Consider the following 72,089-nt stretch of genomic DNA (forward strand, 5'->3'; position numbering starts at 1 on the left):
CTAAAGCCAATGATTTGACTTGACTTGCCCAAGAGAAAATGACTTGGTCTCATTTCTGTGCGAAAGTATTCATACTTTTTTTAGGTAATCTGCCCATCAGCTTGTGACATGAGGACTGATGGATGGTTACCTGTCATCAAGGTGTAGTAGTGGAAGATGGATGGAAAGAGCAGTGTTACCCGTCATCAAGGTGTAGTAGTTGGGGTAAGACAAGCTGGGGAAGTCCGGGGTTAAGTAGTCCACCTTCACCCCCTCTCGTACCAGCTGCTGGAAGCCTGGCAGCGCCTGCAGCCCGTCCACGTAGTCGTGCCGGAACCCGTCGATGAGGAAGACGAGTAGTGGTGCTCCGGCGGCGCCCTGCAGGCCCGCAGCAGACAGCAGCAGCGGGAGCAGCAGCGGGAGCAGGCGGCCTGGTGCTCTCCCCGTCTGCATCATCACGCCGTCTGTCCTCTGAGGGGGAAGCTGGTGGACGGTTCAAAGTGTCTCTCTGGGTGGGACGAGCTGACACTGTGGGGGGGGGGGGGGGGGGGGGGGGACACAAAGGGGACATCACGCCTCTTGCATCCACAACTCAACACGCAGAAAGCTCACGTCAGAGTGAGCTGCGACTCCACCTGATGGACAATAGAGGACCTCCACCTCTACTCCATCAATAAATGAAACATATATAAAACTGTTTTCACTCACCTGAGTATTAACAACATATTCATACATGTGCCGTGTCTCTGAAGTGCTGCTGTTTAGTCCTTTGGAACAGAGCCTGCTGGTGAAAGAAGTCACTATCCTTATAATTGCAATAAAACATATTACTATTTACGAAATATAATACACTCATTCAGGGTTCGAATTACAACGTGGCTTTCGGGGGAGCCCTATTTTCCGATCAGACCTCTCAAGTGTTTTTAGAGCTCCCCCTAAATTTTTAAAATTAGGCTTTCAGGGGAGCTCAGGTCCCTTTCAGGGGAGCCCAGCTCCCCTTAGCTCCCCCGTAATTCGAACTCTGCACTCATTTATAGACAATAATAATAATGGCCGGGATTTATATAGTGGTTTTTTTCAAGCTGACTCAAAGCGCGTAAAGAGACCATTATTCATTTACACTGGTAAAACACGTTCATGCACCATTCATACAAGGCAATGTAGGTAAAGTGCCTTGCCCAAGGACGACAATGACCTGGCCAGAGTGGGATTCGAACCGCCAACCCCCCCGGTTATTGGATGACTGACTCTACCACTCCTCCAAAGCTGGAGAAGATTAGTTAGTAAAGCTGTGTGTTCAAATCCCGGCTCAGTGCTGGCAAATGTCATTTTTTTCATGTGAAATGTTTGCGTAATATGTTTCAAGGTCGAGGTGCTAATAACCCCAAGATCGTGTGTTCGATACCCGCTACAGGCCACACAGTTTTTTTGCCCCAAATACAGAAATTCGCTTCAATAAGCGATACGTGCAGCTAAAAAGCACTGCCTTCTTTACACTTAACCAAAACTATATAAAGACTAGATCAGTGTTTTTCAACCACTGTGCCGCGGGATATAGTCAGGTGTGCCGTTTCATCAAAAACCCGACTTCTTCTGGACTAGTTTGAGTAAAAATTGGGTTTTACACCTTCGTCATTACGTAAGAACGTGGTACGAAAGCAGGTTATAGCGTTAAAAAAAGAAGTGAATTTCTCTATTTGGGGCAAAAAAAACTGTGTGGCCCGTTTAGGGGATTGAACCCACAACCTTCGGTTTTTTAGCACAACGCTTTAACAAACTGAGCTAAAAATTTGTTTTTCAGGTATGGAAAAAAAAAGAGTTTTTATTTTCTTTTGTCTTCGGTTACAATACTCTTCACCACTAGAGGGCAGCACAGAACGTTTCAGTGTGGTTAATCTCCACCACCTGCTGCTACCATCTTGTATCAAAGTACTGAGTCAGTGACAGTGATGGAGAAGTTTTTGAAAAGGAAGAATCTAACCAGGATATCAGCGCTTCATCCATCAGGTCCAGGTTTCACGCTGAGGGAGTACAAATTAAAAAAAAAGAACTTGGGAAATACTTGTATCTGTATTTATTTGATTCCTGTTGATAAAGCATTGATAAGAATGACTTTATATTGTTAATAGAGGCTACAGAGTTTCACATTTTAACATTTTCAGGTGGTGGTGTGCCTCGAGAGTTTTCCAAAGAAAAAAGTGTGCCTTGGCTCAAAAAGGTTGAAAAACACTGCAGTAGAGTTCTAACAAACCAAAACACCTCAGACATAACGTTATGAATCACTATTCTTAATGCAGATATCACACATGAAATTTACTGTACAATATCACAAACTGTTATTTATTATACACACATTTCGTAAAGTAGTTTCAATATATAATAATTACTATAAATATATATATATATATATATATATATATATATATATATATATATATATATATATATATATATATATATATACACACACACACACACACACACACACACACACGTATATAAGAAAATATAATTATTAGATAAGATTTAATGCAGTTCAGGGACCACATACAGTCCAGTTTCATCCAGAGTGACCAGCCTGGTAAAATATTGCTATAATAACCTTTAAATGTACACTTCAAAGTGTTTCTTTGTTGTGGTCACAGTGTATGGAATGAAATTGTTTCTATATTTGATCAAAGATCAAACAGTTCGTACTGAAAATGATCACAAGTCCGACATAAAGTCAATTTTAATGACACATTCTGATACAAAATACAATGAAACTTGTATAAATCCTTTTAAACCTTCTTGCTTGTTGAGACCAGATTGGAGTTTCTTGCAGTCAGTTTTGGCCCACGTGTGCTTTAGTCAAACTTTTCTACGTGTGACGTCAAAATCTTCATCCACCCTGTACGCTCCGATCCTCTGCGGGGGATTTTCGGAATCGTTAAATTACGGAAAAGCGTAGACGTGAACCAGGAGTGGAGTATGGATGCAACTATGCGTCACCTGCGGCCTGAATACTCTAATTATCCGGTCCAGCCCAAGTATTTTGACCGTTTCAGTGTCGCTCAGCTTGAGATTTGTCAGGAAAACCTGTCTGTTGTCCTCCTTCTGCAGGTTGTCCTCCTGCTGCAGGTTGTCCCCTCATCACAGTGTCAACAGTTAAATATGTATATTAATATACACACAGTGATGTGTCCGCTTAGTACAGGTTGTCCCATCCTACCGGTCCACTCCTCAGAGGTTCTAATATACATATATATATATATATATTTATATTACGTTGGTCTTTTCCACACAGCTTGACTCATCCAGTAAATGCAATGACAAAAAACAAATGGAAAAGACAAAGACAAAACAGGAGAAGCATTACATCCATACAGTAATGTCCCTCCAGTTTTCCCCCGTACCTCTGCTTCGCCCTCATGACTCTTTGGACGCTGCATGTGGCGGCCCGGTGGGGGGTCCCCTGTGGTCGGCAGCGTCATAAGATGCGCAGATGCCTTTGTTCATCCAAGGCTTCTGGTTTGTAAACTCCCCGACAGTTCTTTCAGGGTCGGCGTCCTCCGCTCGTTTCCCCAATAAATCCCACATCTGCTGACCGTCACCGTCAGAACTGCATGAGAACATATCCAAGTCCGTTGTCTCCAAGGCGTCCCGTGATTAGTCAGTCCAACACCTCCCTCACCACCAGAGCCCATTGCTTCAGCCACTGATATCACCTGGGCTGGAGGAGGACGGAGGCGTGGGCCTACTGGCCCAATGGAGGCGACATCCTTGCTGCATGGCCGTCTCTGAAGGGGGAGTGACCGTGATCCAAAGATCTGTCTCCTCTGGTACATATATATATACACATTTAAAAAAATAAATACAACTTATGAAAATAATTAAAAGTGTGACAGATCTCTCTCCCTGTAAACTGCTCAGGGTGGTCCGCACTGTCTCCTTTCATAATGATCACAATGAAACGCACGACAGTGGTGTAACCAAACATTATTTTATTATCTTAAAAAGTATAACACAATCCCCATGGGGAATCACATACACTACAACAACTGCAACACTAATACGACACATCAAAGGGACTTTTCAGATATTATAGAGATTTTAGAAAATCACTGATTTTATTGTTTAAATTATTTGACTAGGCATGACAGATAAAGATCATTTACAGGTATTCACCATTAGAAACACTTGTTATTGTTGAACCTCCACTTCTAAAAACCACTGCCAATGTCCAGGGAAGACATTTCATGGACCGTCAGTGTAGAAAAGCCATGAAGGGGAGACGGGAGCGAGGAGCCGGCGCGAGGCTGCCGGGCCTGACGGGGGCGGAGAAGCAGTGCAAACGTTTGATACAAGGGGCTCAGGGTGCTGGAGTTCAAACCCTGCTACCAGAGGTGAAGTGGTTCAGATCAGTAGTGAGCTGAGTGAGGACTGCCTCCTGCTGCTGGGGGGGGGGGGGTGGACAGTACAGAGATGATGATGATGATCAACAGAACCACAGGACAGAGAACAATCCCACTCAAGCCTGAGGACCCACACAGGGTCCAGGTCTCAACTGGATATGAGGTCCTTCTTTCCAGGATGATAAGGAGAACAACACTGTCGGTGTAATCCACACTCACTCTCTCTCTCTCTCTCTCTATCTATCTCTGTCTCTCTCATTCATTACGTTACAAAGGGGTTTTTCCAGAAAGAAACAATCGTGACAACAAGCCAAAGAAAGAGTTTCACTCTGTTTTCTGGTATGAACGTGTCTGAAGAGTTGTTTCTTTAGCTTGAGATCAACACGGAGGAGTTTTAACTCTGTAAATCAGGGGGTGACAAAGAGGAAAGCAGCATCATGACTTCTACGAAGTTTTAGTGCAGAAAGAAAAAATACATCTGGAAAATGCTGGGTTAGAGCACTTTGTACCAAATCATCACGATCTTAAATTGTAGCTGCCTCGTCGTGCAGACTGAAGGCCCAAACATACCGTCCATTTTCAGAATCAATACGTCACGTTACAGAAAGTGCACAAAAGTGAAGTCAGAAGTGTAGCATGGACGCGATCATGTACGCATTCGTGGTCCATGCTCAAAGTTGGGTCGACCTGCGGACGTGCAATGCCTGTATGCATGTTTGGGCCTTGGTGGTGCTTTCACCAGGACAGTCAGCCACTCGGTTCAGAACCCCCACCCCTCCAGCTGGTGTCGGCTAGTGGTTATTACTGGGTCGCCACAAGCTCCCGCAATAGTCAGTCTTCAGACCAGATGTCAATGAGCGCCTTCCTCACTATTTCACATGTCAAGATATTTCCCAACCTTTTCCTTTTGCTTCTTTGGACCCCTGCTATTAGCTTTGTTTGTTCAAGACCCAAAACATGCTGCGCTCTACATCACGTCCTCTCCGTCCAGCTGGAAGGACTGCAGATCGTCCCTGACGCATTCACATTGGCCATAAACCAAACCTCAGTTAGTTTGCAAGTGAACCGGGACCTTTGTTTTCAAGTGGACCAGAGTTTAGGTGTGTGATGGGGATCTTCGGACGTGTTCACATTCCCCTTGAAAACCTCTGCCTCGCTTCCTTTATACACTATCTTTCTTGTGGGCGGGCAAGAGGACGTGACACAGTGCGCAATGCATTCTGGGCAGTGAACAAACAAAGCTAACCAGGCAAATCAAAAGAATTCGATGCAGAAAGAAAAAGATGGAAAAACGAGAGGGTTTCTTCCCTGAAGAGAACTGCCACCCGGACCAAAGAGGGGAACGTCAACACGCCACTAGGAGCCTGAAAATGTCCCCACTCTGGTCACTGGACACCAAACATGTCAGACGACACGCTCCAGAAGCTACTAATGCTAGTCGATTTAATAAAGTGATACGTTAGATTTCTTCAATACTAGGAGGAGCAGGAATATTTTCTGCTTTTCTATTTTTCTTCTTCTATGTTGTTGTGCTCTCCGTGTCTTCTTCTGTGTTGTGGGTGTACGTCTGTGGCTGGCGGTCGACTTCATCATTTTGATCTATGTTCATAGTGACTTGTGGACAGAAAAGACCTTTTGCAATGACGGGGAGAAACAAATAAAAATGTTTTTTGGCTTGTATGGACGGGGACTAAGGTTGCATGTTTTCATTTGAGGTTTGAGCTGCTTTTCCTAGTTTGACCAGGAGGGGTCACAGTGTTTCAGTACGAAAAGGACAGTAAGAGCCAGGACTGACCAGCAGGTGGCAGCAGACCCCAGAGCAGGTCAGATGGTTAAGCATCAGATTCATACTGTCAGGGTGAGTGAAATCGAAAAGCTTTCACTGGTGTGGCCCAAACTGCGAGTAAACCGGTCGGGACCCGACGGTTCTGATCTGGATGGACAGGTCCACCCCACAGGGCGACGCCGACCACCTACAGCTGTCTCTCCCACACAGGTTCAGTCCCCTTCTGGTGATACGCTGACTGTGAACTTCACCCCAGAGACCTCGGACGCCCCCAGAGACCCCACATACCTGAGAGACCTCAGAGACCCCCAGAGACCTCCAAAAAACCCCAAAGAGACACACACACACACACACACACACACACACACACACACACACACACACACACACACACACACACACACACACACACACACACACACACACACACACACACACACACACACACACACACACACACACACACACACACACACACACACACACAGGAGAAGCCCGTACCTCAAACAACACCACAGAAGAAGGAGCAGCAGGAGGAGCAGGAGTGTAAATGACCAGTTGCAGAGTGGCTTGTTGTGGCCCAGTGGCTCAGGGATGGTCTGTGTGAGAGACGGTGCTTGGAGCCGTCACGGCTCCACTCATTCAGTCATGTGACAATCATTGGGGTTTTGGGGGGGGAGAGGGTGGGTGGGGGTTGGGTGGGGGGGTCGGACCTCTGCTCTGAGTGCTCACTTCCAAAACCTACACGCTGGTGATAGATGCAAGGCAGGCGCTGGGCTTCTGGAGCTTTTCTGTCTGACTACTAGCAGGTTCTGGAATGGCCCGGAAGGAGAAAGGAGGGCCGTTTCCAGAGGTGATACCGAGATGTCCAGGGCTCAGGGCGAGGTTCTGTCTGCGGTTGCTCTCCACGATAGATGACGTGTTGGATGCTAAACTCTCCCTCGTTCTGCAGAGGAAGACACACAAGGTGTAAAGCAACAACGTATTGGTAACGCACACAGACGACACACACACACACACACGCGTACACAGCGGGGGTGGAAATGAGCACCCACTGGACACTAAATGCAGATGAATTTGTGTGCTAGCAGGTGAATTGAATCAGTTTAGCAGTGACTTCATTCCAGTCAGATCTGATCCAATTAATCTTGACGATCAATATCTCGGTTTAAGGCACAAACAGTGTGATTTCCACCACTCTGGAGTTTGTTCTCATCAGAAACACATCAATGAACCGGTCAAAGCAGCAGTTGGACTTTTTGACTATTCCTTTGCGTCCGGTCAGCTGAACCGATGAGCCTGCACGCCGAAATCAGTTCTATCCAGAAAGTTAAATGAAGAGAAGGTTAGAACTTCACAACGGGGTGTCTCACTGCGGTCAGGCAGGCTGATATGACGTGTTGTTGCAACACATCATCAGCAGGGTAAAAGCTAACCTGTCTCCCGACCGTCTCATTTCAGCTCAGGTCCCCCACGTAACTTTAGCTGTGCTTTAGCATATGTCGTATGTCACGTTTACTTTTCTAAGCATGACTGGAATGGTTGATCCTCTGTTTTCAATGTGTGATGGTTTGTGTGTTCAGCCAGGACAGTGTGTGTATATTGTGGGTTTAAAGGCTGGAAGTGAGAAATCAAAAGTGAAGCCTTCTCATCACAATGTCATCACATACGTTACAGGAGAGATACCAGTGAGCACGTGTCTACTTAGTGTCATATTTTGCCCCAAGCGTTCAACTTTCCACCACACGTTGGCTAGACGATCGTTTTCGGTGTTGTATTTTCTCTGCAAGCGTTGACATTTCCCTGGATGGCTAATATATACAGCCTGTCTTAATGACAAGAAATGAAATGTTAAATAAACCTGACTGAATGTGGCAGATCATTGAGTAGTGTTGTTCATATGCAGCTATAGTGCAACATTTGGAATTGGGACATTGACATTAAAGGTCAGTCGTGGTGGACTGTGGTAACTTCTCTCTTACTTTTGACAGACCTTCCGAAGACAAGTTCCACTGTTTTTGTGTAGGTTCAGCGCAGTTGAACACAGGGAACAATGAAGAATAATGACTTCTATAGTTGCAAGAAGATATTGCAAAATATTACAAACTTTCTAATCACCTAATGATGCAATTTCCATTTCCTTTGTGTGGGCCTGGTGGAGTATTTACATTCCCAACACACGACCAGGTTGGATTGCTATTTCGGGTGACTCAACTAGAAAACTACAAAGTCCCATGGACTGTTAGTCATGAGTCACTCTGGAGGAAACGCTGTTGTTATCGTGCCTCTGCTTGCACATGTGCATAAGAACTTGAATATATTGTCATATAAAAATGGTCTTAAAGCCGCAGGATTCTCCATGATGGGAGACTGTGGTGCATTAGTGTAATAAAAATAATGCTTCTTACTATGACAGTAGAAACAGTTGAGGAACTTGATCATCAACAAAATTTACATTTTTCTGATTGTTTATCTATAAAGAAAAATGTGAAAACCATGTCTGTTTTTTCCCCCCCAACTCCACAGATTGAAATTCAACAGCCAAGACAATAAGAAAATCAGCTTCCTACCATCCGAACAATAATGAAGAATCAAAGGATTTCTGACCAACAAGATTGTGAGAAACGCGTTCATGCTTTTAGTTTCAGTAGGTTGGATTATTGTAACGGTGTGTTTACAGGCCTCAGTAAAACATCCGTCAGACGCGTCCTCACCACCACAAAAGAGGGTGGAGCACACTACAGTCAGAAGAAACAAGGTGAAGCAGCTTTTAGTTCCGACCTCCTCACCTGTGGAACAAACTTCCTGAACACCTGAAGACTGCTGACACTCTCACTTCTTTTAAATCCGGACTTAAAACACTATTATGAGCTTTGACTTTTGAATAAACAAAACCTTATGTATGTACCTTTACTTACCTTATGTAATTAATCTTAATAAATCTCTCACCTTATTTATTCTACTTTTTATGCTGTTTTTAAAACGTTTACGCTTTCCTTTCTTTTAAAGCTTTTATGTATTTCTTTTATTAAAACATTTACGTCTTAGCAAAGTTTTTCTGTATTTCTTTAATTTCTCTGTAAAGCACTGTGAATTACCTATGTTTGGATGGTGCTCTATAAATAAATTTGCCTTGCAATTATGCAGCATGTGTTGGTTTCTCATATAAAATTGCAATAAAATACAATTACATCAGTGGTTGTATTGTGACAAAATGTGGAGAAGTTAAAGAGGTATCAAAACTTGTGCATGCCACTGGTAGGGATGGTTTTTAGCTGGTCTGTGATCAGAGAGGACATCAAACAGTGGAAAGCAGAAACCACACAGTATGGTTTTAAATGTGTGATAAAGTCAGGACTTTGCGAGGACTAATAGAGTACGTGTAAGTATGTGCATGTTGTGGGAGCGCTTTCTCACCGTGGGGAGTTGAATCCACTGTCGACTGTAACAGAGCTGGAGTCCATACTGTCCAGTCTGGCAGAGTGGGCAGACTGCTGGTTTTGACTGGGCTCTGGAAGGTTCTCTTTAGCACCAGGAAACGTGAGGGTTCTCTCAAACCTCCTCTGTAGATCCCTCTCCTTCTCCCTCTCCAAAAGCCACTGCATTGTTCCTGCTCCACCTCCCGCAATCCCAGACGCTCCTCCTCCGGGGGTCTCGTCCTCCCCTCGACTTTTAGCACCACCCTCGTCCAGTTCGTCGTCGTCAGAGACATTGTAGTAATCGAAAGACGCCTCTGCGGGAGTGGATGTGGAGTCAATCCCCTGTTGGGGAGCAGAGGAGGTTGCCACCAGAGGCTTGGGAGCATCGAAGGCTTCTTGGGAATCGAGAGCGTCGCAGGATGATGAGAGCGTGGAGGTGGTGAGGGGGTTGGCTTGTCTCAGGGAGCCATAGCCAGGCAATGGGAGGCTGGGAGGAGGTTTGAAGAGCGTGTCTTTACTGAAGATCTCTTTACGCTTGTCTTGAACAGAGGTGGCACTGAAGGAAGGTCTGCCATTAGCAATGGGAGGGTCAGGAAGAGAGAGAGGTATTGGAGGCAGACTCCCACCCTTTGGTCCCACCTTTGACAAATCCTCTTTACTCTCTGGAGGATGACTTGTCTGTCTCTCTGTTTGTCTGTCAGAGCTGCTCGTCTTAACTCCATCATGGCTGTTTTTGCCCAAAGTTCCTAGCAGGTTACCCGCTGTGAGAAGTGCTTCAGAAGACCCGGAGCACTGGAAGTAATCGTCCGGAGGCATGGAGGCAGGCAGTGGTTTGGGCGAGTATGCTGGCAGACTGTCCCTGCTCTTACTCTTCTCTAAGTTCCTGCCACCATCCAACCCCAGAGGATCCACAGGCACCTTGGACGAGGGGGGCGCGGCACGCGAGTAGTGAGATGTGCTTTGATTAGCTCTCAGGGTGCCATCATCAGTGTAATAACGGCTCCGCTCATCATAGTAGTCAGGTGGTCCGATCAGCCCAGCTCCAAGTGGTCCCTTAGAATTGTCCATGGATCTTGAACGCTCCTTGGCTTTATCGCTTCGTTCATTTCTGGACTTCCTTTCTTGTGTGTGGGAGTGTGAGCGGTGGACTTTGGAATGATACGCTGACGAGCCGTGGCTTGGCTCGGGAAAAGGCATTTCTGTACGTCTCTTTGCAAGCTCTCCAGATACGTCCCACTCTGGTGTTACGGGCAGATGAGAAGCGTCCAAGATGTTGGGGTTGCTGTGCGCCAGGTGAAGCCGGGCTCTTTGCCGCTCCACGGCCAGCGCCTGTTCCCTTGGCGATCGAGCCAGTGAGGACGAGTAGCCTCTGTAGTCTCGATCGGCCAGTTCCAGGTGGGAACCGTCCGAGTGCTCACGCGTTGCCCTCGTCTTGCTGTGTGAGCGACTGAGTTTGTTCTGAGACTGCTTTCTGTGTCGGCCGCCGCTTCTTCTGCTCCTGGAGCTCTGATTGGCTGATGATGCTTTGCTTCTCTGGGCTCGTTCTTCTTCGAGGCGCTTCATGACCGCGGTGTGCCGAGCAAGATTTTCTACAGTGAGGTCAGGGTTGATTCTGCGGATGATCTCCATTTCTATGTGGCGTGGCAACTGGCTGGGCATCTCCTCGTCACGCAGTGGCCATTCTTCCGGGGGGAACTGTGCAGAGAAGGTTGCCAGTTGCTTGGTCTTATCTTTTTTAAAGCTCAAACGGAACAACTTCAAGCCAAATTTTCGACTCCCCGTACTCGTACCTCCTGCTTGTTTCTCTATTTCCCCGCTCCCTCCGCTCCCTCCTCCTCCTCTGTGCTTGGTGAGAGTGTCCGTCTTGAACGAGAACCCGAGGGCGCTCCGACTCTTTTCTACGTTGGCTCCAGCTGTCTGGGGAAGAGTTTGTGGAGAGTGGGGCAACGAGTAAACCTCCCAGTGGTCTTTGGGGGACCGGCGCTGCAAAGTGGTGTGGTGACTCGGGGGGTTGTCTCCACGGTAGCTGCTGTTGAAAAAAGAATCCCCGCCTCCCCCTGAGTGGTTCTGACTGGATTTTAGATGTGTTCGATCTCGCACTCCCCCAGAAGTGGATGGTGTGATGGTGCCGGAGGGAGGAGACGTGCACTCAGTCTGCTGATGTGGCTGTTGGTTTTGGTGTTGGTGTCGGTCGGATGAATGTTCGTCTAAGTGGTACCACTTGGAGCTAGTCCGGATTAGGCTTGGAGTGATAAAATAAGTCTGAGGAGTTACAATAAAATATCCGTCTGGCGTTGGATAGATCTTCCGTTCACGGACCAGCATGCTTAGTGTGTGGTGCAGAACTTCCTCCGTTGGTGTCGGGACGCCTGGGCAAAAGCAGAGGAGAAAAAACTTAGTGAAAATCACAAAAGCCCAAAGGGATACTTTATAATAGAGAAAGAAATCTCAGTTTTCTATGTTGACTGTATGACATATACAAATGATCAATTAAAAGATTGTATTTCGTCACTTGAAATGAAAAGCGAACCTTGCCGCTTAACATTGTGAATTATTCACTGATACCAGATAAAGACAAGAACAAAGTCAAGCTTGCGTAGAACTTGAAACTGATGAGCTAAATCGAATAACAAGATGTGTGATTTCATCTGTATCAGATGTTTAAAGCCATTTTAGTAGTTTTACCTTTGTGATGCTAATTGTTTTCACCTCCTCAAGCCATTTGACTTGTTTTGACCACACAGACAGATTTACTGGTTTGCACCTATTCAGCAATTTCATCACAGCTTTTTCATCATCACAGAGGGACTGTAGAGCCACTGAGCATAGAGTGGTCCAAATCACGTTTGAAAGATGTCATTTCTATCCTTTCAGAAGACGTCTTCAGGGAAGCCAGAATTCATGTCTTTCATAGACATTGCTTGGATATCCGGTCTGGATGGCATATGAACGTCCAAACAAGACCTCTGGATGACGTGATGCAATGAAGAAAAGAAAAAAAAATGGACAACACCTGGAATTGAGTCCAAACCTCTATAATGACAAACAATACTCCAATCAACAGCACACTCCTGCCTAAAATATAAATGACATGCTTGCAAAATTATTGTAAGAATCAACGTACTCCAGAGTGTGATGTTGGGTCTGGTGGACAGGAGTCTTTCCTGTCATTATAGAGGATTCAATTCCAGGAGTGGTGACAATTTTTGGATTCGTGTTTTCATTGCGTCACATCATCCAGCGATCTCGTTTGGGCATTCATGTGACCAGACAAGACATCCATGCAATGTCCAGGAAACACATTCTGGTTTCCCTGAACACATTTTCTGGAGGTATGGACATTATGTCTTAAAGACATCATTTTGACCAGTCGTTCAGTGGGGAGCCTCTACAGAGAGGCTTTAGAGCAGGCGTTGGTCACCATCAACACTTAAAGAGGCATTTGGACCAGTTTCCTTCTGAAAAAAAACACACTGGGAACCACAAAACACTTTTCACATATAGACAAAGATAACAATGCAAATATTGCTTTTAACCTTAATAGTACATATAAAAAGAGCTGGGGAATAGCTGATTAAAAACAAACAAGAAACGCATCTTTAAAATGAACTAAACATATCTGAAGGATGTTCAACACATGGGCAGGAACTGGGATTTCAACTTGCTGTACATGTGAGAAAGTGGTGGAAAGTACTTTTCTTTTTCTTTACTTTCTTCATACTTTGGTTCCATGGAGCACGCTGCAGCAACCCAGCGAGCTCCTATGCATGCAGACCTGAGCCCGCACTTCTTCTGTGTGCAGTCTGAGACTCCTGCTGCATCTGCAGCCCGAACCTCTCTCTCTCTCTTTTTTCTTCCTCTCACGAGCCTCAGCACACAGTGCAGCTGTTCCTCTTTTTTGACCGTGGAACTCGAAAAATCTGTGCCTGCGCTCTCTGCAGGCCAAAAGGAGCAGCTGCAGAGGCCCAGTCATATCAGCATTCCAGAAAAGGCGAACTCCACGCCTCTCCTGGCCACATGGGTCAGTGCTAATCTCACTTTGCACTGCCGCCCGGTGGTCACATCAAGTCACTGCATAGATATACAGTAAGACCTCTGATGGAGGGACGCCCTAAAATCCAAGGGCCAGTGTCCCCTGAAGACATGGGTCCTCTCTTCGGACAGACGGGTCACAAGGACAAATTGCAGGACCAGTTGATATTGAACGAACCAAACACCAAATATCTTACGGTTACTTAAAAGCTAAAAATAACTGAACTAATACGAACACACACACACTAGAGTTGGATATGACCATGGTTGTGCGTAGACCCTGCTCTGGACATGTAGCTTATTGTGGAAACACAAGTAACATCGCCGCTCATCTCGTCCGTCACCATCCGGACGTGAAACTCGGGCAAGAAGCAAGGTGGACGGCAGCAGCCCAATGGAGCCTCGAAGGGATGATGGTGATTAAACTCCAAAGCGGTGTAGAGAAACCAAGACGTATCCCAACTTTTTATCTGCAAAGACCTCCGACCATATAGCATGGTGGAAAATACAGACTTCAGGAACATGGGAAGATTTGGAGCCGCGGTACGTAATATGGTCACGGAACGTTTTTTTTAGCGGGGACAGCAATTTCTCAAATCTACAACGAGGCGGTGCTAGAAAGGAAAGCTGAGCAGGGCTCGTACCTGCGACGCACGGCCCTCCCATGCCACTGAACCCTTCATCACCACCACGGCCCGTTACATCACTGATGATTGGTCATTATCCTCCCACGTTCTCCAGACCGGAGCCATGCACGAATCCCACACAGGGACAAATATAGCGGAGCTGCTTCGAAATGCCGCAACCGAGTGGAATTTAATGGACAAAGACGTTGCTTTAGTCACCGACAATGGAGCTAACATGGCTGTTGCTGCACAGTTGGTCGGCTTCCTCCACATCGGGTGGCTACGCACACACCCTGAACCTGGCCGATGAGGAGGGTCCAGCGCTGTCCTTCACAGCCCCGCTACACGCTACAAGTGAAACCCTCTGAGATTCTCCGTCTGGTAGCGAGATGACAGAGGCCCTTCACGAAGACCTTTTGAAAAGGTACCCGTCTGATGAGGAAAGGATCGACCTCAACCTGGCTTCGGCACTGGACCCACGTTTTAAAGCACCACGTTTTCTGTTCTGAAGAGGAAGAGCAAGAAACACTTGCAAGACTGGTCACTGAAGCTGCAGCCACTGAGCTTCACGAATATGATGCGTATCAGCATGGTGGTGATGGAGCCACTCAGTCAGTAACACACACACACACACACACACACACACACACACACACACACACACACACACACACACACACACACACACACACACACACACACACACACACACACACACACACACACACACACACACACACACACACACATCAAGTCATTCAATCACTTAATCTCTCTCTTCCTCAACTGTAAACAGTCGTCCAGGGCTGCACACCTGACTGCTCCGTGTTTCACCTGCGCAAACATCCACACGACGCCTCGGAGCAGTGGACAGGTGAGACGGGGGCGGGGTTAACTCCATGATTATGTAGCGCTGGAGCGCAGGGCTGCAGATCCTGTGATCATGAGTTATTTTGATTAATTATCAACTGACGTTTCTGAGTTGGATTATTTTCTGATTTGCTTTGAAAAATGCGTTTGTTTATCTTGTTAGAAAAATCAGTCATCCTTTCCAAGAGGATGTGAATATTTATTTTTAATTTCTTGATGATCGGTTGATTTAAATCCAACCACACCAATGGGAGGGGTTTACCTCTTAAACGCAGGGGGGGAAGCTGCATGAAGGGAGACGTTCTCTGGAGCTGCATGTGGAAGCAACAGTTCTTGAACCGGTCAGCTGAATGCAGAGCTGAGATCAGGTTGTGGGGTTTTTTTTTTCCTTCTCTGACTATAAATATATATTTTTTTCACTGTAAATATTGAGCACTGGGACTGTTTTTGGGGACAAATAAAGAAGAAGTTGACCTGCCATATGGATCGTGGCGGTTCTTATTTGTTTCTGGAGGAGAACCAGTGAGATGCATTATGGAAAGTGCCTGAGAATCGGTACATTGTGGAGGTTATTCAAATCACTTTGAAAATACTGCAGGAGACCAAACACGAAACAGCAAAGAGAGACAAAGTGCCTGGCACGTCGTATGCAAAGCAAAGAATTTTCTGTGTGACCGGGGACTCATGTGTGATGTACTGTCTGAACTCCTGTGTCAGCAACTCCGGGCTCATTCAGTCACACTTTAGAAAGCCGACGACGTTTCTGAGGCGCACCGTCCCGAGTCCTGGCGTCATTCAGAGACTCTCCAGGAGAGGAAAGTGAAGAGGCTTCACGAGCACAAGGCTTTGGGACATTTCGGATCAGTTTCCCGGGATTCAAACGCAAAAGCTCACGCCAATCAATGCAGAGCAATTCCTCCGAAGTCTCATCAACGACATGGGAGAGGCGCCTCGCGTTTGAAGGCGAAATGCTTCGTGATCTCAGCGTTCTGGACACCAACACCTGGCCGTCAAGGCCTTGCGTTTGGTATGGTGACTCACGGGCGAAACGACTGTGCCGGCGGTCCGGTCGGTGTGAAGAGCGAGCTGTTCATGGCATGACACATTTCCTGGAGCACCCGGACAAAGAGCTTGAAAGCCTCAAACCACTCATAAGAAGCATGCAGACCATCCTATGCAGCACTGCTGAATGCAGAAGGGGTTTCAGTCCGATGACCAATGCATGTACTGACCAGAGATCTACACTGTTGTTGTCCAATGTCTGTAATTTAATGATGATCTGCATCAATGGCCCCCTCCTTGAAGTGTTTAAGTTTATTGCTGTGGTTTAAAAGGTTTTTTTTTGCATTTGATTGCTGAAACTTTATTTGTAGAAGTATATTGTTATTTATTTATTTATTCATTCATTCATTGTTCTTTATTTGAAACATATTTGTCTTGCCTTGTCACTGGCTGCTCAGTGGTTAATTAAAGTCCAGCTGTTAAAGACCGTCAGGGGCGTTTCTAGACCCCCTGGGGGCCCGAGGCAAGAAGAACCATGGGGCCTCCCGGCTCCAGAATGATGATGAATAATGTCCAGGACAATGGGTCATTAGAGAAATACTTGAATAATTAACTTATAAAACAAATAATAAATAACGTTACCATCGAAACTTGAATGCAAACTTTACACACAATACATAAATGCCAGAAAAACAAACACAACTGAAACGTGCAACATAATAAATATGATAAAAATGCAACCAAGCAAAAAAAAACCCATCAAGGAATTGAAGTGGAAAGTAAGAACTGTGACACCTTGGTCTTAAAGCTAAAGTCCACTTGTGGTGCAATTCTTTTTCCTAAAACTGCTGCTTGTGGGCTTCTGCAAATGCAGCCACAATGTCTCCCATATCGAAGGACCCCTGAACATCTCTGTGGAAATGGGTCTGGTCCTGTGAGCCTGTCCTGCCACATGAACTCCAGAAGGTCCTCACTGTAAATGTAGTTTGAAATGTCATTTGGGCAGGTGGAGGCGTGGTCAGGAGGGAAAGTGGCGGCAGCAGAATTGATCTCTGTGGCAGTAGTGCCCGCCGCCGCCGTGGTTCCCCCACAGACTCACGGAGTCAGAAATGTCCAGGACTCAACTTTTTATTTAAATTAACGAAAATTCAAAAACTCACAGACACAAAGCCTCTTCCAGCATCTGTGTCTCTGAGCAGCTCCTCCTTTATGGGCGGAGAGGTGAGGCGGCACACTTGATTCACATCAGGGGCTTCATCACCTCTCCAACAATCTCCAACTCTAAATCATCAACTTGCTCGCTTCCAAGTGCCACTCTATCACCTGTTGCATACTTTTCTTTGAAAACAGGAAACTGTAGAGGACCTGGAAACTGTAGAGGACGTCGACGTCTTCCATTTTTGAGAATCGTTTTTTTCTTCCGCTTCATTTTTTCCAGTGTGTTTGATAACCAGCACTCCACGTTGATGCAGGGTAGTAGTGGGGCCCCATTAGGGAGGTTCCCAACGTGTCATTGTAATGTGTGAGGGGTTTGAAGTGTGTGTGAGGGTGTGTGTGCCGCTGCCTCAATACTGACTGAGTGGCTCCGTCACAACCATGCTGATACGCATCTTTGTGCATTTTTCATTGGGTGTACGGAACTTCTGGACTCTTTCTAGTAGGTGAAACGGCGTATAACCTGCGTGTCACGTAGACGACACCACTGGTTGCATCCTTCCTGGACCCCAGGTTCAAACCCCAGTATGTCGCCCCGGGCAACATTGCTACCATTAAGACCCGACTCCAGACCACCATGCTGGAATCCGCAAGGCGAACGTATAACCAGGTTAGTAATCGGATAAGTAAGTAAGGATTATGATATCACAAAAAAAACTATTTATTTATTTATAATCTAATTTCATGAATAATTGTGGCCTGGTGGAAGGTGCACAAGATCAACTTTCCACGACGGTGTAAGATGGCCCACAAGTATCTCTGTACTCCTTCAGAGCGTCGTTTTAGTGCTGAAGGGAATAGAGTGACCCGTCACTCGTCTTTAAAACCAGCACAAGTTGACATGCTGGTTTTCCTTGCAAAAAAAAAGTCTCTGAGCTACTGAGAACTATACAGAAGAATCTCTCTGGCTGAAGGCGCCATACTCATTTTGCACTTTGCTGTTACTGAGTGAAAACATGCACTTGTTTATTTTGTGTTCTTTGATTTACCTAAACAAATGTCCAATTGGTGACAGCAGATACTTAATGTTACTTTTCCTGCACTTTAGTATGTGTGATGTGACTGAAGATCAGTAAGCTTTATTATTTTATATATGTATACTTTATTTATTTATAGACTGTTTAGTTAAGTTCAGACAGTGTTTAAGAAGTGCAGGCCACATGTTCGACAGATTTGTTTGCATTATTGTTGTAAACTGCACTTTAGTTTATGTTCTTTATCACTGACTTATATACTTGTGTTTACACCACACTTGTTTGGCACTAATTTGACTGTAATTGAAGTAGGAGATAAATAAACTGTCTTTCATTTTAAAACATGCTTCATTTGACTTTATCTTAACATAAGATAAAGTCTATAAGAAAGCACAATTTATGTATAATAAATCTAATATTGTTTATTATAAGACAGATTGATTTATTGCTTGTGTTTGTTGAAAAATATATGAGAAGAGGACCTTGGAAAAAAATAATCGCATTTTAAACCGCAATATTGAGGAAAAACATCGCAAAGAGATTATTTTCCAAAATCGTTCAGTCCGATCAAGTACAGAGACAACGGTGAACAAAAAACTCAGCCTGGCAGGGCCTCAGAAACACGGCAGCTCTGAATACAACTTACACATGTAAAAACCAAAGTCCTCCAGGAGGAGGGCAGCAGTCCAGCGTCACTGCCTGATCACCTCAAGTCTCTTTTTCACTAGATTTGAAGCAGACAAGAGCATCCAGCTGGAAACGACCCCCTCCTTAAACAGCAGCGGTCCTGTACTCAACATTAGCTTGAAGGTGTGGTTGAGAGGATGGAGGAGGACTGAAGTCAACACAACACCGGGACCTGGACAGCTGGGTGGAGGATTCCAGCTCCTCTTCCACAACTCTGTTGCTTCCTCCCCAGTCCCACAGCTGTGGAAGCACTCAACTGTAATTCCCATTACACCCCCCCCACCCCAAAAAAATGTAATAAAAATACTGTGAGGGTGCCAAACAACGTCAGGCCTGTTGCCCTAACATCTCTGGTGATGAAAGCCTTGAAGAGGCTTGTTAAACATCACGTCACCACGGCAGCAGGTTCTCAGTTTGCATATGGAGCAGGAAGAAGGGTGGAGGATCCTCCAGCGTTTATCACTGACACCACACTCAAACACCTGGAAACCCCCCCCCCCCAACGCAACAGCCAGGCTGCTGTTGGCCCACTTTGCTGACCCCACCACAGGGCTGCGCTCTCTCTCCCCTTTCCTGTTCGTCCTCCACACCGGAGAGTGCAGGTCAACCCACCACAACCTGACCACACGCTCCACCTGTCGCTGCTGCCCGGCTCATCAAACCATCACGGCTCCACTCTCTCTCTCTCTCTCTCTTTTATTTCTTTATTAGCGTTTTTTTTTTTACAACAGAAGGAAAACAAAAAGAAGGTGTGGGCGGACAGGCTTGAGAATTAAAAGGGTAATTCATTCTAATACAGGTTGGTATCAGAATTAAAAAAAATAAAAACAAAACAAATAAAACAAAATTGGACAGGAAAATAATCATATTGATAATATAGAGACAATAGGGGGGTGGGGGTGGCATCTAGGTAGTTCCTGGGTGGATAGTAGTGTTGGACAGATGTTTCATAAAGGGTTGCCAGGTTTCATTAAAGACTGACCAGGCGTCGGGTCAGTAATGTTGAAAAGTCGATGTTGCAGCGTTTCTTCCCAGGTACATTAGTTGTCGTTGAAGGCGATCTGAACAGTGCAGGGTTCAGGGGAAAGTTCCAGCTCAAGCACTGCAGCAAGAGTGTCAAAAATCTGCTGCTAGAAGTTAGTGAGACTTGGACAAGACCAGAACACGTGTGTGTGTGTGTGTGTGTGTGTGTGTGTGTGTGTGTGTGTGTGTGTGTGTGTGTGTGTGTGTGTGTGTGTGTGTGTGTGTGTGTGTGTGTGTGTGTGTGTGTGTGTGTGTGTGTGTGTGTGTGTGTGTGTGTGTGTGTGTGTGTGTGTGTGTGTGTGTGTGTGTGTGTGGTTGGCGGGTGACTGGTTACATCTGTTACAACCGTCGCTGGAGCTTTGGTAGATTTGTGGGTGGTGAGGGTGGACAAAGTGCCTGATTTGAAGGAAAATGAAAGTAGTGAGAGTGGGATAGGTCAGGCCTGGTTGCAAGCTCCGTAAATTCAGTAAATATGTGATCTCTATAAAGACCATTGTTGTGTAGCAGGCCCTCACTACACCAGATTTCAAATGCAGGATTTGATAGGACGGCAGAAAGACATGGTTTTTAACAATCGGGGCTAAAGGAGAAGGATTATTTAAGCCATAATGTTTACAGAACTGCAGCCAGACTTTCAATGAGTTGTTAAACAATAGGGTTCTGTGACATGTTGTGAATCTTAATAGGGAGGCGAGAGGCGAGGAGAGATTGAAGAGAGAACCTTGAGGATCGCCGTTCTATTTAAGCCCATGAGGGACCCGAGTCAGCGTCTTTGTCCAGCCAGTTCCCAATAGTATTGCATGAAGTTAGGTAGTGCAAGACCAGCCAGCTTTTTGGGTCGTTGTAGAGTCGTTTTTTTTTTATGCGGGCCGTCTGGCTCAACCATAAGAATGATATTATTGTCTGGTCTGACTGTTGAAAAAATGATTTTCTTATAAAGACGTGGGAGCTACATGAATATTTATGTGGTTTATGTGCACTTTTTTATAATGTGGTTTTTAAGTTCTTATGTCTGTTCTTACATAACTACTCAGTGTGGGCTGTTTTAAAATTGTCCCTTGGGGATAAATAAAGTATTTTGAATCATTTGTTAACTTAAATACATACTTTTCAAATGAGACGAATAGTTTGGTAACTAGGTATTTCCGGATTCTCCGGTGGTCCCCTCTTATTCAAATTCATATTTTTGTAAAAAAATTTTTTACTTTAAAGTAATTCATTGCTTTAGAAATTGTTGGAGTAAATGACAGTTTACTTTAATTCATCGAAATTTTTCATAAATTGCTCCTGGTGATTTATTACTTCCAGTAATCTATTACTTATAGTAATTCAATGCTAATGAATAAACATAAATTCCAACACCACGGTCTGTGGTAAGGAGCAGGAAACAGTCAACCACCGTGGTTCCTCTACAGGCAGCCGCGGTTTTTTTATTGGCTGCCTGCAACACTTTAGCTCTTCAATTCTACACATATAGCATCAAAACATGCCAAAATAAATCTATTGGATATTCGGTTTCAGTCCTTCCAGGATTTCTTTTTCCCTCTTTGTCGTTTATTTTTGTAACTTTTTTTGGGGGGGGGGTTCAAATCATCTCTCATCATCTCCATCAGTCTGCTGGTATTACTGTCAGTTACATCATGGCAGCATTTAAAACATGCCAGGATGACGCAATGGCAGAAAAACTACACACACATTTGTGCACCTATCTGGAGACCAAGATTCATCGACAATAAACACAATCCTTCATTTCTCACACGGTTACCGGCTCCACCAATCCACCCCCTACTTCAAACCCTTCCACAACATCCTCTGAAAGGCTGGTCCAGACCACATGATCCCTTTGTTCTCACAAGACAAACGTGGTCGCCCCCCTTTGTCCGGAGGGGGTGAGCAATGGACGCCCAGCGTCACTCTTGACTGAGAAACACTGACAACCTGTAGAATCGACCGAAACAAGGTTTATTATCAACATTTATGCATCAAAATAGGAGTTGTGTTTTATAGTTTACCTATCATAGATCACAAATCACAACATTCTATTACTGTTTCATTCCACTACGAACATCAAAATACACCAAAGCATGTGTCCAGTATCAGAACTTCATTGTATGAAGTTTGAAGGAGAGAAAAGCAGGTGAAGATCAGTTTGGTATTTCGCGAGTTCTGATCGGTTAAAGCCTCTGACACTTCATTGCTCCTGCCAAGCAGACTAGACTGAAAAAACAGACCGCCGCAAATAAAGGGACAAACTAAAGGACCCTGAATACTCTCCAAAGTACAAGAAGAAAGGTTGGCTGCTGACAAATGTTTTCAGAAATACATTTCGTTGAACTGTTTCGGTCATAAAAGAGAAGGTTTGTGTCCCAACTGTGATGTTGGTTTTATTGCAGGTTTTAACGGCAGGAGCTGACGGCCCTGAGCGGTGCCTTCGGGAACATCACGTAACTCTGACACGTGCTACGTGCTACATGCTACATGCTACATGCTAACAAGCTGCCGGGCTCAAACAGTTGCAAGCCGAGATGAAATACAAGACTAAAATATAGTCGATACCTTAAGCAGCGAGCTGGAGTGTGTGTTGGGAGCGTACGGCAGTGCGTAAACAGACACTACAGTCAACCCTGATGCGGAAGTTAACAAGGGCCCCCATAAAACTGTGTACGTAACCACCATCAAGCTGGACAGCCGGCGTAACGGCCCTAATCACAGTGTCACTTCACAAGGGACAGTGTAGCGGCCCGTTACGCTGAAATGCACTGGCAAGAACACTGTACCCGACTAGTCCAGACTCATTTTCTAGTCCAGACTAGAAGCCCAGCCTGCTAGCAGCTAACACCAGTGGCCTGAACATGCCTGGAGTAGGGGGCAGTTTCACAGAGGTCTGAATTTCCTGCTGACTAAGTGAAAGAGCAAGTTTTCCATTGTTTTAATGCTGCTGGCAGCGCCGTTCCCCTCAGCGAGCTGGCATTCTAAACGGTGATGCACGGCTGCAGAGAGGCCGTCTCGTCGTACAACGGTTTTGCACACGTTGCACGTTGTTGTTGCTTTGCGGTTGTGTTGAGTGTAAAATATATCCAGACAGTGGACAAGTCGTCATGAAAAGTTGGATAGCCACAGTGCTGCTATGCTCGCCTGCCAGCTGGCTGCAAACTGTGGAATGGACTTCCTGACTCATTACTCTGCGTCTCATTGAGACTCGCCTCCGTTCAGGAAATCCATTCCACATTTTGCAGCCAGCCAGCAGAGCAGTGGCAGGGAAACACTTGTGGAGTCATTTCTGCAGACAGTAAAGGGCAGTTGGGCTGCAACTCACGATCGCGCGATTATTTTTTCGATTACTCAATGAATCGGTTAAAAAAACAAAAAAACATTTCAAATTGTAGGCCCAGTTGATATTGAAGGAACCAAACACCAAATATGTGATAGTTATTTAAAACAACATAACTGAACCAATATAAAGATGTATACAATATAAATACATATATACACCTGTATATAAGATGTATACATGATGATAATAAATAAATGAAGTTCAGAGTTTCTAAAACTTACCTGGAAAACATGTCTGCAAGTGTTCAGTCAGAGCTTCCTGAGTGACAGGTTTGTGGGCGGAGTTCATAGCAGAGATAGCCAACAGCAAAACCTCTCCCAGGGGAATGAACTGTGACTGGCTGATAGGGGACATACTGATGGGAGACACATCACCTGTGGACAGACAGGAAGCACACGTTGTGAAGGACACACACAATACACCTCTGTGACACGCGAGGGATTTCACATGTCTTCACAGGTCAGGACAGTTCACAACAGACCCATTCACAATCAATGTATCGGTACTGGATCTTAAAAATACTTTTGTAGAAGTTTAAGTATCAACTCAAGTTTTTTACTCAAGTACAAGTGTGAAACTACACGTTTCAGAACTACTTAAAGTACAAAAGAAAAAGTAATATGTAGAAATCCCATTAAGGACAAAACCAGCGTAGGATGTGTGCCAGAGGTTCTTATAGTGCCGAAACCCTATTTTACAACAAAACCAACATTTTTGTAAAATGCCATAATGACTGTAATTAGGATGTGAGCCTGAGCAGAGCTGGACAAGATTCTGTGTCAGTGACACCCATAACTCTAGACCCAGCATGAAGTCAGCCATTTTGCTAAACTTTTTTGAACTTAAAGACACTTTATTTTCACACACCGTGGCCCCAGACTTTGTCATCTAGTCCTTGAGATTGGTAGGGAAGGTTCCGCGGGCCCTTCTCACACATGTAAAATCTGAGGCACATGTACAGCATCTCCCTGTGGCCAGCACGGAGGTGCTGATGCATGCTTTAATCTCCAGTCTCTTAGATTATTGTAATGTGCTGCGTTCTGGTCTTTAGAAAAAGAAAAGTATTAGCATCCTTCAGCTGCTCCAGAATTCAGCTGCACGACTGCTGATGAGGACCAGGAGAGAGAAATGAATCACACCTGTCCTAAAATCACTGCATTGGCTCCCCGTGCATTTCTGGATTGATTTTAAAGTTTTATTATTCATTTTTGAAACGCCTTATTGGTCTTGAGCTTTCTTATCTTTCCGAACTGCTTTTACAATCTGAGCCTTCGCGGCCCCTGAGGTCCTCTGGCCCCGGCCTGTTGAGGGCTCCCAGTGTCAGGACCAGGACCAGGACCAGGACCAGGACCAGGACCAGTGGTGAGGCCTTGTTCTGTCACTGAAGCCCATATTTGAGGAACAGCCTGCCGGAGGGCCTCAGAGACTGTTGATTTTAAAAGGAAGCTCAAGACCCATCCTTTAATTTAGATTTTGATTAGCTGAGTTTTAACTTGCTTTTTATTTTTCTGATGCAACCAACATTGTAGTTGCAATTTGCATTGCAATTTATTTTATTTTATTGATTTATCTTAGAAGTTCTTATTTATTTCCTTACAGTGTCTCTCCTCATGGGAGTGCTCCACATCGGGAGCTGTGTCTGGTGTGCCTGTGGAGGGTGTTGTCCTGGAGGACTGTTCTGCACCGTGGTCCGCTGACCGTTGTGTGGGCACCTGATCGGCTGGGCCGGGGTCCCTGTGGCAGTTCCCTGCTGTGGCAGCTCTCATTGTGGGCCCCTTAGGATGGTGTTTTTTCCTCCTGGCTCATCAATGCCCAGCCATTAAGATTTGATATTGGACAGCACAGCATAAGTCCTATTTGCATGGAATTAGCATTACAGAAGGACCAATGGTAATTTGTATTAATTGCAAAGTCTGCGATCTTAATCTCCTGCGAATGCGCCATTTGTTTAATTTGTAAAGTAAAAATTCAACCACAAAAAAATGACCGACCATATTTCGCAGAACACCAACGTACTGTGATAATAAAGGAAATGCTTTTCCGGGTTAAATTATGGAAGCTGTGGTGGAAATCATTGACAGCATTAAATAGGAGCAGGCTCGTACACAACAGGCCTGTGGACCGTTGGCAGAAACAGCAAAATGAGACCACGAAGAAGAGGGAAATTCCGGGGGCTATTGAGAAGGATGACGTGCAGCGATATTGATATCGGTCCGATAACGGCCAAAAAAACGAGTATGGCATTTTATCGGACGGCATCTAAAATCTCCAATATAAGCGCTCTGATAAGGCGGCCATTTTCCACTCCAGCACTTCAGTCCATAGGTGACTCCGGTTCACACACCGACAAAGTAGGTGGCGGTGATGCACCTTGACGTCGGTGCCGTCGCCACAAATGCCAGTGAAGACGAGCACCCAGATCCAGCCAATAGAACGTCTCTGATCCAGCATGCACAGCCCACGTGATCACAACAACAACAACAACAAGGTGTGAAGAAACAACAAACCTCTGGCTCCCTCAAACAACCCCCGCTGGCCCAAACATTTGCGAAAGTGTGACAAACTCCCACGGGACGGCAAAAAGGCGGTGAGTATAGCAGAGAAGATAGCCCAGTGTATTGTGCCTGATGACCAGCCGCTGTTGGTGGGGAGTGACCCATCGTCCTCAGAGGAAAATCTCTCCTCACAATCAGCAAATACTTCATGATCAGAGATAAAAACCCTCAGTGTTTGTGTATTTTTTGCAGTAATTCACTTTCCCTCTTCCCCTCTCGGTTTTATTTATTAAATATAGTGCACACTGTACTGTCTGTGGCCCATATTGACGTGATCATCGACCACGTCAACAATTTTCACAATGACACACTTAAATCACGCGATACGTTATATTACTGTACAGGCAGAACATTTCCTAAAAACTCAAATGAAATAGTTTTGATCAAACTGCAGCCTGATCCTGTCCTGTCCATTCCAACATGACCCCAGGTTCCTCAAGGTCACTTTTCTAGTGGATCCACTGCAGTATCATTTTCACAATCACACACTAAAATCACACTGAATTGAAATATTGCTGTCAAGGCAGAATTTTAAAAACTTCCTAATAAAACTCTAATAGTTTTCAGTAAACTGCACCACATTCTTGTTCTACATGACCCCAGGTTCCTCTGTGTCAATTTTCAAATGGACTCACTGTAGCTTTTTTTTCACAATTACACTTAAATTACACATAATACATGCAATGATGTACAGGCTGGTAAAAAAAGGAAAATCCCCACAGGGTCAATAAAAGTATATATGAACTTATCCAGGATGGTGTGTAGAGACATCCACTCATCTCTCTCTCTTTCTCCCTCTCATGCTTTCCCTTCCCATTATTTTTGGGAATTACTCAAGGTCTGCCAATAACTAAATAAATTTGCAATGACAACATGTACTTGTGCTTTATTTAGTTTTTGTTTAATCTCACACTACTATAATAAAGCAGCCAGTGGAGCCACACGCTGCTCAAGGTGCCTTTATTATGCACTGACCACCTGCTGTACAAAATGTCTGTGCACGCTCAATATCGTGTTTTTGTCCCATATTTGTATGAGAGATTGGCGGCGTGTCACCAAGGGGAGTACCGGCACTTATTTTTTAGCACTTAAAGCACTGGCCATGACGTGACATCACATCTGTATGGCTGTAATGTCAGTAAATTCCAGTAGAATACAAAGTGTCATTATCCCATGTGAAGGCACTGCAAGAAACAAGGAGTGGAGGAGAGGTGGAGGGGTAATTCACAAATTACCTTTAGTCCCGAGTTAATACTAGTTTTGTGCGAATAGGGCATTACAGTGTTAATATCTTGGATAAGGTCGGATAGGAGTACAAAATGGGTATGCATAGCAAATTCACATTCGCGAACAACAAGGCGTGGAGGGAACTCTGGATAACAACAAATGGATGAATTATAATTTAAAAATAAAGGTGTACGGTATATATCGTCTACACTATTATTATGAACGTTTGACGACGGGTAATTTTACAGTATGGAGCATTTACACTATCCCAAAAAAACCAAAACGAAAGTCACACAGGCGGCAGTGGAGGGGTGCATGAGGTGCTCAGAGGTTTGAATGGATGAAATGTGCAGGAATCTGGGCTTATTTTCAGCAATTCTCACCAATCTATCTTTTATAGTGCATGAAAATCCTGCACACGTGTGTGTGTGTGTGTGTGTGTGTGTGTGTGTGTGTGTGTGTGTGTGTGTGTGTGTGTGTGTGTGTGTGTGTGTGTGTGTGTGTGTGTGTGTGTGTGTGTGTGTGTGTGTGTGTGTGTGTGTGTGTGTGTGTGTGTGCGCCTCCACAGGCAGAGTCCACTTGCTGCACAAACTCCTTCCCAGCGAGTTCCCCCTTTGCGCTGTATAAAACTGTCCATAACTCCGCGGATGGGTTTCAGATTTGACAACATCTGCAGATGTGGTTATATTTCTTTTCCTTTTTTAAAAGAAAAATCAAGTTTCCAACCGCCTCCGTGCATAGAAACGAAGCTGTCCGTGTCACTAAAAGTCCACATGAAGCGGCACGTGATGACTACAATACACCGACTTTGTCCCAACAAGGTCAAGAAGACAGAAATCTGATTTTTAAGAAACGTCTTGGAGAAAGCAGAGGCGCTTCAAAACAGTGCAGATACAGGCGGAAGTAGCGGGAGCAAAGGAAATTTAACTGGTCAGATTGTTTTTAATGTTTTTTTTCCAAAGAGATGGAGCTGAGAAATTAGATCAGGGGGCTAAAAAGAAGGACAAAGGGAACAAAATACCAGCAATGCATATAATGCAGAAAATGCAAAGAGAGAAGAGACAGAAAGCATTTGCTGTATCAATCTGGGGTAAAATTGGATGATATTCAAGTGTTAACATCGCAAAAATATATATCCTTCAAAACCTCTCAGGCTCACAAATATGTAAATAAATATGTTTTAGCTGGAAGGAGGTGAAGCAGAGGAGGAAGAAGACTGGGGAAAGCTAAAGAATGGAGAAAAGAGGAAGTGACAGATGCAGCTAAAACAGAAAGGAGAAGAAGATTTAAGTAAATCTGAGGTATGAATGGGACAAGGTAAGAGGCACCCCCATGAGAAACTGTGTGTCCATCCATAGATGTACGTCCCGGTAAGCAAGAAGAATTGTCTCTTTTTTTGTGAAGAAATCACATTTTATAGGATATCGTCAGAAAACTGTTGTCGGGATTTTAACCATCTCATAAGAAACTAGTTCTATCTTTAAAACCTCAGAATCACTTTATTAATTCCTGGAGAAATTATTTAGCAACGCAGCAACAACTACAATTTTTACAGCTCTAATGCAGCACAAATAATTGGGACTATTTTCAGGGAGTTTAGCGTGGAGGAGGATGCAGCTTCACGGAGGTGTGAATCGCCTGCTACCGCGGAGGAAGGAGCTGTTCTCCTCGGCGAGCTGGCGTTATAAAACGGTGACGTCTGGCGGCAGGGCGTCCGCCTCGCTGTACAACGCCTTTACAAACATTCACGTCGATACTTTGTGGTGTTTTGAGCGTAAAATATGTCCAGACAGCGACATGTCGTGAAAAGTCGGACAGCATGGATAGCGCTACTCCCGTAGCATGCTAAGCTGACGGCAAACTGTGGAAAGGATTTCCTGACTCATTACTTCACGTCTCATTGAGACCCGCCTCCATGCAGGAAATCCATTTCACATTTTGCAGCCAGCGAGCAGAGCAGCCAGAACAGAGACATATGTGGACTCATTTCGGCAGAAGCACAGATGCATGGATCGGAAATCTAAAGACACTTCAAAAAGAACATCCAACAACTCTAAACAAATGATATCAAATTCAAAACTATGAAACTGAAAAAAGAACGTGATAAACTTGATACACAAGACGTCCAAAAAGAAGCTCTTTTTCACAGAGCAGCAATATTATGAGACGGGGAGGAAATCACTGAAACTCTTATCCTACAAGTTAAGAAAACAGCAAGCAGATGGGACTATTCACAAAATAAGAAACCCTGCGTCAAGAGAAATTTAAACTAGTCCAGGAAAAAAAAATCCAACAATGTTATGAAATTGATTATAAACTTCTTCACTCCCAACCACTGCTAAATGACTCGGAACAGATCGATGCCTTTGTTTCCTCACCGGACCTGCCAGAAGTCACAAACGAACAAAATGAAAAACTCATTTCTGAAATAACCAAAGAAGAACTCCAATTGTCTATTAGTAAACTAAAAGGGGGTAAGACCCCAGGGGCAGATGGCTTCACCTCACGGTGGTACAAGACAATGCAGGATTGACGGTTAATATATAGCCAATACTATTAAAAAACATTGAATTGGGTGATAAAAGAAAGGAAAATGTTCCCCTCATGGAGGGAGGAGATCATTTCCATCATTCCCAAGGAGAGGAAGGACAAATTAGAATGTGGAAATTACAGGCCCATGAGTGTCCTAAACATTGATTATAAACTCTTCACCTCCATAATCTCAAAAAGACGAGAATCAATTTTGCCAGGACGACGACATGAAGACCAGACAGGCTTCATCAAACATAGGCAGACCCAGGATTACATTAGGAAAACACTGTACATGATGAGATTAAACAACAGAACTCGGAGGCTCTTGGAGGGATTTGACTAAATTTGGGACATTTTGGGAAGGCATAAAACTTTTTTTTTTTTTTTAAAGCTTGGTGAAACATGAGTTGCGACAGCTAATTTGGGGGTTGGGGGGTGGGGGGGGGCTATATATTCTAAGAACTCTTCTGTTCATAGTGCATAAGATGATTATGGTAAATTGGCTGAAACCTCACCTGCCCACATTATATTAGTGGATACAGAGACTTGGAACTGTGGACTGAATGGAAAAACTTGACAACAAAACTACAACTCAAAATGGATTCCTACTTAGAAAGATAGATCCTTGTCAAGGAATACCTGAACACAGTATTTGTAGCACTAACTGGACTGAGGCTGTATATTCATATGTGAAGAGGATCTCACAAGACCACAGAAAGTTGGTTCATTTCTAAGGAAAGACAATCTTCATTTGCCATGATGTACAGTCATGACATGTGCAGTCTGACTCAAGAATCTCCCTGAGCATCTCACAGCAGGGGGGGGGGGGGGGGGGGGGGGGGGTCCTTTTGCCACTGCAGACCCATGCATGCATCCCCCCCTTCTGCTCAAAGGAGACTGACTTCCCCCCCATGCGGTCAGCCAGTCATCGATTGGTTGAGGCTCTCAGGGTATCACACCGTGAAACCCCTCAAACCTTCATCAAAAGCATTTGCAGAAATTCTCTAAAAATAGCTTTTGCTCCCGTTCTTCGATGGAGGAAGTGGGTTGATGGAGGCAGCTAACCCAGCGTTTGCATAGAGCTAACACAAGAGGCCTGCAACCAAAGGCCTCAGCTCCTCTGCTGACCCGACCAGGAGGGTCAGACCTTCCCCTGATCCAGAGACCAGCACCCAGAGTCTGATCTCCCATCAACCAGGAAATCCAACCGGTTCCTTCAGGATGAGACCGGGGAAATGACGCCTCACAGAACCTCTGTGTTTCCTCAACAAGCAGGAAAACCATCACAGACCTGAGTGACCAGCTCCTCAGTCTGGACAAAAGGAACAACCAGAATGACTGCTACTGAATCACCAACTTCATCTTCTCCTCCTCAGCCTGCAGAACCAGTTAACCACAGTTAGCAGGAGGTGCTAACTACAGGAGAAGACACCAGCTTCCCTCCAGCAGGACAACAACTGAACTCCTTCAAGACATCAAGGAAGTGGAAACAACAACTGGGCAAATTCTTGAGATTAGTTAAACCTGATGCTATGATAGAACTTTAACTTTTATGAAGATGTGTTGATTCTGTTACAGCAGTGGTTCTCAATTATTTTCTGTCAGGCCCCCCCTAGAGGACAAAAAAATGTCCCCCCCCCCCCCCCCCCCCAAATTGTACTACCATTGAGAACTTGATAATATTAATTTATTTATCTGTATAAACCACTGTATGATTTGCTGGCACCAGCAATCTGCATACAATCACCTGATTATCAAAATAAATTAATAAAATGAGCTGGAGGCCCTTTTTTTATCGTTCAAGCATGAATAAAGACACTAATACTGAAAGTTGCACCTGCCTCACGCCCCCCCTGACACCCCACCACGCCCCACCATTTGAGAAGCACTGTGTTACAGTGACTGAGTTCTATTGATAATGATATTAGATTCTATTACAGTGATTGAGTTCTATAGATAATGATAATAGGAGCAGTTATTAACCTGTAAATCAGCGTTAGCTCTGCCACAGACACAGTGTCTGCATGCTAATCTTTGCTTTACTAACTTGCTAACTCGCATTAGGCATAGGGCTGATCTGATCCAGTATCGGTATCAGGTTCCGACATGCACGTAATTCACGGATCCATGTGGAAATCCATTGTCCACAATTTGCAACCAGCGAGCGAAGCCAGCTTAGCATGTTAGGGAAGTTATACTTATACTAACCTCAAGTTGCAATTTGAGAGAATACATGCATACTTTACTGCAGAGAGGAGTTTATTACAGCCTCACATAAAATCAACAATAATGATAATAATAATAAAGCAAACAGCTGTGGTATCGGAATAATATCGGTATCGGCGCTTCCCCAATTCGCATCCTACACATATCACATCAAAGACAACATCACATAGTAACTGAACACCATCTGACGACTCCTGACGTTTTACAGAGCAAGTCGCATTCACATCAACTCATTCTAGAAATGGTCCTTTAGCAGAGACACACAGGAAGCAGATGCTAACAACTAGCTTCCATGTTCCATTGTTCTCCAGCACATGGTGGAGACCCAGGACAGACTTCCTGCTCTCTGATAACCTCCATTGGAATGTAGTTTCTCGTGATCCGCCATCTTGTTTTGTAGTTCCATTCACAAAAGGTGAAAGAAATGTCGACCTCTTCTGTGTCAAGAACTCCAAAATGCTTCAAGCTTTACTGTTAATTCTGGTAGTTGTAATGAATATAACTATTAATTAAAATTCACAATTAACTGTTTAGTATATCTTATGAGACTGATAAAACTGAATTGACTATCATTTCCTGTTAAACAGGTGGTGCTCTGAGGGTGATACACATCATATTAAATGTTCAATAACAATTAATAACTATCTTTGATCATTATTAATCATTATTTATAGCCAAATGCAACATTATGGTACCCGTGGGTGGACTGCACAACATAGATGGTATCTAGTGATCCTCATGAGGTACGAAATCCCTACAATATCATTGTGTGAATGTTAATGATGTGAAACACATTGTCAAGGAATTGTGTTAATAGAAGTTCAGAAATCACTGCAGACAGATCTGTACAACAGGAAGAGTTATGCTATCCTTTCCAACGGCTCCCAACAGCTTCCATCCCTTATATAAAGAGCTCCAGCTTTTGGTTCAGACTTCCTTGGATGAAAAGTAACAGGTACAAGAAACTCCTTCATCCCTAAATCCACTTCCCTTCTGAATTCAGGACAGGGTAGGAGGACACATACCACATTTGATTATGTGGCTTCTCCCAGGTAGGCAGGACTCGATAATCGGCACTGTTGACACTTTAACAATCATGATTTCAGAGCTAGCCTATTTTACTTTAGTTCACCATTCTATTGAGTCACTGCCACCGATGTTGTTTCAGCACACTATGGTATGCCCTCATCTTGGATTTTTAAATATTACGAGGTATGTACACAAATTGCCCAACGTGGACACAATTGAACTGAAGACTGCGATTAAAGACACAACGCATTTCAGGGACAATTGTTCACCACTGAACTACAAATTGTGTAGAACTTTGTGGTTCTAAGTCATTCGTGAACTCCAGCTGATGAAGTCATGACACCAGGATACAGTTGGAACTGTGGGGCTTGACTGATGGTCTAAAAGGTTCTGTGCTGCTCTTTAGTTTTTGCTCCAGTCCTGTAGGTAAAGAGCCATTTTGTAGCACCTCCTGCCTCCGTTACTACCAGACTGTCCAAAAGCAGAGAACTGGGGAGCGAGCTACCCTGGAGAAGAAGAAACTAAATCCTCAGCAGGGACAAAAAAATACATAAAAGATGAAGAAGAGATAGAAAAGATAGGGTAAGAGGAGGGGAGCCATGGGGCATTGATTGTCCATGTCTCTCACTGCAGTGGTAGTAAACAATCAGCCAACCTCCTTTGTCCACAGCACTAAACCACACCCCCTCCTTTTGTCATGCTCTCCCTCCCTCTCTTCCATTCCATTTCTCCCTTCCCTCCATCCCGACACTTTGTATGCTTCTGAAAACCCTCTGCTACCTCTCTTGCTTGTAACTGGTTTGTATTTGCCTCCCTATCACTCCTTGTGTCAGAATTCTTTTTTTTTTTACCTCTCTGACGCTATGCTACTAATGCTACACAGGAGCTGCTGCTAATAGTCTAGCTAACGCATTGAGTGAGGGAGCCAGAGATGGATGGAGGGACGATAAGGTGAGAAGCACATCCGTACCTCAGCTGACAGTAATCCGGTCCGTACCAGAGAATCAGAATCAAATCCAAAAGCTTTGCCCTTTAGCGTCTGCTGTTTGCGCGTAGCTCTCTCTCTCTCTCTCTCTCTCCCTCTTGCACTCACACACTGGCTCATCCTCCTTTCCCTCCTCCCTCCCCACACACTCTCTGCTCCTCCCCCTTCTTTCTCACACTCACAAACCAGCATTCAGTTCAGGGATACCCACAATCCCTTGCACCACACAAAGACAAGGGGGTGTGACCAATCACACACTACCTCAGTCTGCAGCCATGTTTATTTCCTCCCTCACCGTATAATACTCACTGACATAAAAAGCGGGTGGGCGGGCTACAGAAAAGGTTGCCATGACAACGCATCCCTTGTTGTACCTTTTGTATTACTACATTTAGACACCCACATGAACGAACACACACACACACACACACACACACACACACACACACACACACACACACACACACACACACACACACACACACACACACACACACACACACACACACACACACACACACACACACACACACACACACACACACACACACACTGCAGTGCTGCAGCTGGGTTCTGTTGACCCAGTTAGAACATGGAGCTTTAGTTCCATGTGCACATGCAAACTCTCTACCACACAGACGCACACACAAAGAGACAAAGACACAGACATGCATGCATGCACACGAACACACGCGCACACACACACGCGCACACACACACACGCACACACACACACACACACACACACACACACACACACACACACACACACACACACACACACACACACACACACACCATCCTACAACGTTATATAAGCAACACATTGGACTACACTGAAGTGCCTACATAATGAGATTGGCATAATTCTCTATATTCCCTGGTTTTACCACAGTTGTGCACATACATAATTCTACCTGCAGTTCTGCAGTCAAATGTTGCACGATAGTCCCTCTCCAGATGCTATACAGCCCCTCTGTCGTGGTCCTACGGCTGCTCTGTAGTGGTTCTACAGGACATTTTATTGTAGCTCTCGCCCGTGTCGTGTCTACAGCCCCTCTATCAGGATGGGAATGAGAACAGGTTCTCTGTGTTTGAATCCTTTGTTATCATTGGCAAATTTTGCAAACAATTCCTTATTCATTCCAGTGGGCATGAATGACACACACTATGCAACGTGCGTGGCAACATCATTCACCAGTGCAGCCAGCAGGAAACATGGCGCATTAAGCCACACAAAGGCTCAAAAGTTTGGTCACAGTTCGCAAGAAGAGATGACAACAGGGCAACTTGCAATACTTACAAAGTGGATATTTCATCGAGGGGACAAAATACTGCCAATATGCAGAAACCTATGCAAACACAGCATGTGATAACTTTGAATGGATGTCATGTTTTCAATTCATTCACCCTGGTTGTGAAACCTTTAATAAGGGAGAATTTTAATTTCAATCACAAAAATGTTACTGGTCATTTCTTGTCTAATTGCCACAGAATAATGCATGTTGTATTCTGTTCATTTCTACAGAGGTTTATTTATTATATTACTTTAGATTTATTGTCAAATTTGTTGGGTTTTTTTCTTGCTTACTATGTAGTAGCAGGAAGTAGACGCATATGCAGGTTTATTTGAAGTAAAAGAGGGAAAGTTAAATATGACGGATATGGAGGAATTGAGAAGAAGCTACTACATAGCCACTGTATGCCGGCCTTAGTCACACAGCGAATATATGTTTCCTCTCAAGTCCCAAATGCCGTGTCTCGTTCATTGGTAAACCCGGAAATATAAGGGTTAGGGTTAACCCTAACGCCCATATTACACCAAACACCAACAAAACCAGCGGATTCTTAAAACAAAAATACTTTTGTTACCAAAGCAAATAAATTCTATTTACAATGTCACCAGAGGGGCTCCGTAGAAATGTGTAAAAGGAAAAATAAATTAAATACTTCAAACTTCTTCTTAATGCAGCAGTGCCACCTATTGGCATGAACAAAAATTGCTCAACATGACGTCCTTCAAGCAGGGATGGTGTGATCAGGTATCAGGAAGCTCCGCCCACAGCCCTCGCTGATTTGCATTGTATTACTTTTGTCTTTTCCAGACGGCTTGACTCGTCCAGTAAATGACGAAAAGCAAATGGAAAAGACAAAGACAAAACAGGAGAACCATTGACAAGATGGAATAAGCAGAGACAAGACGGAAAAAAGAATATGACTACCTTTGTATATTTTTGTATTATTGATTCTCTATAATTCCACATTTGGAAGATCATTTTGGCTCATGTGGATGTGGCCTAAAATGCAAAAATGCAGAACACCTAGGATGATCACTGATTCTCCGAGACCTTTATGAGATGGAAATGTGAAACTGAGGTGTTTGAAGAAAAGAATAAAAAAGAAAGAGAAAACTCTTCCAAATCCCCAAAAAACACTTCCAAATAGAGAAAACACTTCCAAATTCACCACAACGGAAACGTAAGGCACCTGCTGACGGCAGAGTTGACACCGACTGGACGTGCTGCCAGTGACTCATTATAATTGTATCCACGAGAAACCGTACAATAATCCACTGAACATGAAAGCGCATGTTCAATCAAATCCAAAGCAATCGATGATGAACCTCTCAACAACACATCTCCATTGCATGTCATTTCAGTGACCACTAGATGTCCTACCCGAGCACCGTGTGCCATTGAAGCCTGGAATAATGAACCGTGTTTTAAATGAACCACCAAAGCTTGAATGAAGCCTCGACCTACCGTCAGTACCTGGTGGCCACAATGACGACCAAATATCTCGTCTCTTCACGATGGAAGACAGTTTCTCATCCACGGACCGCAGACCGTGCTTCAGTGACCAGGAAGGACTTCTTGTTACAGAAACGGACTGTGCTTCAGCCAATCAGTGGTGAGGCGGTCATTGTCCAACCATTTGACGACCCTTGCTGTCAGCAGGTATACGTTTCAAAATTCAAGATTCAAAGTGTTTATCATATAGAAGTGAATATACAATATATAAAAAATGTTAGGTGGAAGTACAAAAAAATGCTACGGTCTGTACATAAACGTGCGCGGTAGTAAGCAGTCGATGGATGAGATGTGAACTGTACACGTGTGCATCTAAAGCACATATATGGTACAGAAGTTGTGCAGGGAGGCATGAATAGTCCATTGGACTCCTGTCAGCTGTTTATGAGTCTGAAAGCAGAGGGTGAAGAAAGACTTCTTGAGTCTCGTGGTCTTCTGTACCTCCGGCCTGAGGGTAGAAGTGTGAACAGTCCATGTTGGGGTGAGTGGGGGTCCTCATTGATTATCTTTGCAGCAGTCTCCAGCACTCTCTGCGGGCATTTGTGGTCTGTGACAGTGGTGCTGCCGTACCACACGGTGGTGCAGCTGGCCAAGGTGGTCTCAACAATGCGGCTGTAGAAGTTGCTGAGGATCTTTGGGGGACGTGCTAAATGTCCTCAGCCTCCTCGGGAAGTACAGCCGATGTTGAGCTTCCTTCACCAGCTGTGTGGCGTTGAGGGTCCAGGTGAGGTCCTCGCTGATGTGGACCCCAACATGACCCCTGAGCTTGTGGGGGACGACTGTGTTGTAGTCACTGAAGAGCATCCTGATGGAGGAGCTTTTATTTTCCAGATGGGAGAGGGAAAAGTGAAGGGCCGCAGCAATGGTGGACGTAGTGTTGTGGTGAATTTGGAAGTGTTTTATGGATTTGGAAGTATCTTTTGGGGATTTGGAAGTGATTTTGTTATTCAGATGTGTTTTTTGGATTGGGAAGCATTTTCTCTATGTGGAAGTGTTTTTTGGTCTGGGAAGTGTGTGTTTGATTGGGAAGTGTTTTCTCGATTTGGAAGGGTTTTCTGAAGTTTGTCGTATTTTGCGCATCCAGACCACCGTACTTTTCCACTACGTCATACTTTCCACTACCAGGTACTTTTGTGGTACCCGCTAGACCAGGGGTGGGCAATCCTGGTCCTCGAGGGCCGCAGCCCTGCACATTTTAGATGTCTCCTCACATCAATACAGCTGACAGCAATTAGTGGCTCCTTGTCAAGCTTTCTGCAGAGCCTCATCATGACAACAGGTGTGTTTGAGCAGGGAAACATCTAAAACGTGCAGGACTGCGGCTCTCGAGGACCAGGATTGCCCACCCCTGCGCTACAATGAGGCGCCAAGCAAGGAGAGCACAAGGACTGGATGTACATCCTCAGAAGGCTGACATCCTTCAACATCTGTAAGAAGCTCCTGTAGATGTTTTATCACCCTGTAGTGGCGAGCTCCCTCTTCTACACTACAGTGTGCTGGACGGGGGGGGGGGGGGGGCAGCATCAAGAAGAAGGGCGCCACACATCTGGACAAAATAGTGAGGAAGGCAGGCTCTGAACTGGACAGCCTGACATCTGTGTCTGAAAGACGGGCGCTGGACAGGCTCCCGTCCATCATGGACAACCCACTGCACCCACTGTACAGCGCCACCTCCAGGCAAAGGAGCAGCTTCAGTCACAGGCTGCCGTCGCTGTCCTGCTCCACTGACAGACTGAAAATGTTTCCTCCCTCATGACATGAGGCTGTTTAACTCCTCCAAGGGAGTTATAAGTTAAAAAAAACAAAAAAAAAAACTGGACTAGGGTACTGAGGAGGCCCTAGTACCCATGGGTACCAGACTCTTGTGTATACTAAGCTTTTGTTTTCTATATTAAGCAAACTAATTTCTGTTGCTGGAACTGTGAATTTCCCCATGGGGATGAAAAAAGTATCTATCTATCTATCTATCTATCTATCTATCTAAGCTCAGTCAAGCAGACAATGGGACGTCGGCACCTGATTGGCCAGTGCTTCACTACACAGATGAGACAGGAGTGTCTCATTCACCCTGTCATTTTTTAAACCCGATCACAACAAAAACGGTCAACAACAGAGATAGACGCAGATGTGCAGGTGATTTTTGTTTGTTTGTTTGTTTGTTTGTTTGTTTGTTTGGTGGTCGACCAGAGGATTCAGCGGGAGCTCGACGGAGCAACCCGCTTCGATTGTCAAGCCGTCTCAGGGCAGCAGTGTTTTGGATTAACTGGTTTCCCTGCTAACTGGTGACCAGCTTCTGAGAGGGTCCTCTTGTCACAGCAAATTATCAAAATCTGACCAAAATCAATGGCTGTCTTGGCAAACACCATTTAGACCCACTTCAATTAAAGTGTCATACAGTTTTTCTTGTTTTAACATCCGCTGCGACTAATGGCGTGGGTCAGACGTCACCAGTTAACAGGGGCACCAGCGAAACCAAAACACAGGAAAGTGAAGCACGATCGCAATGATCCATATTTTGTAATATTATTGATAAACCTATGAAACGTAATTGGTCGCCATTGGTCATTTAATTGGTCCCAGTGCTTCATCCCACCCTGCCTAAAGTCCTCCACCATCAGCCCTCATCCCTGAGGCGAGAAGTCGCTCTTAGTGACGTCACTCTTTAGAAAAATCTTAGAATTCCTCGAATTTTAAGACTTTTCTAAGATTTTGTCCTTACCAAGATAAAAGAAAAAGTGCTCCTAAGGTGGAAAACCACTAGAAGTAGTGAGGAGAACTTTTAAGAAGCCTAAGAGTTTCTTAAACAGACAAGATGACGGAACTAAAAAAAAAAAAAAAAAAAGTATTTCTGTTAATACATTTCAAAGTGATTTTTGAGCCACATTCATTTCCATTTATGTTGTTGTTTAAGTGACCAATGGTCTATTTTATTTTATATGTGGAGTAACAGACCCATTATATTATTTATTTTAGAAATTAGAAGAAAGGGAAGCACTCAATATCTATTTTCTTGGACAGTGCACAACAGAGCTTCACAAGCCATGCTCTCAGGTATTTTTGATTTACCAACTTATGAGAGTTAATTTGAATGCAACCTGCATTTGACTTTGAACGCATCCTTTGTTATTGACATTATTTGATTTAGGCAGTGTCGTGAGATATAGTGCCTTTTATTTATTTGATGTTCTGCACTGTTTTGCATGTTGAGAGCCTTAATGTTGTCAATCTGTTGATTGAGCCTTTATTCATCTCGCAAACGGAGAAACTTGCAAGAAAAATGTACAAGATTGTGTTACTGATAGCAGGTAATTCTAAGTGTTCTTCAGTTGGCCGTTGACTGAATAGTTGCTGTATTCTCTCTGCTCAGTTCTTGTATTTTTTTCTCTTGAAAAAGTAAAAACATGCTTTTGTCTAAATTAATGTGAGTTTTTTTGGTACCTTTTTGCAAATCATCTCACCAGTAGCACTCATCATGACTACATTGAACATTTTACAGCCAATCCATGTGATCGGTGTCGGTGATCGGCAGCATCAAACCTGATCGGAGAATCCCTACTTTGAATAGAACATTTAGAGACTGCCGAAACCCAATTGGCATTGTTGGAAAAACTGTATAATATGGGACCTTTAAAGCTTTTAATCAATCACATTTCAGCCATCATCTGTTGCCAGGGTCATTGAAATATGCCTGGGCCTTCGCAGTCAGTACTACAGGCCTCTGCAGCAGAAATAAGCACTGGCTGCATATGTACAGATTATTTTTAAGCGACAGGTAAATGCAGGAAACGTTTAGTTTTTTTTACCTGGGTGACATGTTTGGGCCTTCCTCAGAGCGTCATCTTACATGTGATGACGTGCCGGTCTTTATCAGGTTACCGGCCTGACAGATCTGTCATAAAAAAAACGTTTCCTGCATTCGCCTGTTTAAAAAGAATCTATGCATACGCAGTGAGAATGACAAAATGAACACGATTCATAAAGTACTGATCACACGGTTGCTTCAACCAATTAGATTTTGAGTTGGCGGTTCGGAGCCTTGTAGAAGGTGTATGGCTACTTTAGCATATTCAAGCTCTCTGATCGGATCGTCAACTTTACTCACCAGCGCAAGCTAACTGCCTCTGTAGTAAGCTGCACGAGCAAAAATATATAGTTGTGTGGATTTAATAGGGGTTTTGTCAACCCAGAATAGCAGAAGGAGGAGAAAAAAATGAATTTGGTTGTATATTCATTGTTTAAGCACATTTCCGTCCTGTCATGCATGTCATGGATTTCCCTAAATAATATTACAATTTTATGAGGTTATAATTTATGTTTTTTTGATATAGCCGAGCTTCAGCAGGAGAGTTGTGCATCCCGGGTTTATTTCTACAGTAAAGCCATTTATTCTGGTTACACAAGTATCTATCTGTGATGCAAAGGCTCTTTATACTGCATTTATGCATCATAATGTGGTTTTTATGGCCATAACAAGTTTTTGATGGGTGGATTGATTCGGATCAAGCCCTACTGGAGGCCTAAGTCACTGATTGCATGAGCACAAGAGGAGCTCTGCATTTTTTTTAATCTCTGATTAATCCAAATAACTGTATGTGAAAACCTGTCCTTGAAAGAATCTGGCCTTCAACCATGTGGGGGTGTTCGGGGGTGTCAGCTCCCACACCGAGGAGCTGGGTCAGTTCAGGCTTCACTGCACTTTGTGCAAATACGCAATGCAACCAGTGTTTTATTTGTCTTTCGAGATGATTAATATGCCAGAAATGACTTGCTTTGCAAAGTCACTCACAGATGCGACGTGTGGAATCATAACTGAAAAGGCAAACGTTTTTCTCTCACAGTTTAATTTCTTCCATTTTAATTCCATGTCAAAATGCAGAAAACAACTCAAATGAAGAAAAGCGTCACATGTTCTCTATCTGCTGCGATGTTGGCTAATATTGTTAAAGACCACAAAGTTTACTTTTTAAAAGCAGAATCATTCTATTAAAGTCAGTAAAATGGTATTTTAAATGGTCAATGGTTACGGAACCAAAAGGTTTACATGTAAATGCACTGATAAATCACCAGAACTGTACACTTAAAGACGACATAAACAATTTCTCTCTCATTGTCTTACATGCTTTGAACATGTGTTGGCATACAACATGTACATCAATATGTAGGAATGTATTTTTAAATTGACTGCAATTATGTTGGATCTATACCTGGATATGAATCCTTGAAATATGAATCTTCAATAAAGCTCTCATCTCTTCCCAAAACACTTGAACACTATGATACAAAGGTTTGGACACACCTCATTCAATATTGTGTCCTTATTTCTATGGATATTTATTAACTGTAGGCCTGAAAACTATGAGTAAACACATTGAATTGTGTAGTAAACATTAAAGTGTGAAGCAACTCAAAGCAGGTCCTTAGATGGGGAAGAGTTGGAGGTGGTAACTCACTTTAACTACCTTGGACTCCTTGAACTGCATTTTAAAAAAAATATAAATCAAAAAAGTTACCAAAATGATAACATTTAACTTTTTGGTATTTTATTACATCACCACAAAATGCGACCACTACATGATCCGCTCTCACATTGAGTACTGCTTCACAGCCTGGTCGCTTACTAGTGTCACTGCCCTAACATTGATTGAACAGAGATTTTTTGGGACATTAATATGCACTGTCCCATCAAAATAAGAATAATAATAAAAAAAAAAAAAAAACATTTATATTTTCAATTCTTCAAAACAGCCACCCTTTTCCCTCTCTTGGCAATATCTGGATGAGTTTGATGACGTAGTCACCTGAAAAGGTTTTCCAGCAGTAGGGATGGGGCCGATCGGTATCCGGTTCAGATACGGATATCATTCAGCGATCGGCAATTTCCGATCCAGCCTGGAAATCCAATGGATTTCCTGACTCATTAACTCTGCATCTCGTTGAGACCCGCCTCCAATCCACAGTTTGCAGCCGGCGAGCTGGCTAACGTCGCAGCACTGTGCTGTCCGAATTGTCTGGACAACACGTCCCTATTTGGACCTATTTTACACTCAAAGCAGCGCAAAGCAACACAGCAATGTAGATGTTTGTAAAGTGAGGCGGTCGCTCTGCCGCCAGACGCCACTGGCATGAAAACAGTGAACAGCAGCTCCTCCGTGCCGTAGCAGGAGATTCACGCCTCCGTGAAGCTGCGTCCTACTCCACGAAACACTCCCTGAAAATAGTCCCAATCGTTTGTGCTGGAAACACTGCTGGTTGTGCTGCGTTGGGAAAGAATTTCCCCGGGGATTAATAAAGTGATTCTGAGGATTTAAAGATAGAACAAGTTTCTTGTGAGATGATGACGTCACACAGACCCTCACATTGTCCTAATGTCTCTTTCGCGAACAACATCAAAGTTACACAGCAAAGAATAAAAAAACAACCAGTACAAAGCTGAATATGTTAACAACAGAGGATTCATACAGCCGACATATTAAAATGTTGAGGAATCAGCAGACGGCTCCTCATAATCAGACCTGTTCTATGGTCCTGAGTACCCCAACAGAAAAGCGTCAACCTTTGGAGTGACTGTTTCGGGAAAATCCCAAATTGTTGCGGTGGAAACCCGAACCGTAACGGACTATACCCGTCCATTCCCGCACAAGTGCGGTGGAAACGGGGCTTAATTATTTACACCCTGAGAGAGACAGACAGGAATACAGGCAGAGATTTACAGTTTGCTACTTTTTAAATAGTTGTTTCAAATGCTGCGTTTGTTTCTGTTCTTGTTTCATTCATTTTATTGTTTTAAATTGTGGTCTGTTGTATTTGAAGTATAAAAACGGGTGTATAAATAAACTTAGTAGTACTATTGTTGTTTTAATTTTTGTTACAATACATCAGTTAGATTGCCAAATCAACGTAAATGAATGAATTCACTCACTAATCAGTTAGAAATATGACAGCATTGGAATGAGGAAATCCATCTGATGTATCTTTAAAATTAGATGAAATAATGGAAAAGAAAAAATGAAATAGATTTTTTTATTTTGCCGGTAGGGCTTATATCCAGGTGCGCTCAATAGTCCGGAAAATACGGTAATCATCTGCCAGCCAATACTTCAAATGATCCATCCAGCCTCAATTTCTCTCTCCCTCCATCAGAACACACTCTCCTGGAGCTATGATCAACAGAAATTAAAGAAGTTAAACAATTCTGTGTGTCCACATTCTAAGCAACATGAAAACAAAAGAGGCTTTCCAGCCTGCAGAGTGCAGGGACACGTACCCTAATTTTTTATATTAGCCTTTATTGAGTCAAGAGAACCCATATATGAGCAACAGAAGAGGAACACATGTGCTCAACTTGACCATAAGTCACAGTGGGGTTGAGCGCTACCCCGCAGTATCTAAAAATAGCGACGTATCAGTTTCAACTGTCATTATAAACAAACACATAAATAAACTTTTGATCCTGAAAGTCAAACAGCGGACATCATGCTGCAGTAGTCAGAGAGTGACGCTATTCAGGACTGAGAGAATAAACTTTTATGAATGCAATTTAAGACTAAAGACAGAAAACAGAGCACGCTCAGACTACATACGAATATATTTACTAATTTTGCAGACCAGCGGTCCCCAACCCCCGGGCCACGGACCGGTACCGGGCCGCACAGAAAGAACAAATAACATACATTATTTCCGTTTTATTCATTATGTGAGTCTGAACATTCTTTTATTTTGAAAAATGACCGAAGTCTCTCCTTTATATCCGTCTATGACTCACGCTGGTCTGGGTCACGTGATACATTAGCGCTGATATTAAACCCACAAGCAGCAAAATTAGTAAAAAAACAGACGTCTTTGGAAAGTTTCTTTGCAAAGAGGGAAAAGGCCCAGCGAGGAGACAGAAGAATAACATAAAGGTAAGTAGAAAGACATACAAGTACACAGTGGATTACCATCTATTATCATATTTACAAAATACCACAGTTTTTGTGTTGGTTGTATCATTTTATTTTGTAGTATTTATCCACCACACCTTGAAGTTAATTGCACAAAAAGCTTGAATAAGGACAATCAGAGCAGATTCTCATCAAGGCAAGTTGACAACTTGCTATACACATGTTGCTGCTTTATCAAATAATAATTAATCATTTTTAATTAATGGCAAGTAAATATAAAAAAGAAAAAACAATAGAACACGCACAGGTTGAACTGAAGCAACTGGAGTAGAAACAGCAGAGAACAGGTGGACCACAAACTATAGCAACACGTTACCAAAAAAAGAGGAAACAAATGAATGAACCACTTCAATTTGAAACTGAAATAAAAGCACTGTACCTCAAATAAGTTCACTACAAATCTGGTTAAGAGCAGCTCAGTTGTTGGCGAGACAACTGTGAAAACAACATGCAGAAAGGCCTTTTGATAGAATACAGGACCTAAAAACAAACGAATCAAATCCAAACTATCCAGAACAGTGCTGCTACAATCCCACTGAGAAAACATGAGCACACCACTCTGCACTGACTTCCAATCCCTGCCAGAATAAAACCACAGAATCTCTCTCATCACACACCAGTACCTTTATGGAAATGCCTCACCTAACCTCAAAGAACTCCTCACTCGGCAAACCCCAAACCGGAAGACACATTCTGCACACCTGTGGAACTCCCGACCCAGCCACCTCAGAATACCACAGACTGTTGATTCTTCTAAAAAGCATCTGCAGACTTACCCCTTTAATGACCCTTTATATAAGTCTTAATTTTAATAGTGTTGCTTATTTTGAATGTGCTTGTCGTACTTTGAGATTTTTAAACGAAAAGTGCATTAGAAATTAAATGTATAATTATTATTATTCAGGTCTTCCGGCCTCTCCGTTCCCCTCTCCATGTTTCCCAGCAGGAGACCTTGGATATTGTCAGGAAGATGAAGCTCACCACAAGCGCCCTCAACCACCATTCCATTGAGGTCTGGTCAAGACAAATATCTCCATTCTTGTACGTGTTATAACCGCCATTATCAATTATTCCCTACAATCCAGTTCTGCTCCATCCCACATGGAAGCGTCCGTAATCAAGCCTGGTCTTAAAACACCTGCCTCGGACCAAGAAATCCTCACAAATTACAGGCCCCATAGCAAACCTCTCATTTCTTTCAAAGGTAGTGGAAAAAGTTGTTTCCTCACAACTCCATGGCCACCTCGAATAAAGCCCTGATGATAGGGTCAACAAATGATGGCAGCAGATGCTTGACTCACCCTCCCTCCTAATCCTCCAGATCACACCACCCTCCTCAACCCCCTCCGCTCCACCCTTGGACTTCACGACACTGCTCTTGACTGGTTCCGGTTTTAACTCACAAACACAACAGAACACATTTCCATTGCTGGAGCCAAGTTAATAATGCAGAATATCACCTGTGGCATTCCCCAAGGGTCTGTCCTCAGCCCAACCCTCTTTGCAGTGTACATGCTTCCTCTTGGTCAAATTATAACTCACTAGAATATATCCTTCCACTGCTATGCCGACAACACCCAACTGTACATAACAAAAAGAGCCCTCGTCCCTCTCCTGCCTCAGCTTCCACTTCACACCCACTTTCAACCTCCACTTTCAACCTTCATGTTCTCTAACTCAACAGCTCCAAAACCGAGGCCATACTCGACGGCATGCTCCATCAGCTTCAGTCATCATCCATAACCTCCAAATACTTTTCCAGTTAGGACATCCCTCTCTCCTCCGTGTCGCCAACCTTGGTCTGAGGTTTAACTCCTACCTCTGTTTTGATACGCACATCAAACACCTGCGTAAAACATCATTTTACCACCTCAAGAATATTGCAACCCTCTGCCCATCACTCACACTGCCTAACGCTCAGAAGCCCATCCATGCCACCGCAACTCACTCCTCTATGGCATCACCAACAAAACTCTTTTAGAAACTCCAATACATTCATTACCTCACCAAAACCAGAAAAACATGACCAACATCACACCAGTCCTGAAACTCCTCCATTGGCTCCCCGTCACCACCAAGAACTCATTGGCAGATCTCGCTCCTCACCTACCAAGGTACCCGTTGCAATGCACCCCTCTACCTCAAGAAACTGCCAATCCCACCCAGCAGAGCACGCTCCCTCCACTCCGACAACTCCTCACACCTCCTCATCCCGAGGACCCCAACCTCCGTACCATGGGAGACCAGGCCGCCTGCTCCACTGCCCCCCACCTGCTCTTCCAGAACGTCTGAGGCCTCCACAGACAGTTGATCGTTTTAAAAAGGGACGAAAAACATGTCCGTTTTGCTGCTCGTATATATTTTCATGTTTCTTTTTTTTTTTTAAGTGTTCATATTGATTTTATTGACATTTCTTAAATGTTTTAAATTGCTGCTTTTAGCCTATATTGTAGTTTTTAGCACTTTGAGATTCACGACTGTAAAATAGATAGATAGATAGATAGATAGATAGATAGATAGATAGATAGATAGATAGATAGATAGATAGATAGATAGATAGATAGATAGATAGATAGATAGATAAAAACATTTTTAATTTACATAGTGCTTTTTCCACTGCGCAAGTAGTCCTCGAAACACTTTTCATTGTTAATCGCACTCACTCATTCTCGCACAAAGTCACACACAAATAGAAGCTGCTGTAAGGGACCGAGGGGTTCAATGTCTTGCTCAAGAACACTTCGGTGTAGGAATAGGGACTCGAAGAGAGAGTCGAGCCACTCTAGCAACCGAACCAGTTCTGCTGGAACAGTTTTCCTCCATAAGGATGAAAAAGCCATGTATCTATCTGTCAAGTTGCAGTGCTGTAGAACAGGTTTACGTTTTTAACACATTTCTTGTTCCCTGAAAAAGGCGGACAGTTGTGAAATGTACACTATTTTGCCGTTTTGAGTATCCTTTGTTTTGTTTTTTTCTCAACCTGTGTTGTGAACACGTGCACCATTAAAGCTATTAATTGAATTGCTGGCAAAATGTGGGTGTTCGAGAACTTTTGACTGGTAGTGTATAATAAAACATATTCTGAATAAAAGAATAAGAACCAGGTCACATTTTCTTTCCGCTACACAATTATGTTTTACTTTAGCCATGAACGGGTGGATGGACGATTCCTAAAAAGAGGACATGGAATTATATTTTGGGCAAAGACCAGTAATTTAATACGTTAAATAATACGTTAAAGAAGAAAAGCAGTTATACACCGGTAGGAAATCATCCATCGAACAAGATTTAATCTCTGCTAAAATAGAAGCTCTTGAGGACAATGAGCTTGCTTTTGCAAAAAAAAAAGGAAATTAATAGCTGATGAAGTTATAAGTGAGGTTTTATTTTTTTCCTACAATGATAGATTGTTCTGGTGTAACCTTCTGAATTTACCTTGGCTTGAAAAGCAGCATACGACCACTATACGCTACATACCGATGTCCCAGAAATGGAGTTTGATTCAACTTTTTACTCATCTCAATGCCAAACTCTGCGAAAGAGAAACTTGATATCACACATCCGGGGCAGAAGGAGGTTTATGTTGGGAGTTCCAACTCAAGATATGCCACCTCTAACACCACTGTGGCCAGTAGGATGCTGGTCTGGCTGCAACTAACAAGGAAAGACTTTTTATTATTCGTATGGGCTGCTGGAGGTCACCTGGGTTTACAACAGTAAACATTTGGGTTCCTAAAGTAAAAGGTTTAGAATCACTGATCTTGAGGAAGATTCCGTGGACGAAATTGGACAAATGAGAGAATCCATGAAGGAGAACAGCTCAACGAGCTCACTGCTGAATCTTGTGGGAGGAAAGAGGCGTCTGTCTGTGTTTCCACATGTTGACACTGAGATTCTATTGGACTTTACCTGGTACCACTCAAGACTTTTCAAAATATAACACCACAATGAGCCAGAACAAACTTCATCGCCTCTCTGACAACTATTGAGGGTGATGGTCTCACAACATCCACTTTCCCATCCTTATCAAAGACTGTCAGCCAGGAAAACCAGGAAGAGACCTGGAAAGGTCAAATGTTAACTGGGACGCTGTTCATCGGTGCCACTATGATCCTTCTATTTGCTGTTTATTGTGGAATTCTCCTTGATTTGCTTTTGGTAAATCAGACCGGTCTGTGCTGCTGCTGCAGATGTTGTGTATTTGACCTCTTTGCCAGATTTAGTCTTTGCATTCAAAAATCAGTGCTTCACTCAGCCAACAGATAATGTTGTGGGCCGGTCTGGGCCACAAATACCAGGGCTGATTCTTTTTTTTTTGCCCCAGTCCACCTTTGGTCACACTTCAATATTCCTGCAAGGTGGTGGTGATTGAGATGGTGTTATTTTGATGGTGTGTTCTGAGTGTAATGGACGTGGCTCAGTGACTCAGGTTCATGTCAGCTGACCAAACCTATTGCATTTTGTGAAGTTTAACTAATAGTGCCTATATATTCATGTGAGAACTGAGGGTGTCTGGACGTTACAGGCCCCTGGCTCTGCGCACTGAAGTGTATACGACAATAAAGTAGTGCATTTCAACATCCATTCATTTATTTTTAAACTGCATTTTTAAATAGGCCGATGGCTCATAATTGTTTTGGGTTGGTTTTTTTCCCCCCACAGCCACCCCATGTTCACAATCGCTCGCAGTGGCCCTGCTTACCGAGGTACTTGATGGTGAATCCCCGAGGTGGGTTGAGGGACCTCCGCATCCATCCTTCCCTCAGCACCTCGAGGTGGTCCTCCTTCCCCTGGATGAGCAGCACATGCTCGTCTATCCAGCCCAGGAAGAAGGTCTCGGACACGGCCTCGGTGACGCGGGGGTTCCACACATGCTGCTGGGTGTTCTCCGCCTTGAAGTCCGCGAAGATCTCGTAGCCGGTGTGGTGCCGCGGCAGCTCGTCGCTCTCCGACACCCGCGCCGGTCCCAGCGCCTCCGCTGCCGCCGCCGCCGCCGCCGCCCCCACCCTCGACAGCACGATGGCCAAGGAGTGGGGGGCGATCTGCAGAAAAGACTCCATTGTCGCGGCGGGGCTTTTCTTTTAACACGCTGTGGCACGTAAAGGAGTCGATGTCATCGTGTTGGGCACGTCAGTGTTTACAATCCACGACATCCAGCGGCTCGTACCGTGGAAAGGCGGTCCCCATCAAGCTAGTCCGCTAGCCCCTTAGCTCCCGGAGCCTACATGGATCCACTCGCAGCCCGCAAGACGCGTTTACCCCACCACCCACCCTCCACCCTCCAGACGGAGTGTTCGCCCCGCACACCGACGCGGGGTTCACTCCGGGTTCATGTCGGCCGCCGGGAGCCACAGACGCGAGATGACACCCGCGATATTCGACGGCAGCCGCCGCGGACGGAGCTCCACATTCAGCTAGCAGGGCGCTAGCGCTGCCGACTTCACCCGGGCAACGGATGCGGCGGCGAGCCGTCCTCCGCCGTGCTCGCGCCGGGGCGAGCTCTCCGCGGACGTCCGGGGTCGCGGCTGTCGCCCTTCACGGTGTCCGAGGAGAGCCGGGGAGCCGCGTCCGGTCTGTGGCGAAGGGCGTGCGAAGGGGAGTCGGATGCGGGTCTCTTCCATCCAGATACATAGAGAGAGAGAGAGAGGGAGCAGGGGGGGAGGAGGAGGGGGGGGGGGGGGGATCAGCCGTCGCTGGGAAGCTGCGTGAAGAAAGCGCCTCCGAGCACCGTGAGGCCAGGCGGAGTACAATAATCCGAATAGTGTGCACACTGCGGCCAACTGCAGCACAACAGCGACCCGCTGCAGTACCACACCGCCCCCCCCCCCCCCACCCCTTCGCCCCCCCCACCGCACAACACAACGACCTGCTGCAACACCCCCGGAGTGTCAAAAGTATTCACATTTATTATTCATTGCTCAAGTATTAACTATAGGTCCCAGGTTTAAAAAAAATAAAAAATACTGTAGGTTTGGAGAAGTTGAAGTATAAACTCCACTTTTTTTTAATCAAGTGTAAAAGTACAGGCTTGAAATGTGCATAAAGTATAAAACTTAAAGTATTATGAAGGAGGACAAATTCTGGGGGTATTATTGTAGCAAAACTATTTTTCTATGTGAATGGAGGGTTGTTTGTACCTCAATCTGTCTGTCTGAAGTTTCACTTGTGAACTAGTGATGATCCAGCTTGAAGGAACCGTTCAAAACCCGTGATTCACTTTAATGAATGGGGACTCACGAGTTCTCACTTGGATCGCATGGAATACCTCACTCCGCCCACTTTTTCGCCTTATCTATCGACTTTACCTTAACCCCCTGGATGACCTCACGCGGTTAAGGAAAGGTGTTAGGAGGCTTCATAAAGGAGTCAGTGAAAGGCGATCATGTTATAGTGTGGCAGTCGAATCACACTTTCACTTAGTGACATCATAATAATGCGACGGCTCAAGTTAGTGACATCTGCTGTGGAGAAAGAACTACAAGTTTTTGAAAATGGACTATTAAAAAGCTCATTTGGGTTTTAGATGATTTAAAGTTGTTCAAGGCAGATTATTGCTTTGGTAACTTACATGATCTGCTCCTTTTTCAGTCATCGTGATTTTCCCTGGACTCTCGGATGAGTGGGTCCATTTAAATGTTGTCGACGCAAGGAATTGTGGGGCAGCATGATCTGATCTCCTTTGAAAAAGGATGCATCAGTGGTTCCTAGGCTAAAGGAGGCTCTAAAGGAAGCAATAAGCCTCCTTTCCTTTGATTATTGAGAATTCAGACAGTTCTTATCATGGCCGCTACATAAAACACTTCCAGGGTTAAGTTAACGTCAATAGATAAGGAGTTAGGAGGGACATTTCAGACGTACCCCCAGACCTGTGTAGGCTTAGGAAGCTAAATTACCCATAATGCATTTGGCAAGAGATGCCGGAGGATGTCCCAGAAGCGAAAGCACACAGCAGTAAGTAAAAAAATCGGAAACATTAGCGTCATTGTTTAAGAGAGTGTAGTTTTAAGAGTGGTTTTTTTTTTTTTTTTTTTTGTAATTTTTTTTTTTTTGATGAGTGTTTTTTGATGAGAATATAGTTGTTTGAAATGTTGGTATGAGGTTGATATTTCAAGATAACTTTTTACTTGAACATGTGTTCTGACATGAGTTAACTTATTGAATTGGTAGTGTGTCGTTCTTTTTTGTTTTTATGTCCTCCTCATAGACCTCATAATTGTTAAAATTCCCCGAGACCATTTTTTCTTTAAAGCAACATTACATTGTTTATAGACTAACAAAGAAAAATTCTATATTTTACAGTCATGTACAATTATTTACAGTCATGGTTAAATTTGTCAAAGTAAGAAGAGCAGTGTTGCAAAAGATGAATAACATGTTTCCACCTCTCTGTCGATCTCTGTCTTTATCCATCTACCTCCATATATTTACACATGACTAGAGAACATGACTACATGAGGAGAGCTTCCTGTGGAGATGTCGTCCTGCTCTCTGAGGCCTGCAGGTCGTTCTTCAGGAGCAGCGAGCCTCACTCACACGTCACTTCCTGCCAGGTCCCTCTGGTCGCCCTCGGCGCCACCTGGTCGTCTCCATCATCATCCGTCGGCCGTCCTCCTCCCTCCCTGTACCTTCCTCCTCCACCTTCCAGGATGTCACCCGCTGCCACACAGGCAGGCAGCAGCAAGAGGACGTCTCTCAGAAAGATGGAGCAGCAGCCGGCTTGGCCTGGTGTCTGTTGTGTCGGGTTTCAACTTACCTAGTAGATACAGTACTTCCTCCGTCACCCAGCAGAAAGTACCTGGTAGATACAGTACTTCCTCCGTCACCCAGCAGAAAGTACCTGGTAGATACAGTACTTCCTCCGTCACCCAGCAGAAAGTACCTGGTAGATACAGTACTTCCTCTGTCATAATTATGTTATGATTTTATGTTGTCTTGGCCATTTATATTTTTTGTGTACTTTCTGATGTTTTTAACTGTGTTGTGAAGCACTTCGTGGCTATAAAAAAGAAAAGTGCTATATAAATAAATATTACTTACTTACATCCTTCAGCAGAAAGTACCTGGTGGATACAGTACGTCTAGGGATTAGCGAGTACACCACTATCTGTATCTGTATCTGTTCAACCATCTAAATGATCTGTATCCGTATCTGTACTCCGAGTGGGCGGGGCTAAACCGGAAGTGGGTGGGGCTAAATCGAAACTAGGTGGGGCTTAAATATGTACATTATTTTAACTTTGAAATTGATATGGATTGATCAGAAGTTGCTTTATTTATTGTTTATTTGAAAAATATTTACAGAACAACTTTGAAATTGAGATTCAATGTTTTATATGTAAAAAAAACTATATACCAGACACAGTATATAAAGCTTAATTTGTGACATTTATATTTATTTTTATGAACAGCCACATACAATAAACATTAATATAGGCTACTTTGTGTTCAGCTTTATGTGTAAGTGGTCTGTAAGACTGTTTATTTTTTAGTGATGTGTGTGAACCTGGTGATTCATGTAAACATCCAGAGGTGGCAAACAGGGAAATTATATGTCAGCCTTGTTCACTGTATTCTTCTCAAAAGCACCGCGTTCAGTACGAGCAAAGTTTTCCAACTGACTTTACATCACCAGCCAAACTAAGAGCAAGCAGACGGTAAAAAAAACAAAACCGCGACAGGAGTGGAGGCAGTGACCGACGAGGCACGAGCCGTTTTCAGCTCTGTCTTGTGAAATGCACCGCGTACGTTATGAAACAAGTTCATCAAGTAACTTTACACATCATACAAAGTGAAATGTAGGTGAGTTGAAGAAAACCTTATCAGCAACAGTCACTCTGTGTGTCCAAGCTGCCTGCAGAGAGGCGTGTCTGGAGGGGCGGGGCTCTGTGTGTGACTGGCCAATCACAGAGCGAGAAGACCGTCAGTAACCAAATGAGGATTTTCCTTCAGCCCGAGCGCGGATATTGACGAGTTTTACTCGTATTATGCTCGGACTTGTAAAAGATGCTCATCCCTAAGCACTTCCTCCATCACCCAGCAGAAAGTCCCAGCAGACCCCCAGTTTTACAATGTCCACATCAGTAAACCTCTGGCCGGTCACCTGATAAGGACCGACATGTCATCACACGCCAAATGACGCTCTGAGGAAGACTACAGATGCAGCTGAAACATGTCAGCAATGTAGAATCTTTCCTGCATATACCTGTCGTTAACAAAGAGTCTATAATATACGTGTTTAGAAGGACATAATGAACACAATTCAACTATCAATAAACCTCCTTTGGCATCAGAAATAACTACACTATGATAGAGGGGGAACGTTTTCTGTCTAGGTAACAGGTTTGTTGTGGCTCTGCAGGAGGAAGAATTAGGATGTGGCTCCATCAACGGCCCCCAGCAGCACGGCGGAATGCCTGATGGCCAGCAGGAGCATTAGTTTCAATATAACGACGCTCCCTGTAAACCCTGGAGCTGGAGTCATGGACCCTCCAGAAAAGGAAGTGTCCAGGATAAGAGTGGTATTGACCTGTGTATCTCTGCAGGGGCCTCTGTTCCTGGGAAATAAAAGAAAGATCTTTAGAAGTTTTAAAAACAATGCCATTATTCTGTGTACATAATATTTATAACTTGTGTTTTTGCTGTTGTAGGTTATGTTGAAGTGTACTAAATAAAGTATCCTTTATCTTCTGCTTGATATCTTTCTTTGCTTGACAGTGTAAGCCATGTATATATTTACTCTAAAGAGAAATGACTCGTGCTAATGATTGGTGTTCTTAACTGTAGGATGTATATTAGACAAATATAATACCGTATATATTAATGACATGACTAGAAGGATGACAACGAGCAGGCAGGTATGTGAAAAGCCGGTTAATTCATTTAACATACATAAGGGACGAAGCTCTCCATTTACCGGTCAATCTTTCTTTCTACCTTCACCTATGGTCAGGGGCGTTTCTAGACCCCCTGGGGCCCGAGGCAAGAAGGACTATGGGGCCTCCCGGCCCCAGAATAATGATAAATGAAGTCCAGGATGACAGATCAGTAAATAAATACTTGATTAAATAATTAACATATAAGATAAATATTTCAAACCTTACACACAATATCTAAATGCCAGAAAAATAAACAGCTGAAATGTGCAAAATTCTAAATATGATAAAAATGCAACCAAGCAAAAATAAAAAGTACAAAAAAAAAAAACAAGGAATTGAAGTTGAAAGTTACGGAGCCCCCGAAGGGACATGGAGAAGGAAAAAAAAGAGAAGAGAAAAAAAAAAACTATCTCGCAATAACTTTTGCGAGATCTCACAAAACTATATTGTTATATTGACCTTATTCCGGAAGTTTGCGTGGGCGGCGCCATGCACGTAATCACACTTCCGGTTTAGCCCCGCGCTACTTGATTTGCGATTTGAGTCTGTTTAATTGTTTCCAATTTAAAGCACAGTCACAAGTCAGCAAGATTACATCGCTGTGGTACAACATCATGGAGGAGAAGTAGGCTAGTGTAGGCTTTGTTTATTTATTTATTTGTACATCAAAATTCCTCCTGAGCTCCTCAGTGCATGTGTGGTCTCTTCCCATGTCGTTCTCACCATGTTTCTGTGACAGACAGTGAAAGACAAGTCATTAGCAGAGTCAGAAAAACAAAGTTTTACAAATGGAAATACAATATAACAGACTATTGGTGCAACAGAAAGTATAATAAGAGATAAAGTAGCTGTACTTTAGTTTTTACATTCATGCTTTACTGTTCTCAGTTTCAGAATAGACTAGACTACATTATCGTCAGCAAATGTATGGGCCTAAGGTGATGGTAGTGAGCATTCATTAAAATCTAACCCTAACCCTGCTACTCGATTGGCCTTTTTGTATTAATCTGCTATTTCATATTGATTTTGTTGTGTCTGCTGATAGCAATTGTGTATGTGATCGACTAAGTTTGCCCTTTCAGAGACACCGTACACCCCACTGTTATTGAGAGAAGCTAAAGCTAATGGAGGACACCCACCTGTATGAAAGTTTTATTAAGTTTTACTTTGAAATCGGCCTAAAATATAAAAACATTCAAGCAGTGCTTAGCGATCGGACGTGCTTTTGGGAGATCTCTCAAAAGTTATTGCGAGATCCTGAGAAAGTTTAGCAAGATTTCAGATAGGGTTTTTTTTCTTTTTTCTTTTCTTTTTTTTTTCTCCTTGTCCCTTCAGGGGCTCCGTAGAAAGTAAGAACTGTGACCCTATATCTTGTGTGACTTATATCTATACTACTGGAAACTAGCCAGTGACTATTAGGAAAGGGCCCAATGCGGGGGATTTTCCATGCACTGCCCTTGCAGCATCTAAAGCAGTTCCAATTATTTTATCATTGAAATTGTTAATTGACCCCCTTGATCAGGGGCCCCCTTGAGCTCGGGGCCCCAGGCAATTGGCTCTCCTGCAGTGCCTCTGCCTATAAGTAACATAACTTACCTGGGGGGAAAGGTTATCTGCAGCAGGGGTACAGTTTGACCTGGGGAAAAACAACTTGGAAATGCCTGCACCAGAAGACAAGAAGGGCCTGCAGGGAGCCCTCGGTCTGGTGAACTACCTGGGAACATGTATTCCTCATTTATCAGCTGACATAAGGGCATTGAGAAGCCTGTTGAAGGCAGAGGTTGGAACGTTGAGCATGTGAGAGAGTGGGACTGGTTAATGCAGTGTTTTTCAACCTTTCAACCCTTCCGTCTGGGACAGGTATTGGTGGGCTGTTTATATTACGAGTTGTAGTTAATTATTTCGTCGACTTTGGTTTGGTTTGTTAAATATTGGTGTGCAACCATGCGTGAGAAATGTGTTGTGTCGAGTGTCATCCTGTTATGAAATTATGTGTGGTCATGTCAAAATAAAAGCCTCTGGCGTTCAGCTGGCAGAATAGTATTTCAACTCAGAGCAATTCTTCCGCGATGCTCGCCACAGTATTCATACACGATTACTTATGTTTTTTTTAAGAAAATATGTTAAATTTGAAAATTTCCCACGACACACCTGACTGTATCTCACGGAACACCAGTGTGTCGCGTCACAGTGGTTGAAAAACACTGTGTTAATGGACGCTCTGACTCAAGTTCATGCACTTATACTGTTACACCACAAGGTGGCACTCGTGTTAAGGAGGAAATCATATAAACACTGACTCGGGACTCCGGTGTGCAAGTGTTGTCAATACATCTTATACTATCCTAAAAGAGGGAGATTATTCTAGTTTGTGCACATTTTAAGGCATAGGGGCATCCCATGCAGAGACTTATATAAAAAGCAAGCACTTTTAAATAATTAAAAGTTCAAAAAGTTAAGGAGTCAATATTTCTTTAAAATTAAACAACTGTGTCTTTTTGTTCAAACACCCTGATGTCTTTTTCTTTTTCTTTTTTATGAAACTGTTCAGTAGTTTTAAGGGCAGTGACTCTTGCAAACCACCAGGTTGTGAAGCAATCCTCAATGTGAGCGAGGATCTTGCAGTGGAGGTAGAATTTAGTAGCTTCTGTTGTAATAAAAGGCCAAAATTGTTTTGAAAATGGAGTTCAATGTTATTGTTTTGGTTACCTTTTTTTTGATGAACAAAAACTTTTTTGTTGGTGTTCAGCATGAGACAGTTCAGCCTTAACTAATCTTGTATCTATAACAAGGCATTTGAGAGCTTTGGAGCAATTGTCCCTGTATCCTCAGTGAAGGTCACTGCGTCTCCTGCCTATATTAGCATATTACACCACAGACAAATATCTAAACTGTGGATATACAGTAAAACCTCTGATGTCAGGACGCCCTAAAACCCGAGGGCAAGTGTCCTCTGAAGACCGGTGTCCTCTCTTCGGAGGGACGGGTCACGAGGACAAATTCTAGGTTGATATTGAACGAACCAAACAGCAAATATTGTCTTTCATCGGAAACGAATCAGCTTTCAGTGGGCTTGTGAGATCCCAACAACACTTTTGGTCATCAAATCATATTTCATTCAATAAACACAACGTGAAGAAAACAGATGAATATTGAAAATGCCGATTTAAAGACCTCAAGATGCATCAGATTGAATCTAAATCACCAGTTTGGACTGAAGAACAGGAAGCCAGGTTTATATCCAATTGACATCCAATGTTCCTGCCATCAGATTGCTGTGGCGAGGAAGTGGACGGAATTTTGTTAGTGTAGCTGGAAATAAGGAGGTTTTCCTGAACAGCTGAAGAACTAAAGGTTCTCCAGTTCATCACCAGGCCTTCATATCAAACAGTGACTGTCTGTTCAGCAGACAATAGAGCAGTGACACTTCAGGGATTAGAAAATACAGAGCGAAGAGTTTGCTGAGCTATGCAAAGCTCTAAATACAAACAATACAACAAAAATATAAAAGTGACTACACTATTAGAAAAACTACAGCAAGAAAAACTAAACATTGAATATAAAAGTCTACAATAAAAATACAAAAGTTACAACACAGATACACTAGACACATAAAATATATATATATAAAAAAAAGCGAAAACACAAATACAAACGTTACAACAAAATAAACAAAAAATAGCTACGCAACAAATGCAGAAGTCACAGCACAAATAGAAAAGTTACTGTAAAAATACAAATGTTACAACATAAAGACGAGCTACAAGACAAATACAACAATTACAAGACAAAAACAAAACACACAAGATAAATACAAAGGTGACAACCCAAATCACAGCAATACGCATAAATATACAAAATCTACAATAAAAATTCTAAAGTTACAACATGAATATAAAGGGCACAACACAAAGGTAAAAGGCTATGGCACTAAATAAAAGCCACATGACAAATATAAAGTGCAGATTATGAAGTCAATTGAGCAGAAGAATGAAGGCATTAGATGTTAAAGGTGAAAACAGGAGCGTTCACAGTGAGGACAGACGATTAGTTTCCTCCTGCCAGTCACCTTGAGGTGACCTGGTGTCACACGGGGGACGTGGAAAGACCTGGACTACCGCCGCTCGTCTTTGCTTTTCTCTTTATCTCTTCCCCCCGTCGCTTCCAGCCAATCGCCGGCTCTCTTCGCCGTGCTCTCCTTCCCCTCACTCTGCTTCCTTCATTCAGCCACTGGAAAAGCCTCTGCAGCAGCTGGAAACTGGAGACGGTTTCATCTCAACCTCAGGAAGCAGGATCTGAACCAGATGCAATAAAAAAAAAAAAAAAAGCCTGGAAACAGGCAGAGGGCATGTTTGACTTGAACAGCGTGGGCACAGGGCACCAGGAGGGGACCGCCGCATCCTCAAGACAAGGAGTCGACGGAGATCCACCAGGACGGGGGAATGACAGTCACATCTTCCATTGTAATATTGGCCGAGGACATTTAAGAGATGCTGGCTTGATCATAGAAATAAGTGCTTTCCTCCAAACTTCAGGCCGGGAAATCCCATCCTGTCGGTCTGGTAAAAGGTCAAATCACAAATCCAACGGTTCTAGTCAAGAAAACCTTCTTCATATTGTCTCAATCTATTGTTTCATAAAACATTTCAGCATGTCAGAAGCGGAGCAGTTTGCTGACGTTCAGTTATTTTCCTGAGCTTTTCCTGGTTGTGACTATCAGATATGAAATGATGTTGGAATAATGAAGTGGAATACAGTCAATCGTCGGCACAGTCCAGTGCAGTTCACGCTCCGTCCAGCTCTCCACTTTTGTTGACAGAGCATCACGGGGCTGCACGCAAACACAATTATCGCCTGGTAGCGAGCAGGTCGCAGGTTCAAATACAGGCTGATCCAGGGTAAAGTGGTAAACAGAAACCAAAACTGTTGGGCGATGATAAAATTGCAATTTGCTGAGCAGTCCTACGAGGATAAAGATCAGTTCAGTCTTCTGCAAATATTAATGTGCACTATATTGCCATCATTCAAATATTTCAGGCCAATTGGCTTTTTGTCTCCTATTTGTCTCACATGGTGGGCGTCAGAATGGTTTGCCTGAGGCTGTGATGTTCAGGAGGTTGGGATCGGCCTGTCTGACCTGTCGCTCTGATACTTTCGTGTTTCCTCTTTCCTGCTCGCGCCCAATGAACATCTTAGCATCTTCAATGCTTCCACCTCCAGCTCGGCCTCTCGTCCCTCACACAGTAACTGTTTCCACCCTGAACATCATGGCAGGTCTCGGACCTGCCATTTCAGACAACAACCAACTATTAATTCAAATTCCTAATGAACTGTTTAGTATATCTTATGAAACTGATAGAACTGAATTGGCCAGGGGCGTCAAACCCATTTCAGTTGAGGGGCCACCTCCAACCTAATCTGACCTCTGAAGGGCTGAACAAGTCAAACATTACATATTAAACTGCAGATATGGACAAATGCAAAGTCTTTCCTTCTTTTGATCCTTTTGCAAGAATTTGCCAGTCTATTCTGAAATTTACATATTAAAGGAAATCAGATATTATGTTTGCAAAAAAAAAAAAACCCAATCATCTGTATCTGGATATAGTATTTTTATTCAGGATTAAAACAAGTTATCATCATCTGGAAATTGTTTTGAGTTTACGTGTCTCAAGTGTCACTTCACATAAATTGGACTCATTGCTTTATTGTGAAAGGTGTTGAGTCATGTGACCTCCACAGATACATTAATGTCGGAGGTCAAATTCTGACCAAGGGCGGTTTTGAATGTCATTTTTGCCAATCTAGTGTTTTTTGATCAGCCTCTGTCAGTTTTCATATTTATACTTTAAAAAGAAATCACATGGCGGCCGGATTAGATCCTCTGGCGGGCCGGTTCTGGCCCCCGGGCCGCATATTGGACACCCTTGGAATTGGCTATAATTTCCTGTTAAACAGGTGGCACTCTGAGATTAGCTTGTGCGACACCATAGTCCAGGTCATGGTCACCTTGGGGAGTAACTTGTGTCATTTAGAAGTAGCTAACCGATACTAGCCTAGCATGCTAGTTAGCATGCTAATAAAGTTTGTTCAATTGAGCTGATATTTGGAGGATGGCCTAAAGGAGGGGCGAGAGAGGAGATATGTTTATTTCTATAATGATTTTAGACTTAATTGTGAATCAATACATTTTCCATTAAATAAACCCGTTTAATTGAATGATTCCTGGTGATTATTGTGTATTTATTGTTGACATTCGCTGGTTAACAGTCTGTGCTCGGCTCTCACACCTTCTCTTTTATTTAAGATTGTTATATTTTACACAGAAATATTAACTGACTTAAATACGTCCTTTTCAAAGAAGACATAGTTTTGGCAATTAGCTATTTCCAGATTCTCTGGTGGTGCCTCTTTTATTATTAATGAGTAAATAACACATTTATGCAAATTAATAATCCTCAATCCACAAAATTAATTCCAGTGATTTATGACTTTCAGCAATATATTACTTACAGTAATTTAATGCTAATAACCAAACATAAATCCCAACACAACCACCGGATCTTATAAGAATAAAAACCAACCAACCAACCATATCACAATAAAGCCAACCAACCACATTCATAACTTGCTGTGTTGTTAAATCATTCAGACTTTCCAGCTTTCCATATATTTCAACTTATTGACGGCAGGTAAAAAGGTGGGGAATTTAATAAACAGTTGAAAAAGGAGTGCAGCTGCATGTGGTAATGTTAATTTAGATGACCATTTCAAAACCTTCCATTTTGCAGCTGCTTACACTCTTTTGATTTTTGCCTGAAGACCACACAGTCTGGCGTTCCCTCCTGGCCCGTCAGGTCACACCAGGGCTCAAGTGGAAGACGTGGCGGATGATGGACGTGTAGGAACTGGGCGAGTTTCATGCTTCCTCCTCACATCGAGTTTTCGTCCCTCTGTGCTCCTCTGACCTTCTCCCCTCACATCTCCTCTCAGCTCTCTGTGGTTTCTCGTCCCGACATGTTTCCCCCCACCCCTCTGTTTGCTCTCCCCTGGACTTGGCGCGGTCCAAATGACGCCTGACGGAGGTGCACCAGCCACAGAAATGCAGCGGGCGACCGCGGCTGCTCTGAAACCGAGAAGGTGAGGCCCTCCAGCTGAGACCAGTTCCCCACCAAAAGATTTCCATTTGTGTTTTCGGTGGCGAGGTCCAGTGTGGAACGGGGTCCTTGGACTTGTTTCATAGACCCTCCAAAAAAAAAAAGCTGCCAAGAAAAATGTCTGGCGGTCACTGAACACCACACTTGTAAAATGCTGGCTGCCGCCTGAGGAGTGCCCAGTGACCCCGACACTTTGGCAGGCCACCATCACTTTATCAGTCACCAACAGAAACGCTGCGTTTTCAATGTAGCCGCTTGGTTCATTTTCCCAAAGGTAATTGGTCTGGACTTGAATTTGTTTCTTTGTTCGTTTTAATTTTCCACTCGTTTATAATCTGGAGTTCATCGAAGCACAGAGAGTGACCTTTCATTCCTCAAATGGGTCTTTTTATAAGTAGATTATGCCGTTATCTCTGGAGTAGCATGTGTTGTTGAAAGACATTGTGCAGCAGTGAATATAAACGGTGAGTAGAGCGTGCGCTGCTGGAGAAACCACAGGGATATACTAAGTTTATGAGAAAGACACAGAGAAAGCAAACACACAGAGAGGAAATGTGAAGAGAATATACAGAAGGGAAAGAAGCTTTTCAGATCCAATTGCTACCTCACTTATAAGTCATTTTATGGGTTCTTTGAGGAACAGCTTTTAAAAATGTTCAACTATTCTTCCTCACCGCCTTTAAAACGGCGGTGGTGAGGGTCCGTGTACCTACCGGCCATTTGATTTTCGTTTTAATGTCGGAGAACGAAAAACCGGAAACCATCCAATTTCTGTTTTTCGATTTGATATTGGGAAACGATTTTTCGTTTTTAAATTGAAAATCAAAAAATGGAAATCGGATGGTTTCCGGGTTTCCTAATATGTGTTTCTGAAACACAAATCCGCACCGTAATTCTTTATTTCAAGTTTGAGTTGCCAGAAAACCGGAAGTTGAGTCTCTTCTTCGCTTGGCGGGAGAGTAAACAAAGGCGCATTGCGTTGCTGCCCCCTTCAGTCTGCCTGACTTTCACCCACCATCTTTCTGATACTATCGTATATATTTAATTGTTAAAACTTATTAAAATGTCTTTGGACGGTTGCGCCAACCTCATGGTGGAAATGCACGCCAACGGCATGACTTGGGGTTAAATCTCTACACACCTGTGCAGTCAGTTTGGCCCATCAGAGGTTTTTCTGAAGAAGAGCAGTTTAGACCCCAAGGCTCTTAATACCTAGTGTCCTGAATCCAACTCACCTTTTTTTAAGCAAAACTTTAGAAAAATATAGTTTTTACTCAATTAAATGATTTTCATTTACTTACAAATAACATTTTAGAGAAGCGTCAGTGTGGTTTTCTTAGATAAATATCTTCAGATGAAGTTTGATCTATTTTCACATAATTTGCCCATTTTTTTATGTGTTCTGAAAATATTGCCAACACACAAAGTGACTTAGAATTCAGTAGAGTAAAGAATTGATTTAATAAATAAATAAATAAATAAAGGAGATTGTACACTGAACTGAACACTGAACAATCCTAATTAAGCTCTTCCTTGAGTAAATTGAATGTTTGTTTGTTTTTTTTAGGGTTTTTCTTCTCCAAAGATCACCCAAAATATATATTCCTGGAAGATAATCCTATAGAAGGCATGTGTGGAGACACAATTGTTTGTATGGTCTGTAGATTACCACCAGAAGTCAAACTGAAAGAAGAAGAAGAAGAAGAAGAAGAAGATGGGGTGACCAAGCATAGCTTACGGTAGCGGTTTTGCCGCTTCAAAAATGATTAGAGACTTTGGATGTTTGTTTTACATGTCTTGCAAATTGAGCTACACCTCGAAACGAGAGCCTCTCTTCTTGTCCTTCCAAGGTAAAAACCACCACAGCCTGGATGTTGATCCCAAAACCAGCAGATTTCCAAGAAACCTTCAACTGCCTGCAGAAGTGCCCAGCGCAAACAAACCAAGATATATTCTTTCTTTTTCTTTTCTCTTCTTGGAAGAAGTGAAGAATAGATCCAGATCATGTGGTGGTGCTTCATTCCATCGCAGATTCAGAACAGCTTGTTTTCCAAAAGCTGCTCTTCTTCACATGATGCGGAGGGTCGAGGCCAAGGCAGATGATCACACATATCATCTGTAGGGAAATACAGAACAGACAAACAGGCATATGTCCACAATAAATGATAGCTTGTCGTCTTTTACGTCATCCCATCAGCATGTTGTGCAACAGGGGAGAATTCAGGAATGCAGCATCAAAGTCATCATCAAGTATTCCAAGTATTGGAGGTTTCTCACCGCGTTTTATGACCTCATTTCAGGTCAGGACTCAAAACAACACAGGAAACTTTTGTTACTCCCTGGATTTCTGTTTGTGCCACATAGGAATTTAGAGTCACCAATTACGAAACTTTTTGAAACCAGCTGCCGAGGTGGAACCTTTTGAAAACACTCCGTCTCTGTGTAAACGGGGCAAAACGTAACCTTTCTGAGAAAAAAAAGAAAAATACACTCTCAACATAAACAATGGCAAGTGCACGAACATTCGTCTGAACCAAACGTCTGCAACCTGTGGCTACGTCAAAATAAACATTTTGCCTACATTTCCATTTTATTTGCTTACCATGCGGATTATCCAAGAAATGGTCTTGTCTATGTGAAAAACATCTAAATAAAGTAAAACAGCCAAAATATAACTGCACCCCCAAAAATGATAAAATGGCTAAAACTAATCATTAATAGCAAATGCTAAAACTAAAATGATTTAAATACGAGTACAGAGTTATAGCTCATTATGCTGAATGCATTATTCTCCATCCTGTTGACCGTGATGAAATTCTCTCAGACACCCTTTAGCCCGTGTAGGGATACGGATGCCGTTGTCCTTCAGGGTCTTTTTAATGTTGCCACACGCTTTACGCTGCAGGAGAACAGTGGCGTGTAATCCTGATCAAAATAAAACGGTTTGTCAGATTGTTTTGTCGCCATGCTTTTTGGATGATCATCCTCTTGGTGCTATACTGCTGGGACTTTATTATGACGGATCTTGGGGGGGGGGGGCTTTGGGTCCGGTTTAGGTGCCAGAGGTCTGTGGGCGGCGCTGCATCTGCAAAATCTAAATCTTCATCCAGTTTGAGTTCAGCCTGGAGCAGCTTTGCAACAAACTGCTTCACCGATGTTTCTCCTGGCTCTCGAATTCCAAGCCATTCAATTTAATCTTCCAGTTTCTTTTGGTCATGTATCGTTTGTTGAAGAGCGTTATTGGCCAAAATAAAATGGCCAAAATAAAGACATGGATTAAAAAAATAAAAAAATCCATGTCATCGATCCGCATTGCCACTTCACAAATTGTCTCACTCTGCTCCTGGATGGCGAACATGTTAGTTTCAAGCTGCTGGTTAACTTCTCGTTTGTCGTCCAGAAACTCTTCTCTCATGTCTCGCTTGATTTCTTGTTGAAATATTTTAGAGGTCTTGTTTCAACTCAGACTGAAAGTCGCACATCTGCATGCATAAAGTTTCAAACCCGGCACCATCGTCATGGTGACGTTCCTCCACCTTAGATTTGTGCTCGATTTAAGTCCTTGGCCAGTTTATCCAACGTCCCTTTTGTTTCCTTCTTGCCCCCTTTATAGTCTTTACATCTACAAGTTGATTACTTTATGTCAGGGGGTTTAGAAAGGCGTGGGAGCGCACTGCCCAGCCGGCCAACCAGCTCTGGAGCAACCAGAAGTGACCAAGGAAACTCAAAAACGTTGATTTTCATCCAGTACATTGCTCAGACAATTCGCCTTTGCCAAACTTGAAGATCTAAGAATAATCTGAAGCCCCGGTGTTTACTTGAAACATTTGTGCTAGAAACAGAATAATTAATCACGGACTAACTTTATCACAGCTGGGATGGTCTTTAAATAGTTGAAAGTTACAAAACACTAAACATTAAAGTCCAAATGTTTTGTCAGTTCAGGGTGGAGTTAGAGGCCATCGGATGGCACACGCTCAACAGGAATGACTTAATATAGAATCCATCCATCCATCCATCCATCCATCCATCCATCCATCCATCCATCCAACACCACTATATCCTGTGGAGCGCTGGAATCAATTCAGATTCAGATTTCTTTATTGTCTTTCAGGCATTACATCAGTGATGCATTGCAGAATGAAAGGACAAAAAATTTTTAAAAAAAATAAATAACTGCAATAAAGTAAGTTATAAATACTGGTTTGGTCGTGCAGAGAACCAATAAGAAGCAATTGCACATCCCACATATCTTTGGGTGAGGGCATGAACATCAAAAAAAAAAAAAAAAGAAATTTAAACATGTATTTGTATGTAATTTGTAGTAATTCTGAAATCAATTAAATTCAATATTGAAACCTTTTATTACATTTTCATTGCTAGCGGCCCACCTGCAATACCTGCAGGTCAGGAGACATTTTCACTCCACCTCGGACGTTGTTAACTGGAAGACTTCTTTTGAAACTAAGCTTGTGTTTATCGTCGTATAAATTCAAACACAATCATCATTATTGTACTGCTGTGTTTTGGATCACTGTCTACTTTCACCGACAGAACCGGGTCCAGGAAGTGAGGCACCACCAAGCTTTTCTCACAATGACCCGGTTCAGCTGTCAGATCTGGAGCTCTTTCCCCCTCCGTCACCATCAAATCATAAAAACAGAAACCTGAGAGACGGCGGCTGGCGAGGCCATTAACGGCGGCCGTTGTGCAATAACATCTCACACCTATGAAAACAAAGTGCAGATCTCGTCACACCGTAAAGACGTCACAGGAAACCCAAAGAGATTATGGTGTTACAGTAATCTGATTAAAGAATAATTTAGTCTTATGACACTGGCATTTTTTTTTTTTTTTTTTTTATTGGACAAAGAGAACCTTCTGTTACATAATGGTGCAAGAAAGTAGCCTGCACGCTGGGGACATTTTGATAAACTGTTTTTTTTTCCTTAGAAGATAAGAAAACATTTATAAAAAAAAAAAAACAACAACGAATAGTGAAATGTTTTCTCTTATATTGTATAAAATGCACCATTTGGCTCACATTGCTAATTCTTCTGGATAAGATGCACAAGAGGTTACACAAGATGTTGGCCTCGACCTCTGGCAGCGCGGCTTATCTCATCCAGGGACTCTCTGAACTTCGGAGGTGAAACTCAGTGCTGGACGCTCATGTGTGAATAAATATGTGCTCATGATGTCAAAACACAATCTGGCCATCATGCCACATACTTCCCCATCCACAGTAGCTATAGGGAAACTTTACATATCCCAAATAGATTAGAACATTTATGTACAGCGATTAAGAAATTAGGATTTATTTTTTTTTTTTTATTCTTTCCCCTGTTTGATGGTCAATTTGAATAATTTCGGGTTTCTTTGCTGCCATCTGGATTGAAGTCCACACTAATAAATTTCTGCTGGCGTACACACTGCACAGTCACACCAACCATAAAAAAGACTATTTGGAGGCTGCATTATGCAACTATTCAGCAGCTTCGAAATCATTTTGATGGCATACTGGAAAAGGTTGTGGATTGTTCCCATGTGTTGCGGCGGAGCAGACAAAGTTTTATATTGTTGCTTCGAGGAAAACGCTTGAAAGAGTCTTAAACGTATCGTCGGCTTCTTCCATAGAGTTTTCGCAAGTTCTCAACATGCATGTTGAAGATGTACGTCGCAGGGTGCACTGCGAGGGGAGTAAGGATCTGCTGTCGAGGCAGAAGATGTTTAAAACCAAAAACAAGGAGGAATCGAAGCGTTTCAAGTGAAAATGCATCATTTTGTGCTTTCGGCCCAGAAAACTTCTAGATATTTTGAAAACGATGTCCGTTTACACAGAAACGCTGAAAATGACGGCGTTAGCGTGACAGGCCATTGGTTTGTAGCACCATCCTATTAACATTAACAATGGTGGATTGCATTGAAAACAGATTAACTTGTCTTCTCTTACTCATTCAAATGTTTTTATTCTTTTATTTTCTGTTTGTTTTGTTTCTTTCCTACATGTACATAAATATCAATATCAATCAACCCGTGACCCTCACCCTGCAGTGCCGCCATGTCGCCGCCCACTGGCAGCTCAATGTGGGAAAAACAAATGTCCGTTAAATTATGATCAGTTCAGTTGAGTTCATTTATATTTCAATGATCTCAGATAGAATTTGGAATTTCTGTTGAAGAAAGACATTGTTGTTGGACAGGAAGCTACAGGTCTTCAGTGTTACAGCTCATTCGCCTTGCCGCTGTATAAAAAATGCACGGCGTCCGATGTCTTCGTCTTTGATATGACATCCCACGCGGTGTCGTCAATACAAACCGATCTATGTACTTGGCGATACTATATATATATATCGAATGGCTCCCGCTCTGTCACCGCCCGACGAGGAAGCGTCTGGAGGCTCGCCGTCCGCCTGAAGTTTCGCCGTCCGCCTGGAGACGAGCCGTCAATCTGGGTCATCGCCGTCGGTCTGGAGGCTCGCCGGCCATCTGGAGGTTCGCCGTCGGCCTTCGCTCCGTCAGAATCCGTCACAAGGACACTCACTGGGTGACCTGAGTGCGGTCGGAGGTCTCAGCAGCGTTCAGGCTGCTCAGGCTTCTTCGCGGGAACATCAGGTGCTCCCGATGGCTTCTGTCGGCGTTCGCCTGCTCTGTGTTTTTGTGAATAATAGGATTTGTGGGCCGTGGAGCAGCTTTGCTTCACGGCTCCTGGGAGGGGGCGAGTAACTTCCTGAGCAGAGAGGGACACCAGAAGTGCTCGCTGATCGTTTCTGGCTGAGTCAGTGAAAGCCAATAAGGTGAATTGTATGTGAGAGAGATTCTTGTATGTCAGTAAACTGCTGGGTTCATTTCTTTACGCCATGTGTAACAAAGAACCTCGAGCTCTGCACCGCGATGCTGTGTGTGAGTGTTTTTGCCCTTTTATTGACCGGCAGTTCTCCTGTCACATAATAACAAAAGCAGAAGCTTTTTAAATCTTTCTGATCGAATATAAAACCACATTTTGGCAGAGGTTCTCTTGGATTTCATTTTTCATAATTGCTCTTCTGTCACTCACTGTGCAAGAGAAAAACAAATCCTTTTCATTTGAGCTGCACGTTGGTGTGGAGCCCGACTCCATCGTGTCACAGAGAGATGACCTTCTGTTCGTATCGCAGCTTTTCTGCGTGGAGTTGACTTGTTTTTCTGCGTTGTTTCCTCACACGGCCAGCGGATGTGTGTATTAGATTACTTCAATGACAAAATAAACAAATACACTCTTATTGAACAGGAAGTTTGTTGCAAAACAAAAGACAAAAGACTATTGATTTCTCACTTAATACGTTTACTTTAAAAGACTGAAACAAATATTGAAAATAAAGAAACACACCTTTCTAAACAAATACAGTTTAGGTTGTACATTTGTATGTTCTGCTTGAGGGGCAACTCATGTCACTACTAGTTTATTTGAATCTCTTTCAATTTCATAACCAGTATCTTAGCAGTGTGTTCCAGTGGTGGCAGCTCTTAGCAGTCATGCAGAATCCATCATAACACCGGGTTCCTGTTGTGTCAGGCCACACAGGTCAAAGTATATCCTCACACAGCCTGTGGGGACACTGATTAATGAAAACCATTATAAAGGGAATTTTGCATAATATGAGACTCTTTGGTCAGACTTTGGTAGTTTGTTTTCAGTCCGATGTGTTAGGATTTTTGTGTTTTTGTGTGTGTTTTTTTTCTTTGAGACTGTCGTAGCTTCTGTCAGACAACAACAGTGTTACAGTCCTTGATGATGTGCCTCCTTCAAGCTGGATGCAACTGAGGATTGGATGAAAAGGATATTCTTTATTCACCACTCAGAGGTTTAGGAGCAATCATTCCGTGGTTATCTCATCAATCTTCCAAATTCACAATTGATGTTTTCCTCATTTTCATCTTCGTATTGAAGCTGACATCATCTCCCAACATGCTGAAGGAGCGCTATGACCTCTGAGTCTGCAGAAACATTCAACCCCAACAGCTGGATTCATGTCACCTGGAATAAAGTGTCAGTTTTCTTTTTTGTCCCAGCGCTGCAAAATCTATTCTTCTTGACAAGTCATTTTGAACGGAGTCACAGAAAAAAAAGTAATTTCTTGTAAAACCTGGTGGAGTTCAAGCCAGCCACTTAGCTGAAGCGCACTGGTCTGCTCAATAAGATGAACATGCCTGGGACTTCATATATACTGTTCTCACTTTTCTTGGTAACTCGTGAAATGAGTTCACATGTTTTGGGGTTTTTGCGAAAAAAGAGCAAGGCTTTGATATGACTCATTTGGAAACGTCTTTAGAGATTCAAGGTTTTCCTTTGACTCTAGTGATAATTTAATATCCTCCGCTGTCTCTTCATTTCCAAACTATTAGTAACTCAGCTGCGCAAAAGCCTGACAGCTGGACGAGCTTCAGTCCAGCACATTTCTCTTCTCCGTCACAAAAAACTCCTTCCAGCAATCACAAGTTCAGACAAGCTCTCATTGGCCCCTTCTTTTTGATTAGTACGTTCTGAAATGGGAGGAAAGATACATGGACCAATGTTCAGCAATCATTTCGGGGGAGTTGTTCTATCTTTCTATGAAATACGGAAAAGTCATTTTTGTTTTATGCTCATCGACAGAAAGTGAGTCTGAACGTCAGTTGTTTAGTTTAGCAGTCGCTGCTTCAGCTGAACTCTCATGGTTCCTAAACTAAACATCAGTCTGGTTTCAAGAAGAACCACAGCGCAGAGACGCCCTTTTAAAGATTTTAAATGACACCAGGTGCAGTCACGACTCCAAACAGCTCACAATCTTGATTATATTCTGTGGCTGAGGAAGCTGGTCGGCGTCTCTGGTAATGTTTTTAAATGGTTCAGTTCTTATCTCACAGATCGACGCTTCTTTGTAAGTTTGGATACACGTTCCTCAGGAACCCATGAAATCAGCTATGGGGTCCCCCAGGGGTCGATTTTAGGCCCAATCCTTTTTATTCTATACATGCTGCCACTAGGGGCAGAAGACATGGCATCAGCTTCCACAGCTATGCTGACGACACACAGCTGTATGTGGCGGTCTTATACTGTATATATATTATAAAAAAGTGCTATGCAAAAAAAGATGATTGATTGATAAACTAAAGCTGGTGTTGCTGATCCCAATATGACACCCATTCTTTCAAGAAACATTTGTAGCTACCTGTTAAAAATCAACAGAAACACCAAAATCCTTTGAACAATTTCATATTGCAGAAAAAAATGCATCACATGAACCACTCAAAAACAGTCCTTGGCTTAAAATTGCTTGAACGTGGGGAAATGATGTGAATGTACACGTGTGGAGGTGTGTGTACGTGCATCTATGTACATGGGTCTGGGGGTATGTGTCTGTCTGGATATGTATGAATAGGGTGGTGTGTGATAAATTAGTGCACATAGATAGATATAGTTTATCATCTCGTAGTAAATGGGAGAAAGCAGAAAGAGTCTCGCAAACCACTGAACTCCTCCCTCTGTTCATACTGATTATGCTCAGGAATTTAATGACCAACGTTTTTCTTTTGCTGAGGAATGAAGTTCACCTTGAAAATGTATGTAAATATTTAAAACCTGCAGCTGACAGCCTTTTCCATCAGTGTCTGTCTTGGGCGTCTTTCTTCTCCTCATCTGCTGGGATGTTTTCACGTTGTCTTCTTCCGACCTTGCTTCCCTGCTTCTTGTTGGGACCCAAGGTTTCTCATACTTTCTTGTACTCGCTACGTCTCTAATAGTCTACTTATTATTTCTGTCACCTGCGTTTTGTGCTCGGCTGAAAGATGACCGGTCAGCACCATGCTGTACATCTTTTCCATTGCTTTAACTGGAAACCTTTGGTCAAACAACACGTCCTTCATCTGCCTTCGTCTTCTCTCGTCTCGGGTCAACACTCCAACCTCTCAGGTTCTTCAACATGCTGCTGCAGCACCTCCAGACTCCAGTGCCGCATTCCAGTTTTCCAGGTCCGACTCCAGTTTCCCTTGGCTGTCAGTGTTCGTTGGCGACGATGACCTGCCAAGGTGCGATCTCTCTGTCGCTGTTCATTTGTTTTGTTTTGCAGGGATCATGTACAAAAACAGCAATCTTAAATAAAAGATGCTTTGTACCAGATTTTAGCCGCAGCGAGTTTCCATCTGCAGTCCCTGGGCAGGAACACAACATAATAATACACATTTACAAATATAACATACAGTAAAAAGTTAGAACATGAGCAGTAACCACTAAAATGTATCACCTGCTTTCATAAAAATTCCTACAGCTATTAAAACTCTTATGTAACTCATTATACAGAAAATACAATGAGCAGGAACACATTATAGTTCACATAATGAATATAATCTATAGTAAAACCCAATAACATTATTATTAACGTCAACAACAACTG

General features: G+C 43.3%; 2 protein-coding genes across 3 annotated transcripts in view; both read right to left on the reverse strand.

The window, feature by feature from the left end:
• enpp6 (ectonucleotide pyrophosphatase/phosphodiesterase 6) overlaps positions 1–435 on the reverse strand; it is a gene marked incomplete at both ends in the record, with an annotated part of 23,288 nt that extends 22,853 nt beyond the window's left edge. Inside the window, one exon of the mRNA XM_080501785.1 lies at positions 180–435. Coding sequence (XP_080357911.1) covers positions 180–435 — 256 coding nt within the window. The remainder of the gene's footprint in view (positions 1–179) is intronic.
• Positions 436–3,942: 3,507 nt separating this feature from the next.
• Positions 3,943–49,823, reverse strand: LOC308134242 (storkhead-box protein 2-like). Of its 2 annotated transcripts, none has more exons than XM_080501897.1 (4): positions 49,348–49,823; positions 23,563–23,715; positions 9,577–11,947; positions 3,943–7,105 (listed from the first exon to the last, which is right to left on the reverse strand). In XM_080501897.1, exons 1-4 carry the CDS (start codon positions 49,703–49,705, stop codon positions 6,901–6,903), a joined length of 3,087 nt encoding a protein of 1,028 aa, XP_080358023.1. In that variant the 5' UTR covers positions 49,706–49,823; the 3' UTR covers positions 3,943–6,900. The 2 variants fall into 2 exon arrangements, with proteins under 2 accessions (XP_080358023.1, XP_080358024.1); XM_080501898.1 differs by lacking the exon at positions 49,348–49,823 and adding an exon at positions 33,881–33,982.
• Between the last annotated feature and the right edge of the window lie 22,266 nt (positions 49,824–72,089).

Source organism: Blennius ocellaris, assembly GCF_963422515.1.
Source record: "Blennius ocellaris genome assembly, chromosome: 9".
NCBI lineage: Eukaryota > Metazoa > Chordata > Actinopteri > Blenniiformes > Blenniidae > Blennius > Blennius ocellaris.

Coding starts and splice junctions, on each gene's coding strand:
- LOC308134242 (XM_080501897.1), bottom strand. CDS start 49,705: ATGGAGTCTTTTCTGCAGATCGCCCCCCACTCCTTGGCCATCGTGCTG. Junction 11,948..23,562: donor CTTGCAGACATGTTTTCCAG/GTAAGTTTTAGA, acceptor GCTTTTGCCCAG/GCGTCCCGACACCAACGGAG. Junction 7,106..9,576: donor AGTGGATTCAACTCCCCACG/GTGAGAAAGCGC, acceptor CTTCCTCTGCAG/AACGAGGGAGAGTTTAGCAT.